Raw genomic sequence first — 72,089 nt, forward strand, 5'->3', positions numbered from 1 at the left:
TGGTTTCCCCAATGTATTTGTCTAAAAACACGATGCCACCTGAATTGTCATCCCTTCCGGATGCCCTTTGGGCTACTGGTCCCAATGATGTGGGCCTCTTGGAGATACCGCCATATGTGGTGACTCTAAAGGCTAATGTCAGACTGCTACGTATTCCCCAGTACAAGATCTCTAATGAAGGGCAGAAAGCATTGTTAGACATTGTCAGCGACTTGATTAATAAGGGTGTGATAGAAGAGACAAGAGGCAACGTTTGCAATAGTCCGATTTTACCTGTCTTAAAACGAACGGATCCTTCACAGCCACCTGTTTACAGGTTTGTGATTGATCTTAGAGAGGTTAATAAGATTGTTGTGCCACAGTTTCCGGTTGTCCCCGATATAACTGCCTTGTTAACGATGATTCCAGCCTCTGCTGCATGGTTTTCAGTAATCGATTTAAAGAATGCTTTCTTTAGTATCCCAATTGCAGAAGAGAGCAGAGATATTTTTGGTTTTAGTCTGGGAGGCCGAAGCTTCCGCTTCAAACGCGCTCCACAGGGCTACTGTGAGAGTCCATCAATATACAGCCAAGCTTTGAAAGCGCAGCTTGATGCACTTGTTTTACCTAGTGGCGCTATCCTGATTCAGTACGTGGACGATTTACTGATCGCTGCGGATACTGAGAAGATTTGTAAAGAAGCCACATTATCACTGTTGCGCCATTTATCCGCTTTCCATCACAAAGTCTCTCTCTCTAAGCTGCAATATTGTCGACAAGAAGTGACCTACTTAGGTCATCTCTTATCGAAGGAGGGAAGGAAACTGACCCCAGAAAGAATTCAAGCCATTGCACAGTTGAGTGTGCCAAGGACACATAGAGAAGTGCGTGCTTTCTTGGGCATCACTTCATACTGTAGGCATTGGATCCCTAGTTTTTCTTTATTGGCAAAACCTTTGTTAGCCTTAACATGCAAAGACACACCGAATCCTATCCCATGGTCTGAAGAGTGCCAGAAAAGTTTTGTGGAATTGCGTAATGCATTGTGTTCAGCACCTGTGTTGGGTACTCCTGACTACAGCAAACCTTTTACATTGTATGTTCACGAGAAAGATGGATGTGCGTTGTCAGTGTTAACACAGCCTTTTGGTGACAGACCGCGCCCATGCGCATATTTTTCATCAACCTTGGACCCTGTAGTGAAGGCATTGCCAAGCTGTCTGAGAGCGACAGCTGCTGCAGCGATGTCTATCCGACAATCTGCTGGTTTGGTAATGGACAACACATTGATTGTTATGGTTCCACATGCTGTAGACACATTATTAAATAGAACTAAGACACAACACTTGACTAGTGCACGATTATCGGGCTACGAGCTTACACTGTTAGCTAATCACATACACATAAAAAGATTCAATACGCTGAATCCAGCCACATTGTTGCCAATTCCAGCGGACTCAGATGAGATTGAGCAACATGACTGTCTGTTCAGAACAGAAGAAGAGACAAAAGGAAGAGTAGATCTAAAAGATACTCCCCTGACTGAGTGTGATGGCACTTTATGGGTAGATGGGTCATGTTTTAAGCTCCCTAATGGTGACACGACTGCTGCATATGCTATCACGACTTTGCACACTGTCGTGGAAACTGCACGAGTGCCACATAATTCGGCCCAAGCAGCAGAATTAATCGCCCTCACAAGAGCATGCGTGTTGTCTGAAGGAATGAGAGTGAATGTATACACCGATAGCCAGTACGCCTTTGGCGTGGCTCATAATTTTGGGCGACTGTGGAAGGAACGTGGGTTCCTGACGTCGCATGGAACTAAAATTCAGAATGGCAAGTTGGTGAATGATCTCCTTGAGTCACTGACCCTACCGTTGCAAGTTGCGATCATGAAATGCAGTGCGCATAGGAAAATTACAGATGATGTTGGACGTGGGAATGCGTTTGCTGATGAGACCGCGAAAGAAACAGCACAGAATGTGAAGACTAGAATGTATGTTGCAGGTCCCGCAGGATGGGTTAATGATGTGGGAATGTGTGAGAACACAATAGAGAGTGTGAAGTCGCTTCAAGCTGAAGCCACAGAGGAAGAGTTAAGCAAGTGGAGAGAAAGTATGGGTAAGTTGGATGAGAATGGTTGTTGGATTGATCTGACAGAACATAGGCGATGGTTGTTGCCTGATGCATATGTGCTTCCAGTGGTTACTATGGCACATGGAATGGCACATATCAGTACGAAAGGTATATGCAAGTTGTTGGCCCCAGTATGGCAGAATGCTGGGATTCCCAAGTGTGCAGAGAATGTGGTCAAGAATTGCATAGTATGCTTGAAGTACAACCCTGGTAGGGGAACCCCAACTCCGGCTGGTCACTTTGCACCCCCATCATGTCCATTTGAAGTTTTGCAGCTGGACTTTATTCACATGGAAAGATGCAACAACCTGAAATATGTACTGGTGGTTGTTTGTGCTTTCTCAAAATGGATAGAGGCTTATCCTCTGAAAGATAACACTGCCCTATCCACAGCCAAAGCCCTTGTGAAGGAGTTTTTCCCTAGGTTTGGGATGCCAAGAATGGTGTGGTGTGATAACGGAAGTGAGTTTGTGGGTAAAGTGATGAAGAATGTATGTGAAGGGCTAGGGATAAAGCAGAAGTTCCATGCTGCAAATCACCCCCAATCAGCTGGATTAGTAGAACGCTACAATGGAGCCTTAAAGCTCAAGCTGGCCAAAATCCAGGCGAGCACCGGTCTTAAATGGCCTGACGCTCTGCCTCTAGCACTCCTGTCCACCAGAATGACCATACACTCACGAGTGGGACTTAGTCCTTATGAGGTCGTCTTTGGCCGCCCGGCTAATGTATGGGGCGTGCCAAGACCGGCGAAATTTAGCGAAATAGAACATCCAGTACTGCTCGATTACCTGTATGATTTGACTGTTAAACTGCGTGTTTTGCACCAACAGGTACATGATACTCTTCCCCAAGCCTCTGAACCTCCTGGACACCCTATCAACCCTGGTACGTGGGTGCTAGTCCGAAATTTCCAGCGCAAGAGCAACGACGAGCCTCGCTGGATCGGCCCTCATCTTGTTCTTCTTTCGACAAGATCAGCAGTGCGAGTGAAAGGGAAGAAGCACTGGATTCATGGTACCCACTGCAAAGTAGTCCCTTTGCCTCTGCCATATGACCAGTGGGTCAAGGAGGGCATCGCCGACTCAGAGACAGACATTGTACCTCGTTTTGTACCATTCAGTGACTCACGCATAAGAGGCACAGTTTCAGACCAAGAGAGTGACAATATTCTGCAGGAAGCTGTGCCACCATCAAATCGACTGGACACCGCTGAGCCTGAACTTTTGTTTCAAGACCAAACAGCACCTGGCCGTCTCCGCTATAATTTGAGACCTAGGCCCATGGACAAATAAAGATTTCCTCACTATTTTCCTTTTGACATTTTTTGCTCTCCCATCTGAAGGACTTTCTTGATTTTTGTTTTTTGAACCACCATCCGGGTTCTGCCGCAGGGTCGCGGTGCCAAGACTTTGGGGTACAGGCCGAAGACGCTAGGTCAACGGTTCTGGTTGGTCTAGGGCGTTTCCCTGGACTGACAGGCGTACTCCTTAGCAGAAGAAACTCATCCGCCGCGAGCGGCCCGAGTAGAGGATGGAGTTTTTTAAGATGGAGAGACCGATTGAGGAAATGAACTTTAACGCAAGGATGTGTAGAATTGTAAAAAGTAAATGTTTTGTCTTTTTGTGCCTTTTTACACTGTGTAGTATCATAATGTTTATTGTAGGATTTGTGTTTTTCTCCACTCAAAAGCCCATCGCACCCACTGAACAGCCTATATCTCCTTCTACTGCCTCCTCTCACTCTTTTCACCCTTTGCCTGAGCACGAACAGACCAGACGATCAGAGTTCGTAAATAACTCGTTTATCCAGCTCTTGCACCAGCACCAACTGGTAATGAATACGACCAATTGCTGGGTGTGTGGGTTAATGCCACATACCATTAACAAGGGTATTCCCTACCTGGTGCTGCCGTACAGTTACAATGGATCGTCATGGGCATTCCAAACCATGTTTCTCTATGCTCTAGATACATACTCCCCTCGCCAACCGCGTTCCATCAGACCTATCACCAATAATAAGGCTTTGATGAAAGGAGTTGCCGATATGAGTAGGGATATAAATGCATACTCATCCATTCCCAAAGAAGAGTTGAGACCTTATGTAGGATGGAACGCGACGGGGTATAGTATTTGTCTGGGTGAAAGACAGCGAAAAATCTCATCTCCAATCTGGGTCGTACCCCACATGGATCGGTTCTGCTTACAGGGTAATGGTCAGAATCCTAGAGCTCAACTGGGAAGAAGTGACTGTACTGAAACGTACACCTTCCCGTCACAGTTTTCCCCTCCGTTTTTGGCTGCTAAGGGCACATATTTCATCTGTAATGACCGAGCATATACATGGCTGCCCCCTGATTTCTCGGGCACATGTTATATTGCGAACTTGCTACCGCCGACATTTACTGCTGCCTCTGACTATCACAAGACCAGAGTTGTGAGAGGTGTGATTAGTAAGGAGGATACTGCCGGTCAGGAAGCAGGAGACTTCTTCTTGGGTTTCCTGCCGTTTTGGGGACCTATGGTCAATAGTAGGAACCTGAGACAGCTGACACGTGTGGTTGAATCCACTGTCAATGTAACGGCTGGTGCCCTTAGTAATCTGACAGCTGAGCTCCAAGCGGATCGCCTTATGACTTTGCAGAACCGCATGGTTCTAGACGTTATTCATGCAGACCGCGGTGGGGTATGCAAGGTCATCCAATCCAGTTGCTGCATTTTCATACCAGATAATGCTCCAACAGTGTATCAAGCCATCTCCAAACTCCATAAAATATCTGAATCCATACACGTGGATAAGGGAGAAGGGTCACTGGTGGGGTGGTTCTGGGAATTGATATCTGCCTGGGGTTGGAAAGTTCTGATGGTCATTGGAATGATCTTAGCCATTCTTTTCCTGTTCTGTCTGTGCATACAGTGTGCTCCTGCGGTATGTGGTCTCTGTGCTACCTTATGTGTAAGGAAACCTGTATCGAGGGACGAACTAAGTAATAGGATGATGCTACAGCAACATCTCCATGACTTTGTGAACATTGACCTAGACTCGGATTAAGATGAGTATAGTGATTGCCTATGTAAGGGCAAAAGGAGGGTCTGTCGTACTTTAATATTCGGGACCGCGTAGGGGACAGGGCCCTACCCCTGTCCATCTTGGTATTAGCGAACCGCAAATGGTAAATGCGGCATGTACGAGTGCTTTATATACCGTTCTAGCTATGAATGCACTGTGTACACGTTATTCTGCTCCACTACGCGGGTTCCATTTTGGAAGCAGTGGCCATCTTGTCATTGCCCTCACATAGGCTATAATGGAGTAAATACGGGCCTCACAGTACATGGGCTTTCCCTCTGACTTCTCTGTGACCTGGGCAGCGGGCCCTACTGCCCCGGGTCAAACCGGTCTCACGAGCTCCCCTTCCTCCTTCCACCTGTGATTAGCATCAGGGCTTGACCCGTCATAAAACCCTTTCATTCTACACAATCCCCCGGCTAATCTCTTCCACACCTGCTTGTTCCTGCTTTATGACTTGTTTTCCCAAAACAGGAGATGCTCATGTTTATTGGGGGGTCTATTTACATCAAACGTGGGATCTGAACCTTACTGTGTAAATCATTGTGGGCTGGCCGAACTGGAATGTGGGATGGTCATCATGACTCTGCTTTTTCGTTTGTAATGTATACTTATAATGGCCATATCGTAAACCAAGGAATGTGTGCCTGGAGCATGATATTTTGTATTTAAGATGAAGTCCGTTCCTATGATTTTCAGCAGTCTCCTGAGAACATACACGCTGTTGTACTTCTAGGATACCTGTCATTGGTCTGCAGCCAATAAACGAATCTTTGACTTCACCCAGAAGACTCTCTGTTTCTGTAGGTCCGGAACAGGGTGAACCCAGAAGTCATAGGGTGTGTGCCCCTGCACCGCTGGGTCTAAAATACCCAGTACTTCAAGTCTTTTAGCCACTCCTCAGAGTTACACTTAACAAGACTCCACAAACTCTGCCCAGGCCTACCTGTGTTGTGGGACTATCAGCTTTGTAGTCTCTCCTGCTGAGACAGGGGGCTCAAGTGGGAGAGGGAGAAGAGGAGTATGTACTTCAAAAGAAGCAGAACCCCAACATAAAACTTTAAAGATCCAGAACCCTAAATCTCTTTCAGTATCTGGAAATGGACTATAAGAAGTGGAGGTTGAGACCCCAAAAATTGTCATCTGTCAAGCAGCTAGATGGGTTGTGTGAGCAGGGGACACTCTGCAAGACTTCTGACTGTGTCCAGGACTGGAGGTCAAGGTTTGCTAACCTCCCTGCTGGGTGAATGGACATCACCCAGGGAAACCAAGAACACCTGCTCTGGAGACTGGTGCACCAGTGCCTGCCTGCTTGCCAAGACCAGTGTGCCCTTTGAGGACTTGGAGAGCATTTGAGGGAGTGAGGTCCAGTGGGTAACCCTTTTAAGTGGACTCCCGGTGAAAGGTGTGTGGAGACTGAAGCTGCACCAATCAGGCTGCTTCCCATGTGTATGACTGAATCAGCATCCTCCCTATGCTAAGATGGAGCCACTGTGAAGATAGCTGTGTAAAAAGATTGCTGTTCGGTAAGGGTGGACACATGTACAGCACCTTTGTAGCAGCCTTGTGAGTGAGGAGGGACTGTGAAAAAGACTGGCTTGGAATCAGGGACAAAGCCTGCACACTACAGTTGTGGTGACCCCATTTGCCAGGAGGGGCCATCAAGATAAAGACTACTGTGCATTAAGGGCTAAAACCTTACATGGCATGGTGCAGCATCCCTATATGCCAGGAGGGGCAGCCGGGAATAATTGTTTGTGTGAATCTGGCAGGGGCCCCCAAACTGTCAGCAGCGGTGATCCATAGGTCACCAGGAGCAATCAGAGACTGTAATTGACAAGGACCAAGTGTGGGCACCTTGGGAGCAACACTACCTCAGTGGGATCGAGATCTGGATGATCGGAATCACCACATCCCCTTATAGGGGCTCCGGTGCTTACCCTACAGGAAGAGCGCGGAAACACCTCTGATCACTACCGTGGCCGGACCATGTAGGCTAAAGAGAGAGCCAGCGTTTAATGAGTGCAGCCACTAAGTCTGCTTGCAAAACAAACACAAGGAGAGGATGGACAGAGCATTGAAACTTTTCAAACACTCACTGACAGTCACAGATCTGGGTTGAATCCATCATCGTTCTTTAGCTCACTTTTCCACCCCAGTTCAGACCCAGCTATATGCAAATCATTCTTAACCCTGTGCCTCATGGGAACACTTAAGCCCAAACTGCCAAGACAGGTCTTCCCTGGACTGGAAACAAGCATCCTGGAACCAGTTTTGAGGTAACATCCCTCATCAGCCAGGCTAGCTTGAATCCAGCGGCAAAGTGAGGAAGGGACCCACGTCTGGGCATACCTGCCAACTTAGGGCGAACAAAGCAAACACAAGGAGATGATGGACGGAGCACTGAAACTTTTACACACACTCACCTGGAGTCACAGACCAGCCCGAACTGCCAAGCCAGGTCTTCCCTGAACTGGAAACCAGCATCCTGGGACCGGTTTTGGGGTAACATCCCTCATCAGCCAGCTCCTGCTATATTCTGGGGTGCCCACCCTGGGCAATAGCTGTTTGCTGTGGCTTGACAGGAGCTTTAGCACTTTCACTTAATGGAAGCAGAGCAAAATGTATTTCAGAAACAGGGAGCTTCAGAGGTGGAGAGCCAGCAGGGACTGTAGGAGCCTTCAGGCTCCCCCCACGGTCCCAGTGGATAGTGGGTGCCTTGAGGGCACCCACATAAGGATGACAAGGTCCCAGGAGTTGGGGTCCCTGGGCCAAACTCGGCGTGCGGAGGGGGCCATGCAGCCCCACTCCACCTTCTCTAAATGGCCTGGGCCCAGGGGATAGGGTCCTCGGGGCAAAAATCAACCCAGAGAGTGGGGCCACGTGGCCCCCTTCCCTATTACAAGTAGGCCAGGGGATTTGGTCCTCAAGGCTGAAATCGGCCCATGGAGAGGTTTGTGCTGACCCCTCCCCTAAATTGAAATAAATGAAATTAAAAAAAGGCTGGGTCCCAGGGGAAGGGGACCCCAGTGCTAAATCAACCTGGGGAATGGGGTAATGGGCTCCCCCTCCCCTAATAAAACAGCACAAAAAATAAAAAGTCAGCCCGGGCAAGTTGCCGGAGGTCCCACCCCTGATCACCACTACTCGGCAAATGCACCTCCTAGCACACTACTAGCTGGGGGATGAAGTTCCCTTGTCCCCTGAGGGTCCTTGGTGGCCAAACCCTCCTGTTACCTCCAGTAAGTCCTACACAACAGGATTGCTGAGAGGTTATCGGAGGCCCTGCCCCCTTTCTCTACCACTCTACAAACGCGCCTCTTTGTTCACTACTGGTTGGGGGAATGAAGTCCCCTTGGATGCTGAGGGTCCTTGGGGGCCAGGAACCCCTCCTGTTACCTCCAGTAAGTCACAGACAGCCTGATTGCTGAGAGCTGTTGGACCTCACACCATTGGCATGGGTCTCCCTTCCATTCTTTGCTGTGGCCTCCTGTATTTTTGCTATGTGTTTTGCTGGTCTAGATGCTTATGGCACTTTGCCACTGCTGTTCAGTGCCAAAGTGCAAGTGCTCCCTATTGTAAAGTGTTGTATTGGATTAGTGACTCCATCATTGGTTCATTTGATTTATTTGTCAGTCCCTAGTATAGTGCACCATGTGTGCCCAGGGCCTGTAAATCAAATACTGCTGGTGGGCTTGCAGCACTGGTTGTGGCTCCCACAGAAGCAGCTTGTAAAATGTGACTCAGGCCTGCCATTGCAGAGCCTGTGTGCAGCCTGGGGCTAGTGCACCCACTTGGGAGTCCCTAAACCTTTTCTTTTCTACATATTAGTCACCCCTAAGGTAGGCCCAAGGACAGAGTGCATTGTATGTAAAAGGTAGGACATGCCATGATGTGTGTGGCATGTCCTGATAGCGAACTACAGCCAATTTTGTTTTTCACTATTGCAAGGCTACCTGTTCCTATAGGCCAGAATGGGCAGTGTGATTATAACATCTTATAATTCTAGCTGACTCAGGGAACTAGGTAGAATTTCGAGTTTAGTATGCCTGAAATCAGAATGATAAAATACATCTTATAGTGAAGTTGGTTTTAACATTCTGTGTTTGAAAATACCACTTTTAGAAAGTAGGTATTTTCTTGCCTAACCATCCAAGCCTGCCTCTGCTAGGTTGTGTATTCCATGTCTGGTTTGTGAGGGACAGGGGCTGGGGTAACTCCAGGAGACAGGGTGAGTCAGCACAAGGTTGAATAGACCTATCTGCATTGGGAATGGTGGGAGGAGTAGCACCTGGGCCTGAATAGGGCTGTGCCTGCCTTCCACAATGCTGGCTCCACCTCCTGTGGTGTGTCTGATGACCCTGGCCCACACTGACAAAGGAAGAAGTTGTGCACTGGCAGAATGCACCCAGAACTGGTTTGGACTAGGTACAGACACTCTCTGCCTGGTGTGGTGTCTATTTGCAGTGTTTTCATTGTATTACTGTATGTGTTCAAAAAGTCTTTACACACTGCCTCTGAGATAAGCCTATCTGCTCGTGCCAAGCTACCAAGGGGGTGAGCTGGGCTTATTTTAGAAGTGTACCCCCTTACCCTGACTAGAAGCAAGGGTCCCTATTTGGTCAAAGGTACCTACCTCTGCCAACAAGAGACCCCCAGTTCTAACAAGAGGACTTCGGAGGCCATGCCCCCTTTATCCACCACTTTACAAATGCACCTCCTGGTGCACTACTGGCTAGGGGATGAAGTCCCCTTGGCTGCTGAGGGTTCTAGGGGACCAACAAAGCCTCCTGTTATCTCCTGTAAGTGCCACACAGCTGGATTGCTGAGAGGTCTTCGTAGACCAGGCCCCCTATCGCCACCACTCTGCAAACGTGCCTCCTGCAGCTCTACTGGTTGGGGAGTGAAGTCCCCTTGGATGCTGAGGATCCTTGGGGGCCAATAACCCCTCCTTTTACCTCCAGTAAGTCCCACACAGCTCGTTTGCTGAGAGCTGTTTGGAGGCTCATCCCCTTCTGCCACCACTCTGAAAATGCGTCTCCTGGTGCACTACTAGTTGTGGGATGAAGTCCTGTTGGATGCTGAGCGTCCTTGGGGGCCAAGAACCCCTCCTGCTACCTCCAGTAAATCCCACACAGTGGGATTGCTGTGAGCTGGTCAGAGGCCCTGCCCCCTTTGTCCACCACTCTGCAAATGCAAGTACTAGTACAAAATACAGAGAAATTCACTCAAGAAACCATTGGTTACAGGGACGTTATAGTTAGGGAATAAAATGTAAAAAAACTTCGAAATTCACTTAAAAAAATTAAGGTTACAGGGACATTATGGTTAGGCTCTGATTTCATACGTACAAAACCAGTGAAATTCAGCAGTTATAGTTACCTGAGCTAACTATAACTTATGCCCCCATAATGCACTGCTTATGACTTCACATATTACATAACTTATGTCATGATCAGTTACATCACTGATGATATCACTGATGACATCACAAATGACATCACTGATGACATCATCCACAGAAACACTCACACACCCACTCACACCCCATACAACCACTCATATGCTCATTCACACACCCATACAATTACTCACATACCCATTCACACACCCTTTCCAGTACTCCCACTCCCACTCATTTCTCCATAGAACCACTCACACACTCACTCATACAGCTGCTCACATAACCATTAACTCACTCATATAGCCACTCACTCACCCTCACAGCCACTCACACAGCCATACACTCACCCATACAGCTACTCAACCACAGACTCATTCGCCTATACAGCCACTCACATAGCCACTCACTCACTCATACAATTACTCACACACTTACTCGCACACTCACACAACCACTTACATACCCATTAATACAAGCACTCTCATATCTGTTCACTCACCCATACAGTCATTTACACAGACAGTCACACTCCAATACAACCATTCACACACCAAATCACTGACCAAATACTCACTAAAACAGCCACTCACTCACCCATACATCCATTTACACACCCAGTTACTCACTTATACAGTCACTCACACAGCCACTAACTCAATCATACAGACATTGACACAGCCACTCACTCATCAACATAGTCACTCATACACACCCTCACTCACCCACACAGCTACTCACATACCTACTTGTACACCCCTACAGCCACTCACACACCCACTCATAAATCCAAACATTTACTCACACACTCATAAAACCACTCACACACTTACTCACACACCCATACAACCACTCAGGTAGCCACTCATACAACCACTCACACAACCACTCACACACCTACAGACCTAGTCAGGAATCCACTCATTCACTATACAATCACTCATGCATGCACTTATACATCCATATAGCTACTCACACATCCACTCACACACTGATATAGACAGTCACGCATCCAATCAGATCACACTTTACAGACAGTATCACTCATCTGTAGTGAAACTTTTGTAGTGCATTAGTATATTTGCTTAACACCAATAAACCCTTAAAAACAGTTACACTTACTGAATTATGTCATCAATGATGCCATTTTTAATATCATCAGTGATATCATCAATGATGTCACTGACCATGTTGTGAGTGATGCAATATGTGAGGTCATAAGCAATGCATTGTGGGGGCTTAAGTTATAGTTAGCTCAGGTGACTATAAAGGCTACATTTCTCTGGTTTTGTACAAGTGAATTCTGAGCCTAACTATAACGTCCCTGAAACCTTTGTTTCTTTCTGTGGATTTCTATGTTTTTTAAAAATTCTATTTCCTAATTATGACGTCACTGTAGCCTTTGGTTTTTTAAGTGAATATATATATACATATATCCAAGCAAAAAAATTACAATGCTGCACTCCCAGGGGGCTTCAAAATCATGTAGATTTTAAGTGGCATTAGCAACTTCCCCAAAATGCCACCAACGCTTTCAATTATCATGGCCTTGTTCATGGTAGCTGAGTCTTTTTGTAAATTACGCCATGTGCTCACATGTCTTATATCTTCCATAGGCATTCTAGTACTCATAGTCCAATAGTTATTAACCTTCTGATTATTGCTAAATTCAGGCAGTTATTCAAATAACAGGGGCCATCCTTTTAAGACCTAATCAGTATTGTCACTGAGAGGTGTCAGCACTCGTAATTGCCAGTCAAACCAATGTGGATTCTGAAGCCACTCCCCATATTTCATGAGGATGTCTCGTGTTCACAGTTGCGGAGATTTACAAAGCATTTTGGAACACCTTGCCTGTCCGGGTTTCTGCAGTCTTCCAATGTTAAGTACATATGCAATGATTAGTATCACTTGTTTGTGCCCACAACAATATATATATATGAATTAATTAATCACATTTCTTAAGCTCACGGCTACCCGAGGGCATCCCAGTGCTAAAAGCTGGACATTCAACAACACCGAGCAGCCTAGGGAACTAGTGATGTATCCTAACAATGGTTCAAAATGTATACAAAGTAGTCATCAAGTAAACATATTATAAAACATGTACATGTAAATTACACAGTGCTCAATAAAAAATGAAAAATAGAAAACAAAGAATATGGCCCTTATACAAAAAACAATTTTAATCATAAAAATAAAGCATTCTTTATAAAAAAAAGTATTAACGTAAGGCTCAGACATATAAGCTGGTACATATAACAGTTCTTTAAACATACAAAACCCGACAAAATGGCATACACAAACAGAGGTTACATAAAAGTCGGAGTTCCAAACCAACACTGGAACTATAACACACAAAACAATGTGTCCTCCAAAAATTGTGGCCACAGATGCGTCGACGGCGTTTCGACCTTTGTCATAAGTACATGGTCATCATCAGGACAAGTAGATAACTGAGCATCTCACCAAATAATTTTATTTTCAAACTAATCTTAAGCACAATGTGAATTAATGCTTATGTATCAGGAGAAAGCTTTAATTATGTTCATGGAGAATATAAAATATCAATCAGGAAAGCTCTTAGAATTCACACTTCTTTTAACTTGCAATCTTGATAGCTGTATATGGTAAATCATACACAGCCAGCTCTAGTTGGCCAAAGTCCCTGCAATGTCTTCTTTTGAAGAGACTTCCAAACATCAATGAATAAATCTTCTGCAACTCAATTGCCGAATTTCTGACTTTGGCCAACTAGAGCTGGCTGTGTATGATTTACCATATACAGCTATCAAGATTACAAGTTAAAAGAAGTGTGATTTCTAAGAGCTTTCCAGATTGATATTTTATATTCTCCATGAACATAATTAAAGCTTTCTCTACACAACCGAGACGGCTTAATGGCAGCTGAATTCTATCTGAATACCAGACCTAGACAACTTTGTATGCATTACAAAATGTTATTGTCTATGATTGCCACATGTTTGGAAAACAATTTCTTTCTCTTCAATACCCAAATTTTTCAACAAGTCAGGGGAGTCGCCATGGGGACCTGCTTCACTCCCAGTTATGCCTGTCTTCATATGGACATGTGGGAGGAGCGGGTCCTCGTGGCAACTCACAGTGATGCACTCTCCAGACATGTTCTCTGTTGGTATAGGTCCATTGATGATATGTTTTTGGTATGGAAGGGCAATGAAATAGATGCGCAAAACTTTATATCGGAGTTAAACAACAATAACATAAACTTACAATTTACAGCACAAATAAGTAAGGAAAGCATAATCTTTTTGGACGTGGAGGTCTTTACCTTTAACAATAGGCTAGAAACATGCCTTCACAGAAAATCCACGGCTGGCAACACTGTGCTGCATGCTTCTAGTCATCATCCGCCTCACTTAATTAATAGCATTCCCTACTGGGAAATGCTGCGGATTAGAAGAATATGCAGCACAGAAGTGGACTGTATACAGGCCCAACAAGCCAGCAGGGACAGGTTCTTAGCTAGAGGGTATGCTGAGAGCGTAGTGATGTCAGCAATCAACAAGGTCAACAAACAGCAACGTTCAGAAATATTGGCTGATCGTCTCAAGAAGGAGGTTAACCCGTCTCAATCTATTGACCAACCTACCAGGTTGGTGCTGACGTTTAATCAACAGCACAAACACTGAGAAAAATAGTGAATAAGAACTGGCCATTAGTCTTGAACGATCCCATACTGGGGGGACGTATATCTGCAACTCCCAGTATTACCTATAGGAAACCACGCTCCATGAGTAATGCTTTGGTTAGGAGCAGCCCGAGATTACCACACCAAAAAATTGGCTCAGTGGTAGAACAGGGTTTTTCAAATGCTCCAGCTGTAGAGCGTGTAAGCAAGGCTATAATACCAAAACATATACCACCCCCTTTACACAGAAACCAGTTGCAATAACAACATTTCTTAATTGCAAAACGGAGTTTGCGGTGTATGTGCTGGAGTGTTCGTGTGGTCTGCGCTATGTGGGTAGCACTAAGCTGCAGGTCCACAAACGGATACTCCAGCACATTCGAGCAATAACCAACAATGATGATGCGTATCCCGTGGCAAGACATTTCAAAGAACAGCATGGCAGTGATGTACAACATTTGAAATACTTTGCCATAGATTCAGTCTTGCCAGTTAGAAGGGGTGGTAATCGAGAATACCTTTTGCGCAAACTGGAAACCCAATACATTTTAGAATTGAATTGTAAAGCACCACAGGGCCTGAATGCAAGTGAGGATTTCTTCACTTGCCTGTAACATTGTCTACCTCATGCACTGTTCATTGGTAATCTCCTTTTAGCTGAATATTAGAAAAAGTTGCTTATTTATCTGTGAATTTTAGGGTTAGTTTAATTATAATTTTATACACAATTTTATAAACTTTATTGCGGCTGCAATTTAGTAGGGTGAGGGCACCTTTTATGTTTTCAGATGCACGAGCACTCTATTTAAAAATATCATGGATCTATGCCCACTTGGGCAGGACTTGTTTTACCACACAAGGCAGAGCATCAGTAATTATGTGAACGCTTGACTATCAAATAAATAAGTGCCGAGGTATGTTTACTATTGCATTTGACCTGCGGATGAGTTGCAGTAGCCAAAAAATTGGATGTATATTGGGGAGGATATGTAAGATCCTTGAGGCATTTTGCATATTTTATGCATAACCTTGATCCGTCACTTCTGAATATAGATTTTAACCCGATACCCACAGAGTCAGCACACTGAAATGTTAAATCAGATATTTATTTATTTAAATGGATTTTACTTGATTTTAACTGTGTGTTTTCTATGCCCAATATTCACATGGCTCTGAGAATATTTAATTGTTTATTTATTTATTATCAAACAAGCTTTGCACATGTTTATTTCTATTTTAGAATTATTTATATGCTACACTGTGATAGGTATTGGAGAACTACAAAGAATGTTTTGTCCATTTCCATGATGACGATAATCACGTGTGTTTTACCTGGCACCAGCACTTTAAAAATGAAAAAATGACTCCTGTTTGCGTCATGTGATCAAGGCCTCGTGGGAGGCAGAAACGCGTCATGGCGGAGGTGCGGGCGTTTGTCCAATAAACTATACATTTGCACTGAATCTGGGTCTGCTATTTTGTATTTGGCAGTTTGGCGGCGGAATCCTTTGGATATATATATATATATATATATATATATATATATATATATATATATATATATTCCACCAAACAAAGAGTTACCATTTCAGATGAGCCACACACAGGTAGGTAAATTTCTTCGTATTTATTTCATGAAGCTGCAACTTGGAGTTATGGCCATCTTGCATCAATATAAATGCTGATGCGTTTCGTGAACACCTTCACTTCTTCAAAGGCATGATGGTAAAAACAACCACAAAGCGTTCTTTTATCTTCAAGGTACCCACCCAGTGGCTACGGGCAAAGCCTCATGGTACCTGAAGTGTCAGTATTCCCTCAGTGGGGTGCTGTGCGCTGTCCTCATTAAACCAAATAAAAACCACAATGGGTTTGCAAACAATGTCCATGCACCACCAGGCTGCTGCGTAAAACTTCCCATACGACCTCCTGTCCTACTGAATGCTTATTAGCTTCAATTCCGGACCGCTGCTGTGCGGTGGGGCTCAATCCATGACTGGGTCAGCCGTACTAATTCCACCAAACAAAGAGTTACCATTTCAGATGAGCCACACACAGGTAGGTAAATTTCTTTGTATTTATTTCAGGAAGCTGCAACTTGGAGTTATGGCCATCTTGCATCAATATAAATGCCGACGCGTTTCGTGAACACCTTCACTTCTTCAAAGGCATGATGGTAAAAACAACCACAAAGCGTTCTTTTATCTTCAAGGTACCCGCCCAGTGGCTACGGGCAAAGCCTCATGGTACCTGTACTAGCAGTATTCCCTCAGTGGGGTGCTGTGCGCTGTCCTCGTTAAACCAAATAAAAACCACAGTGGGTTTGCAAACAATGTCCATGCACCACCAGGCTGCTGCGTAAAACCTCCGATACGACCTCCTGTCCTACTGAATGCTGATTAGCTTCAATACCGAACCGCTGCTGTGCGGTGGGGCTCAATCCACGACTGGGTCAGCCGTACTAATTCCAACAAACAAAGAGTTACCATTTCAGATGAGCCACACACAGGTAGGTCAATTTCTTCGTATTTATTTCAGGAAGCTGCAACTTGGAGTTATGGCCATCTTGCATCAATATAAATGCCGACGCGTTTCGTGAACACCTTCAGTTCTTCAAAGGCATGATGGTAAAAACAACCACAAAGAGTTCTTTTATCTTCAAGGTACCCGCCCAGTGGCTACGGGCAAAGCCTCATGGTACCTGTAGTGTCAGTATTCCCTCAGTGGGGTGCTGTGCGCTGTCCTCATTAAACCAAATAAAAACCACGGTGGGTTTGCAAACAATGTCCATGCACCACCAGCCTGCTGCGTAAAACGTCCGATGCGACCTCCTGTCCTACTGAATGCTGATTAGCTTCAATTCCGGACCGCTGCTGTGCAGTGGGGCTCATACACGACTGGGTCAGCCGTACTAAATTCCATCAAACAAAGAGTTACCCTTTCAGATGAGCCACACACAGGTAGGTACATTTCTTCGTATTTATTTCAGGAAGCTGCAACTTGGAGTTATGGCCATCTTGCATCAATATAAATGCCGACGCGATTCGTGAACACCTTCACTTTTTCAAAGGCATGACGGTAAAAACAACAGCAAAGTGTTCTTTTATCTTCAAGGTACCCGCTCAGTGGCTACGGGCAAAGCCTCATGGTACCTGTAGTGTCAGTATTCCCTCAGTGGGGTGCTGTTCGCTGTCCTCATTAAACCAAATAAAAACCACAGTGGGTTTGCAAACAATGTCCATGGACCACCAGGCTGCTACGTAAAACTTCCGATACGACCTCCTGTCCTACTGAATGCTGATTAGCTTCAATTCCAGACTGCTGCTGTGCGGTGGGGCTCAATCCACGACTGGGTCAGCCATACTAATTCCACCAAACAAAGAGTTATCATTTCAGATGAGCCACACACAGGTAGGTACATTTCTTCATATTTATTTCAGGAAGCTCCAACTTGGAGTTATGGCCATCTTGCATCAATATAAATGCTGACGCGTTTCGTGAACACCTTCAGTTCTTCAAAGGCATGATGGTAAAAACAACCACAAAGCGTTCTTTTATCTTCAAGGTACCCGCCCAGTGGCTACGGCAAAGCCTCATGGTACCTGTAGTGTCAGTATTCCCTCAGTGGGGTGCTGTGCGCTGTCCTCATTAAACCAAATAAAAACCACGGTGGGTTTGCAAACAATGTCCATGCACCACCAGGCTGCTGCGTAAAACTTCCAATACGACCTCCTGTCCTACTGAATGCTGATTAGCTTCAATTCTGGACCGCTGCTGTGCGGTGGGGCTCAATCCACGACTGGGTCAGCCATACTAATTCCACCAAACAAAGAGTTACCATATCAGATGAGCCACACACAGGTAGGTAAATTTCTTCGTATTTATTTCAGGAAGCTGCAACTTGGAGTTATGGCCATCTTACATCAATATAAATGCCGACGCGTTTCGTGAACACCTTCACTTCTACAAAGGCACGATGGTAAAAACAACCTTAAAGCGTGCTTTTATCTTCAAGGTATCCGCCCAGTGGCTACGGGCAAAGCCTCATGGTGCCTGTAGTGTCAGTATTCCCTCAGTGGGGTGCTGTGCGCTTGTCCTCGTTAAACCAAAAAAAAACCACAGTGGGTTTGCCATTGTCAGGCTGTGTCCCTGTGCTGAATATACGTAGGTGTTTAAGTTGACCGGGTTTTACCGGTGCTCAGTTTCACTATCTCTTTTGAGACACTCGTCAATTTTTTCATTCAATTTTTTAATGTCCTTAATATACATACAGTAAAGGGACGGTATATCAAAAGTTTGGGAATTACAACTTTGTTTACTCTCCCTATCCTCTGCTATACACTCTACAGAGTGTTTAAACAACTTTATTAGCATACAGATGTATAGCTAGTAAAAGAGGTGTAGTGCCACTGGGACCATTTATAAACCGTGCTATGGAATGGTTTATGTTTTACCCACCAATTTCCATGTTTGAATACTTTTTGATGATAAGCGTTACGGAAGACACGTTTAAAAATTAAGCTAGTATGGGTATAGTGGCGCTAATAGGAATGGTGGTGGTTTCTCTTTGATTTCGTACGGTTAAGCAATGGCGGGGGTGGGGGTGGGAGAGGTGGGTATGTTGGTGATTAAAACACAGACTTTAGTAACGTGCAGATGTTTAGCTACTAAAAGTGATGTAGTACCACTGGGACCATTTATAAAGCGCCCTATGGCATGGTATATGTTTTACCCGCAAATTTGCATGTTTTAATATGTTTTGCTGATGAGTGTTTTGGGATATATCTGTTGAAATTAAGCCTCTGTATGGCTATAGTGGCGCTTCCAGGTTTGCTGGGGCTCTTTGCTTTTTTGCGTAAAGTTAAGCAAGGGCGGGTGTGGAGGTGGTGTAGTGGTACTGGGACTATATATAAACCGCCTTATGGTATGGTGTATGTTTTACTTGGAAAATTGCAGGTTTCAATACCTTTTGCTGATGAGCGCTCCGGCAGACACCTGTTGAAATTAAGGCTATGTATGGCTATAGTGGCACTAACAAGAGGGCTGGGGCTTGTTTTTTTTGTTTCGTAAGATTAAGCAAGGGAAGGGGTGGGAGAGGTGGGTATGTTGCTGATTATAACACGGACATTTGTAACGTGCATATGTGTAGCTAGTAAAGGTGATGTAGTGCCACTGGGTCAATTTATAAAGCGCTCTATGGCATGGTATATGTTTTATCCGGAAATTTGTATGTTTTAATACCTTTTGTTGCTGGGCGTTCTGGCAGAGACTTGTTCAAATTAAGTCCCTGTATTGCTATAGTGGCTCTACCAGGTTTGCTGGGGTCTTTCTTTGATTTTGTAAGGTTAAGCAAGAATGAGGATGAGGGTGGTGTAGTGGCACTGGGCCCATTTAGGAAGCGGTTTATGGTATGGTATACGTTTTTCTCACAAATTTGCATGTTTTAATACCTTTTGGTGATGAGTGTTCCAGCAGACAGATACGTAAATCACACAATATTTCTGTGGATAACAAATCTTCGTGCTGATAGACACTCTTGCACTGTGGTAGAAGGCTGCCAGCATTGATGGCAAATTATGAAACTTGGTGCCATTGTACATTTAAATGGAAGCTTGGACCATTTCTTTGTTACTATGGTGCAGTGAGGGCTTTAAGTGGGAAAAAAAACTGGAGGTGCTCTAAAAGGGGCAGGGCAAACCTGTTAAAGGGGTGTGGGCTATCCAAGTAGGGGCGTGGTCTACATGAAGATAAGTGGCATTGTGTGCTTAAGTTCTGGAAACACGCTCTTTAAAGGATTGCCCTTCCTCCTACAACGTGGCTCACATAGCATGATGTCTCCACTTCTCAGTAGTGAGCAAAATGAGCATGCGCACATCGATGTGCATGCTCTGACTGCAGTCCAATAAAAAAAAAAAGAAAACTTGACTACCTTTGCGAGGGCCGAAAATAGAGCCCAATAGAGACCCGTTTCGAGTTTTTCTGAAAATAACTGCCGGTGCTCAGATCCGGCCCACTTAAAGCCCTGCATACATTCATCCTAAGCACTGCGCCATCCAACCATCTTTCAATTCATTCAGACATTCCTACCTACATACAAACATACATCTGTCCCTGCAGTTATTCTAAGTATCTATCAGCCCACTCGCCTATGGTAAGCACTGTGCCATCCATTAAGTTATATGCCCATATATTCATACATACATCTGTGCCAGAACCAACCCTACGCATCTATCAGCCCACCCATGTATCCTAAGTACTGGTCCATGCATCCATTTATCCTTCCATTCATCCATATATCCATCCATCCATCCATCTAGCTATCCATTCATCTTTCTGGCCATCCATCCAGTCGCCCTTTATTCAAATATCCGTCCTTATTTTCATGCACTCTTCACCGCCGATCCTAAATACTACGTATTATACTCATCCACCCAGCCTCTTAAAAGGGCTGAAAAGGCTGGCGATAATCATTGAGAGGCAGATGAAGTTTCTGATAAAGAACAAGAAAGCTTTAAGTTGCTCTTTGTGGACCAGAGTTCACCACCCTTCTCTGGTGGTGTTTTAAACAAAGGTTGATGTCGGGAAAGAAATGTAAAGCAGCTTTTCAGTGCAAGACGTTAATTTAGAAAGATAACAGGGCATATTATCAAGAACGGAGTTAAAATTATTACCGCTTTAGCGGCAGGAAACTGCTGCTAAAGCGGCGATAATGGGCTTGATAATATGCCCTTGTCAATTCCCATAGCCGGCCAGGTTGTGGTGTGAAGCTGGGCTTCTATGGGAATTCACAAGGGCGTATTATCAAGCTCATTATCGCCGCTTTAGCGGCAGTTTCCTGCCGCTAAAGCGGTGATAAATTTAACACTGTTCTTGATAATATGCCCCTAAGTGAGCCAGGCAAAGCGTGTGTTTTCGTAGCACTACAACAACACCCTGTGAAAGGTGAGAGCAGGGTTGTGTTGGAGATGACTGCGTGTGGCCATCTCCAAAGGCACATCCAGAGCGAAATTTCAGGGGAGGCTAGTTCTTTCAGCAATAGGCAGAGTGGGGATGTAGGGGCTCTAAAAAGGGGTGGAAAAAAAGAGAGCATCATTTACAAGCAAATGGTCTTTTGAAGACCTGTGAAGTACTCGGGTGCGGCTCTGTGTGTGCTATTGGGAAGCTGTCTCAGGGAGTCCGGGGCAATGGGCGTTGTGTGCCTGGTGGTCTCTCTGCTAATCACGCCACGATGATGTTGCTCCTGCGCTGCAAAAAGAGAAGGGAAATCGTGAGAGAAAATGGCTCTCTTTAAAGGATTTCTTTTCTCCTACAACGCGACTCACCTGGCATGATGTCTCCACTTTTTAGTAGTGAGCAATGTGCATGGTCTCACTGTCTCACTACAGTCCAACAATTAAAAAAAAAACAACGGACTACCTTTGTGAGGCCCGAAAATAGAGCCCCATAGAGAGCCGTTTCGAGGCCCCCAAAAATAAACTGCCGGTGCTCAGACTGCCTCCCCTCCAATTAAAGCTTTGGGTGCAGTGTTATGTTTGCGAAGTTGTAGATAAAATTATTAGGCTAATAATGGGAATGTTTCTGTGTGCCGTTTGGTTGATAATATCATCCTAAGTATATAGATTACATTTTTTTTAAATACTATCTATAAAGTTGTCGGCGGTGGGTTGCAGAGGGAGTGTGTGGGGTGGTGGGATGCGGTGGAGAGATGAAAAGTACGAGGTAGTGCAGTTACATGTAAATTGTAAAGGTGTATGTAAATAATTAAATAAATACTTGTTGTATGTTCTATGGCACTACCCGTCATCCTAATGCTCCCCTGCCGTGCTCCATCACGTTACAGCACTGCCTCTGGAAGCCGTCAGTAGAATTTATGTAATTGTATGTTATTATAATATATTGAACTGATGTAAAAAATAATTGAATCTGTTTTTTTTTTACAGGAAATTCTTTAGTTTGGATACAAATTTGAAAATGCCTAGAAGAACTGAGAAAAAAGACAAGAAAAGAAGCATTTATATTTGCAGAAAAGAAAAGATTTTCAATTACAAAAAAATGAGAGCACTACACAAACAGTTTCTTCTGGTAAAAACACTAGATAATTTCTGAAAAAAATATTACGAACATTTAATGAAAATATCATCACACAAAGGAAAAAGAAGAATTTTTCAAGTAAGGAGAAGGAGACTTCAATTTCAAATACAAGGAAAAGAAAACATGATAAAGAAACAGTATCTGTTACCCGAGACAAAAACAGTTTCAAGAAATTCGTCAGAAACTTTTTCGAACTAGAGTGATTCAGAATTTAATGAGAACATGCTGCAAATATAAAAAGAAAGTGCTGCAATTGAAACAGAAGCAGCGTATCGAAAGTATAGTGGATACTGCTTTTACTTTAAAACAGAAGTTATTAATTGTGATTTTGAAGACAATCAAAGTATTAGATAAAGTAAACAAAGTGTTGGAAGAGAAAAGTAGAAGAAAAAGACTTGTGAACAGAACCAACTTTTGCAAAATCTTTAGTGGAAATTGGAAACATACTTCTAGTAGTGAGCCTTTTTTTAATGAGGAACGTTACTTCCAGGAAAATAGTTTACCATTTGCAGTTGATACTGGAGGTCATTGTTACAAAGTTCAGGATGGTTGCCCCCTTCCAAAAGAGGAATTGGTTGGTAAAAGTGCAGAAGAGTTAATAGTTGAAGAAGTGCAAGGGAAACGTACACAAGGTCCTGTGTATAAGTGGGGTTGTAGCAGTATTTGTAGTATTCAACAGGAATCTATTGATATAATGCGAAATTTGCTACGAGAATATACACAGAAAAGTATTAAACAGGAGATTAAGTTGTTGCAAGGACTAGATCAATGTAATGTAAGAAAATATACTGAGAAACATGGGCATTCTCTGGCTTGTCTTTCAAGAAAAGTGTGTAAAAGGGTTTTTCATCACTTGAGGATGTTAGCATTACACCATTCAGAAATGCGACAGTTTGTAAGGAAACTATACTATGTAAAAAGTCCTGCATTATGTTTAAGTGAACTGAATACAGTTCTTTTATATGGTTCTTTATTAGATGTTCAAAAAAAGTGTGATGATATTGAAATGCGATATTTTGGTTCAGAAGAGCAGTCAATAGAAAGTGAAACTTTGACAATTACAGATGTTGAAGGAGATGGGAAAGTGATTAGCACTGATCAGTTTGAAGAAGAAATTGGAATGTTTAATGTAGCGTGCTCTGAAATACCAAACTATGTTTGTGTTTGTTATCGACGTACTCATTATAAAAGTCAAACTAGGAATGTTGATTTGTATTTGAAAAGTGAAAAGGAGAACAATAGTAAGTGGGAAGAATTTGCAACTTACTTGTGGGTGGAAGGTCGATTTGAGTTAGGTAGTGATCAACGTATATGTAAAGATTGTTACAACAAATTAGAAGAGAACAAAATGCCTGCTAGAGCAGTGCATAATAACTTAGAATTAGTAGCTATTCTGGAGGAACTGGCAGAATTGAATACATATGAGTCGGTTCTAATTTAATCTGTTCATCCTTTTCAAACTATAATACAAATGGAGCCTAAAACAGGTAAACTGCCACCAACAGACTTGCAAAGAGGGCTGAAAGGAAGAGTGGTGTACTTACCTTTGGATTTTAAGAAAAATATTGAAACTATTGCTGGAAACAAAGAGGAAAATGAGGCAGTAGTCATTCTAGTAAATGGTGTACCAACAAAGAGTCGGAAAATATGGCAAGAATTTGTGGATGTTAATAAAGTTGAAAAGGCTAACTTATATCTTATAGAGAACAATATTTATTACAAAACTGTAAATGTGGATGAACAGGTAATAAGTTTAGAAGATGAATGTGAAATTTCAAGTGGTTAAATAGAGAAAGTGGACAAGTCAAGGATTGAAGAGATTTATGAACATTACTCAATATATTCTTTGCATTCAAAAGAAGTAATAGGAAGCAGCATTGAGTTATTTCAAAAGAAAAAAGCACAGGGAACTCTAATGAGTGTATGCGAGAAGAGCTTGGAAGCTCGTTGTTTTCCACAGCTATTTCCTACTGGAGAAGGTGGACGATATGATGACCGACCTGTAGGTATGTCGCTCTAAAAAGAAAGAAACGGGAACAATTCTTTATGTCACGGTTTAACACCTACAAAAATGGATTGAATAATAGGGAAGATTGCGAGAGACTATTGTAATTGATTTCTTTATATTGATTCTCTCAAGCCTTCCATTGTTTAATCTTGATCTCTAGCTTTGGAATAATTTCAGGAAACTCATAGGAAAGATTATTCTTATTAATGCCTGATATATAACTTAAGGAAGATAAAGAATAAAGTAAAGTGTTCATAAATTTAGCGACTATTTACAGTCAAATTTCATAATATGAAAACTACCTACCAATAATATAACATACATATATATCTAATCCTATAGATCGCTGAATACGATGCACAATAGAACACTAGGTTCATATACAATGTGAATTGAGTAAATATATAACAGTGTGATTCCGTTCATTTATTTTTTAATTAAAGATAGGACCACCTTTTAATGATACTCTTGGTATGTACATTCTGCTGATGACATCAACAGCGATAGATTATATGAATGTCTAGAACAACTAAAGTATTTAAATAGAGAACTATGGTTAAGAACGAATGATATGACCACCCCTCTGCAGAAAAACTTAAATAGAGAACCACGAGTGATATGACCATTCCCCTATTGTTATGAACAGAATGGGTATGATGATTATTTATAACAAGTTCTGTTTTCAAAGAATTCTTTGTCCCAAAGAATGAGACGCAAGAGAAAAAATATTTTTTGTTCTCTAATATTACTAACACCCTATATGATTGAGTTACCCCAAAATATTGTGAACACATTAGCCCAAACCGCTTCTCTCATTAACAAGTTTTTTAATATGGCTGCTTCGGCTTAAACCAGAACAAAAGATTCCGTTTTTTTAGACACGGAATAGCGAAATAATATTAATTAGATTAACTATGGGCAAGCTTAAGAATCAACCATAATCTCGTGGCTGATTTGTTCATTAGTTATAGAGAATAATTATCTAAATACTTTTTAAAGATTCTCAATGAAACAATAAACAGTAAAAAATCTTCCACATATTGCAATTTAAACATGTAGATGGATGTAGCAATAATATAAAATAAGAAACACGATAAATATTTGATGTTTAAATCTATATAATTCTAACCACTCTTTCAAAGTAGTTTGCAAACTTAAAGATGGCCACCACCGTTACATAAAATATCGGTAACAAGGCGGACGTAGTTGACGTACAGGAAATGACGCAAATAGCAATTCCGGTGATAACGGGTTTAAAAAGAGAAGGATATCATAATATCCCTTACAACCCGCCCTAGATGTTCCGCGGAAGCAGGGAGGCCGATTTTATCCGATATGGTAAGCGGTTAGAGGTTTTAACATAGCCGCATTTAGACTAACTTATTTAGTCTTTAGGAGGAGCTATTTTTTGTTATCGACCATTCGACACCATTTGGCTCCAGAGTGCGAAACTGATAATTGTATTTGCCTGAATAAATTCCTGTGTCCTTTAGTAGGGACACAGTTTGTCTTGATTTAGGGGCATTATATTGGATACAATATATTGTGGCATGCAATTTAATATTAAACTGGATAAGGACTTCCCTGTCCTATCTATAGGATCCACAATAACACAATTAATCATTTTTTTGTCGAATAATACCCTGTTGCAATTAATATACGCAATATGGGTGGTTTGATGTTCTCATAAGAATACTAGAGACAATATACAGTTAGGAAGGAAATTCACAATATGTCTCTTATACAGGTCATTACGAAATTTAAGAAGAAAGAAAACCTCGTTCAAATTCAATATATCGGCGTCCTTTTAAAGATTGAAGCTAAGGACAAGGACCTTAATCTACTAACATTGCGGTGAGAGACATTAGCATTATCCCATACATATCAATAATTTTGGAGAGGATTCTTAGCTAATGAAGTCCTTTTGTATATGCTCCCTACAGAGAGTTAAACTCCCAATGATTTTCAGTGGCTTTTGTTCTCCTGTGAAAAAGAAAACAAATACGGTGGCTTTTGCGGAACAAATACAGAACCCTGATTATTATTAAGGTCGGCCAGTTCAGCCTCTAGTCTATTGACAATAAATCCTATACATTAATTAACAGGGCTACTCAAGGCCTGATTGTAAAATGAGATCTGCTTACACCATAGGCAACATAACTACTTGACAGAGAAATTCAATTCAGGAAGGTCATCCTCCTCTCAAAGCTTTATCAATTGAAAAGATGGGGTATGCAGTCTTTGTTTTATTGAATTGTAGACAATGTACATGCTTAATAGAAAACAAGGTGTATATAACTACTTGACAGAGAAATTCATCTCAGGAAGGTCATCCTCCTCTCAAAGCTTTATCATTTGAAAAGATGAGGGATGTAGTTTTTGTTTTATTGAAATTGTAGATAATGTACATGCTTAATAGAAAACAGGGTGTATATACTGTGTAAGTTAGTATAATGTGTAATCAAACACAGCTGTTGGGCTTAATTGTAGAACCCATGCAAAATAACAGAGAGGATACTGTCAATACATAAGAGAACACTGTCTATTTGCACTTTTTTGTTTATAAATATTTAAATGCATACATTTCTTTTTTTGTTTTAGATTTGAAAAAAACAATGTTTAGTCCTGAAGAAGGTGGAAATATTACAAATAACACCGAAACGCTGCGTCGAGTTTTAATCTATGTGTTTTTAATGAATTGTATCATTTCCTTGCATAACGATTATAGAGTGTAACCCATTAGGGGAGGCATACACATATGTTTTTAATGTTTTTTTATGATTTGTAATAAATGATTATGTTTTAAGTAATACGCCTAGTATAGAGCTTTTCTAAGTGCAGATATAACATACAGTGTTCTTGGCAGTTCTTGACAGTGTGGTGGACAATAACAGACCTCTTTACCTATGAGTCATTTGGATAAGTTTTGAATAGGGACACTTTGTGTATTTTCCTATGACCTGTACGTATTCCAGCTTCAGAATATCGGTCAACAAGATTATATTCTGAAGATCCTAGATTTCGAGAGTGCATTCCATACATATTTCACCTTTTGTTTGAAAGTGATTTATCTTCTCTGTTGTATGCAGTGAACCACATACTTAAAACTGAAGTTTATCAATCACTTCTTTCTGCGAAAGAAATTGTGGAGAAAGTTGAAAAAACTTATGAAAATTTAGAAGCACAGTTAATCAATTTCATGGCATGTCAACGTGGAACAAATGAGTATTGAGATCGTCGTCATGGAGAACTCAAGTGTATGTTACGGAACTTAGGTACACCAACATGGTTTGTCACACTTACCTGTGCAGAGTATGCATGGGAAGATTTGCTTGAGTTTCTAAGAGAAGTGAATTCCAATATTTAAAATGTTGAAATAAAGACTCCTGGTGAACTGTGTTGATTGGATCCTGTAAATGTGTGCAGATATGTTAATCATAGGTTTCAAGCTATGATGTCTTTTATCTGCAATAAAAAGAATCCACTTCTTGGAGATGTTACCGATTTCTTTTGGAGAAAGGTGTACAAAGCAAGAGGTGCACCTCATATACATATGCTACTATGGGTCAAGGATGCACCTAAATTTGGAACTGATTCTGCTGAAACAGTATTCTCTTTCATCGAACAGTATGTGACATGTGAGATTCCGAGAGAAGAAGGAGATAGAAGCTTGAGACAGCAAGTTTTACGTTTCCAAAGTCACCGTTGTGGAAAGTACTCCAGAAGAAAATACAAGTCTAAAGGAAAATTTTACACCAAATGTCAGTCTGGTTTTCCACGCCCAGTCATTTGTAAAGGAAGAGTAAATTCTTTTTTCTTCTTCTGTAAGGCACACAATAACTCGGAAATCTCCAAAGAATACCTACAACTTAAAAAGAACAGAAGTGTCAAAGTATATCAATGACTACAATCCAGTCATTTTAAAAATGTGGAATGCGAACATGGACATCCAGTATGTTGCAGATAACTCAATTGCTGTTGCCCGTTATGTTACATCGTACATAACAAAATCAGAAAAAACAGAGATGAAACAAATGTGGGAAGAAATTGCCCAAGAGAAAAGCTTTAGCAAAAAATTGTACAGCTTTACTTTGAAAATGCTTTCCCACCGAGAAATTGGATCCTATGAATGTTCAGACCGCTTGTGCACTTCAAGTTTATATTCAAAGTCTCGAGGAATCATTTGGGTAAGTTTAGGTCTTACCTGCTCAATGAATAGAGTTTTGAAATCATTAGAAGAAATTGAATACTTAGCAGCAAATGAACCAGACAGTACAGACATTCTTAAAACTCATATGTTGGACACATACTATCCGAAAAGGAGTCAGCATCTGGAACAGCTATGTCTGTATGAAGTACTTCAACATTACAGCTTCAAAAGAAATGTTAAACAGAATTTAAAAGAAGGAAAATATGCAGTGGTTGGATGTCATGGTTGTTTAGTAAAACATGCAAAGGGTAATCTTCTAAACCACAAGAAACTCAGTTGTGAAACTCCAGATAAGCGAGAATTTTACTATTTAGCACTTCTCCAACTCTTTAAACCATGGTGTAGCGAATGTGAATTACTTGGAGACTTTGACTACTATGAAGATTCTTTTAATGCATGTAAAGATAGCATTGCATGTACAATTTTCCCTACATATTTAAAAATGTTGAATGATGAAGTTGAACAGGAAAATACTATTATAGCTTAAATAGCTAATGAAAGTTTCTCAAGATAGTCAAAGTAGTGGTCAATGTAGTCAAGATCCTCTTGGACAATCAATACTGGAAAATTAAGCAGCGATTGCTATGCATGAAGTCGAAATTGCAATGCAACAAGCAAACAAGGAGAATATTACATTGCAAAAGATAGAAGAACAACTGAGTGTTGAACAGAAAGAAATATATATACAAGTGAGAGAACAGATAGAACATGGTTTGTTGCATGAAAAAAAAGAATGTGTGTGTTCATCTTTTAAACTTCTTCTGATGTACATCAATGGTCAAGCTGGAACAGGTAAACGTTATTTAATTAAAGTTTTGACCAGTTATCTTCAAAAAACTACTGGTTCACATTTATGTTCTGTGGTAACAGCTCCAACTGGATTAGCTGCACACAATGTTAAAGGAGTTACTTTTCATAGATTACTGATATTACCAGTTGAGCATGATAGTAAATTACAATATCAGAAATTGTCTGGAGAAGCTTCTCATGAAGTGTCAAGGGTGCTGAAGAAAATGAAACTAATAATTATTGATGAGGTGAGCATGGTCTCAAACGTAATGCTTGCTTTTGTACAATTAAGATTGCAACAGTTATTAAAAACAGATTATGGCGTTCTCTTTGGAGGAAAACATAAAATTGTATTTGGAGATCTGCTACAACTAACACCTGTAAAAGGAGAACCAGTGTTTAAAACTCTTCTACATGAAGACACAAAGAAATCTCTGGGAAGTATTGGAAATGTGAATCTGTGGTTAAATTTTGAATATAAAGAACTCACTCAGAATATGCGACAAGCAAGAGATGAAGATTATGGAAATATTCTAAAAGATGTAAGAATTGCTGTTCTAAGCAAACATGGTAAAGAAGCTTTTCAAAGTCGTCTACTAAAGAACTTGTTTACAAATGAAAACACACCAGCAGAAGTAATGTGCAAGAAAATGAAAGAAAAAAGTCTATAGTTTGCTTAACCCCTTCAGTGCCCATGACGAGCTGGACTCGTCATGGGCCGCGGTGGCGCTGTGCCCATGACGAGTCCAGCTCGTCATAGACCCCGCCCGCTAATGCAACGGCCGGCACTGGGCGGGGAAAGGGGCGGGCACTGAAGGGGTTAATGCCTACAGTGGAGGAGTGTTATACATTTAATAGAGAGCTTATGAAATTGGAAAATGAAGAAACAGGTCACATTGAAGCTATTGATAAAATTGAGCATCAAGGAATAACAATTCTTCTTTCAGAAAAACTACAGACTAAATTGGATTCTTTGGAAAAGTCTGTATCAAAAACCGCTGGCTTAGAATATTTTTTAGATGTATGTTTAAACTGTTGGGTAATTTTGAGGCGTAATCTGAATGTAGAAGAAGGCTTAGTGAATGGAGCAATGGGGAAAGTTGTTGATTTTGTGAAATATCAAAATAGAAATGGAATTGAATTCTTGAAAGTTAAATTTGATCAGATTACAGAGGTATGACAGATTGCGTGTTGTGCTGTACGTTTTTTGCTTGTAAAAGACTTGTATATTCATAGAAAACAGTTTCCCTTCTGTTTAGCATATGCAATAACTATTCATAAATATCAAGGTTTAAGTGTAGATAATGCTTTGATAAATGTAGGAAGGACTGTGTTTAAAGAGGAAATGGTATATGTTGCATTATCTTGAGTTAGAACGTTGTCTGTTTGTATTTAAATGATTTTGATGAGAACAAGGTTAGTGCTGATGTTAATTGTGTAAGAGAATATAATTGTTTGAGAAGGCTTTATGCTTCAAGTTTAGGTGAATATCCTATTTATGAGAAACGTGTTGTGTGTTCAAAATGCAAACATGGTGAAGAATCAACTTTGGTTGGAAAGCAGAAACAAAATCAAGAGAAAAGAAAAGATGTAAAGAAGCAGAAAATACAAACAAGTGATGATGTTGTCGGATTCCAATTGGAAAATGCTTATGGTGTCAACTGCTATGGTAATGTTATTCTAAACGTTATATTTTATCTTGAAGATGTTTATGGTGAAATTATAGAAAGTCAGGAAAAAAGATTATGTTCAGCACTTTATACTTTATTTCAAGAATTGAGAACTGATAGAAGTAAGATCCATTCTGCTTCTGGTATTCGCCAACTGTTGAATACATGTACTGGATCTTTAACGTTCAGTGCTAATATACAACAAGATGCACAAGAATTTTTGGTAGTTATGCTTGAAGTACTAGAAGATGAAGGAATTCAGATTGAGAGTTTATTTGGACTCAGTTACAAAGGGGAACATAAATGGCAACAGTGTTCATTAACTTCAAGCACTATAGTTGACAGAGAACTGATTTCTATATTTGACAATACCTGACTGCAAATCTGTACCATTTTCCAAATTACTAAAAAAAAGCAGATTACGAGAGGGATCTGTTCTCATTGTAAATCAACAATGCTATCTACATTATGCCTACAAAGAGATGGGAAATTTTTGATTATAATGCTACAATGCTGTAGACCAAATGGAAGAAAAGTGGAAACCAAAATAATTTTTTGTTGTTGCTAGTCAAGTATCTATTTCTGGAAGAACATTTGCAACAGTTGCAATTGTTTTCCATGCTGGAAGTACTACCACAAGAGGACATTATACAGTTTATTTAATAATGGTTGGAGTCACTGCAACAATACACACTTGGAAATGAAACCGAGATTGCCTTTTGAATTACCCAACTCATACTTGATATTTCTGAAACAAAGATTTTAGATGCACCATTCGGCTTTGTGGGAAGGTGTAAAGATACTTTAAGGAATTCATACTGGATGCTTTCAAAGCGAAATTTTTGATACATTATTTGGTGTATTGGGAAAATGTTCACAGAAACTATGAAGTAAAGGTAAGATTTGAAGATTGGAAATAGTATTGGATGTGTTATTTGTGTTGATTTTGTATTATATTTGTGAGAATTAGGGATTTGTTTTTTTTAACAATCTAGTTGATTGTTTTTTTTCCCCTGCTGTTTATGATGAAACTACTCTGTGAATAGTGAAGTTAAGTAGTAGCTGATGACAGCAAAAAAAGAGAGAAAAATTGTTGTTTTCTAAATGATAAATTATGTTGTATTATTTAAAACTCACTGTAATTTGTGAAATATATTACATTACATAGTAGTTTTGCAGTTTATTTTATGTAGTTGAAAAGTTAGAAAAAACAGTAGTAGTGACAAATAACACAATAGTAGTTCGATATTTAAAAAACCTTTGAAATTCACTGAAAAAAACATAGGTTTTACAGACATTATAGTTAGAAATTTGCATTTAAAAACCTTAGAAATTCACTGAAAAAAACTTGGGGCCCGATTCACAGAACTAACTTAAGACAAAATCCTAAACTTACTACCATTTTGGTATTCACAGAAGGCACTTACTCATTTTGGTATTCACAGAAGACACTTACTCATTTCGGTATTCACAGAAGTTAGGAGTCCGAAATGAGTACGTGCCTTCTGTGAATACCAAAATGAGTAAGTGCCTTCTGTGAATACCAAAATGGTAGTAAGTTTAGGATTTTGTCTTAAGTTAGTTCTGTGAATCGGGCCCATAGGTTTCAGGGACGTTATAGTTAGAAATTAGCAATAAAAAACCTTAGTAATTCACTGAAAAAACCATAGGTTTCAGAGACGTTATAGTTAGTTGGACATTTGACTCATATAAAACCAGAGAAATGTGCCTGTTATAGTTAGTTGAGCTAACAATAACTTGCGCGCTCGCAATGCACTGCTGATGACGTCACATGTAACATCACTCATGACATGATCAGTGACATCACTCATGACATCTCAATGACATTGATGTTATTATTATTTGCAGGAAATTATGTAAATCCTCACTATTGCTGAGACCTGATGGTGTTTTACAGTCTAATTCTACAATCATGCATGATTCAAGTTGGTGGAGCAATTTTTCCCTGTTGCCTCCTCGTCTCAACACCGGTATTGCATCAATTACATAGTACTTGAGTCATTTCAAATCATTTTCATGTTCAGACTTGAAATGTCTTGCCACTGGATATGTAAGTGTTGGAGAATTCTACAATGCACCTGCAGCTTCGTGCTACCCATATAGCGTAAGCACCAGGTGCACTCCCAAACATAAACTGCAAACTCAGTCCTACAGTTATAATTTTCTTTAATTGCCACAGGGCTCGGATTGAATGGTGTTGTGTAATGAGTGGTATTGATGCCGAATTTACATGCTCTACGTGATGTGCATTTAAAAACCCATTCTTGGGTGTTAGCCATGAGGTTGCTGTGCTAACTATGGGTCTGCTTTTGACTAGGCTGGTTCTCATTGAGGGCGCTCGCCTAAATGTGAGTGTTGGTCTGGCCAGTAGCTTACGTCCCAATACTCCATCTGTCAATATTATCAGCCTATTGTTGTTAATTATAGTTCTCAATTGCCTCTCCTGACGATTGTAGGTAGTTATAAGTCTGACTGTGGTATTTCCTGTCTCTATCGAATGGTTGGGTGCCTAGTTCTCATAAATTCTGCTTCTACTCTGTGTCAGTAGGATCTCCCTAAGTTTTACATTCACTTTAGCAAGGGCTAGTTTCAAAGTGTTATCAGCATAGCCTCGTTGTAGGAATCGTTCCCTAGCTTCTTGTTGGCACTTGTTTAGGTCTTCGACAGTACTACATATTTTGTGAAGTCTAAGAAATTAACCGTATGGGATGCTGTTAATGAGAAGCTTAGGATGAAAGTTCCTAGCGTGCAGCGTAGAACTACCTGCTGTGTGCTTTCGATGCAATGTGGTCTCCAGTTTATTATTGGAGATACATATCTTGACATCCAGGAATTCTATAGCATGATTATTGATATGACAGGGAAATTCTAAATTAGCCTCATTCTTGTTTATTTGCCTAATGAAATTTTGTGCCTCCTCTATGGTGCCCTTTCGATACAATAAAAATATCGTAAATAAATCTCATCCAATGAATGACATGTGTTTTGTATAGCACAAGATGTGTCTTTCTCAGAACCTGTTCCTCCCACGAGCCCACATATAAGCATGCATAGCTAGGGGAGAAACAGTTTCTCATCGCTACTCCCCTCTTTTGTCTAAAGATCTCCTTACCAAATAAGAAGAAATTATTTCATAAACACCAGTTAATAAGATCTAAGAGAATTGTATTAAGACTGTACATATTAATGGATCTTGCGCTTAAAAAGTGTTTCACAGCTGCTAAACCCACATGATGTTCAATGCTGGTGTACAGCGATGTAATATCTAATGTAATGAGCAAAATACCTTCCGTCCATTCAACTTTACTGACTTTGGTTAAAAAGTCTCCAGTGTCTTTGATGTAAGACAGCAACCCTCGAACATGCTCTTGGAGGAAGTAATCCACATACTGGGTTATATTTTCAAAAAGACCATTGTTAGTTGAGATAATTGATATTCCCGGAGTTGGTATCTCTTCCTTGTGGATTTTTGGTATAAAGTAGATGACAGGTAGGACCGGAAATTCTTTATAAATAAATAAATAACTGTATTTAACATTATAGTAAGTTTGAAAAAATAGATAGATCTTTAGAAAATTATATACATAGGTAAAAAGATATATGAAATAAAACGTATTACGTTAATTTAATAACTTTTAAAATATTGAAATTCATAAAAATACATGTAACTAAAATATATTTGGAGGATATAAACACATTTTAAAATTAATTCTGAATTAAAATACACTTAAAACACACTTATTAAATAAATATAAATTTTAAGTAAAAAGGTCATATTAATTGACATTATATCATAAAACAATGGTAAAATTTATGATTATCATTAATTTAAAAATGAAAAAACAAGATATATAATAATTAGCACATTAAAATATTTTTTAAGATTAAGTTATTAAAACGAATACAAGTAAAATAAACATAATAACTGTAATATATATACCTTTACATTAAATGCACTCAAAACATTTCTAGAAAAATATTGAAAGGGCCGCCTTTCGTGTGGTCATCCTTATTGTTTTTTGGCTGATGCTGCTGGTTTTTTAACTCGCAACACTGTGGCACTGCTGTCCATGATAGAAATAGCTAATTATTTATTGGCATATTTAAATTTCTGGTACAGCTATAGCATATGGTGCAGGAAATATACCAATAACAGGGAAGTTAAATGTCAACTGTGGACTGTCGGGTGTGTTATGCCATCCACCAGACTGACCCTTAAAAATGGCTTGGGGGCTACATATGTACTGCTGCAGCTTTCAAATATGCAGAAAGATGTTTGTGACTGGAGGGAAACCTACTTTTAAAAATCAAGTGTGTCACCCCTAATTAGGCCTTGCAGCTTACAAGCCAATGTGACTGGTATTTAAAGGTGGACCATATAGTAATTTAAAGTTGGCATACTCCTACAGTGAGTAGATCTTTTCTCCAAACATTGGTTTGGTAAAGACCACTGAGTCCATTCAAACATTGCTTTTAATATTTATAAAAAAATTCAGTCCAGTGATAAAGTTGGATTTTTTATAACTATACAAGAAAAGTAGAAGTTATATATTTTTTCTTGAAGCTCCAGCATGCTAACTAGCATTAGCCTGCCTGCAGCTGTCCTCCCTGCCAAGTGTGTCATCCTTTAATAGGTGTGAAAACTGGTCCCACAGCAGGGACAATGGCTTGGGCCTTTTTATCAGGATGTCTTGTGTATGTTATCTCAGGAGGTGGTCATTTGGAAGAATGCAGGAATTTCATTACCCTGGCAGTGACCATGGGGAGGCCAGTTCATTCATAGTTTAGTGTAAAGTGAAAGCTAGGGATGAGAGATACCATTTAGTCATTATGATTCCACTAATGTGGAGGCAAGATGGTTTCAGAACCAGCTTGGTGTGGACAGATAGGAGGGTACTGCTCGTTACTAAAGACACACTCCTGGGTGGACCACAAGCACTGGCCAGGAGGAGAAAGAATCTGCCATATTGATTTTCCATGGAAGTGGTGCTCAGTGTGATAGCTGAGCTGCAGATATTGGAAGGTTTGCCCCTGAATTTTTACCCATCACTTTTGGAGTGTTTAGTAGTCCCCATCCACTGGCTAGAGAGCTGTAAAAAAGTGGCACCTCACCTCTACCTCTGGCTCCTCAGATAACCTGTGGCCTTATGGATGAACTGAGGAGAACGAAACCTTGCTGTCTGTGACTGTGTGGAGACCTGAATGGCTGGATCTGCTCTCACTTGTACCTAGGACTGAGAGGTGGAGTTCAAGAATCAGTTCACTGACCTCCTGTATGTCTACCACAATATGCTGCAAGAGGCCTTTTCTGGAAGTGATCAGTTGACCAGAGGCAAGTGTCCCTGAGTGGAATGTGCTGGTGGCCTCTGCTGGAGTGTATCCTGGTCTCTCAGGTCTGTCCCTGAAGTCCTGAGAGCCTTGGAAGTGGTACGTACTACTTTTTCAACCTTTGGAGGACTACAACTACCAAGGCTTGACTTTGGAGAATTAATAAAAACCAGTTAAGTACCGCTAGGAGTTTTTTTTCGCCCAACAGAAGGCTTCAGCAGACCCCAAGGTATCTGACTGGTGCACCCTGCCTGGCGTCACCTTCCTGGCTTATCCCACTGGAGGTTTTTGAGCTCCAAAAAGAAACTGAATCCCAAAGTAGAGAGACTGAACAGGCGCAGTAGCGTCAGGTATCCTGCTGACGAGAGGACTTTGGCTGCGGCAAAATTTGAATTTTTCCACTTGGAACATTTTCCTGCCAAAACCAATGGCTTCCATGGGAATTCACCCAATGCATATCCAACTTCAAGAGGACGCTTATCAAATACAGCTCCAACCGTGCCCAGCTGGGGGATTTCTACTTGTGAAAAATTGTGCAAAGGTAAAATCTTTAACCGGGTCAACATAATAGGCTTTACTGACCGCTGGTACTTTCTAATTGGCCTCAACTTGTGCCTCGGTCTCAGTCAATTACACTCATAGACACTATGCTGTTCTTTGGCACTTTCTGCCTTAACCCCTTCGCTGCTAGGCCTTTTCCCCCCCGTGCTAATCCATTTTTGGGCTATTTGGGGTAGTGCGCGCTTAGGCCCCTGTAACTCTTTGAACACATAAGGTGTCCACGCCAAATTTGCGTCCTTTTCTTCCAACATCATGGGGATTGTAAAGGTACCCAGGGTTTGGGGATTCCCCTGGAGGGGTCCCAGGAATTAGCCAAAATACAGCAATATTTTGTTTTTTAGGGGAAAAATGGGAAAAACGGGCTGCAAATGAAAGCGTCTGGGTTTTTCTCTGCAAATGGTATCAAAAAAGGGTTTGTGGGACTGAAATCACCATTTTCCCAGCTTTAAGGGAATGACAGACTTTTGTCAGAAACCAACATTTTTTACACAGTTTTGGCATTTTTCTGGGACATAGCCTTTTTTGCTATTTTTTGTGCTTTCAACCTCCTTCCAGTTAATGGTAGAAATGGGTGTGAAAGCAATAATGGATCCTGGAAGGCTATACATTTTAGAAAAGTAGATAAAATTCTGCATTCAGAAAGGGGTCATTTGTGTAGATCCATCAAGGTTTCTTTAGAGAAACTAACAGTTAAATATAGGAAAAATTGAAAATTAGTGTAAAAACCAGCCTTTTGTGTCAACGTTTTTACCTGTAACTTCTTCTAGTTATGACAGCTCTTTGAAAGCAATATACGTTACATCCGCTGGACCTTCCTGGTTGTGGGGATATATAGGACTTGTAGGTTCACCAAGAACCTGACGAACCCAGAGTCAAAAACTGAGCAGCAATTTGCAATGGTTTTCTATTATGTTTCGGGTATATGGCAATTATTGTGGGAAAATGTATACATGGAAAAATCGGTATGAAAGACACCTATGCATTTCTGAAATGGGAACAAATTATAGAGTTTATAAACAGTACATATTTGCACATTTTCGAAATTGGGAATGCTCATACTAGCATGAGAATTATCGGCCATTTTTCAAAATGACTTCTTTTTTACACAATGTCTTTCATTTGGAAGACAGAAATGCATCAAAATCAATAGGTAATAACAGTTGCTTTACAAATCTGACCCTAAGTCTCCCGATAAAAATGGTACCTCACTTTTGTGGGTAGGCATAGTGACCACGACAGGAAATGGCTCAAAACCGAACGTGAACACACCACATTTTCAAAATGAAAATTAACCCTTTTTTTGCGAAGTGTCGAGCTGTAGTTTTTGAACAGTAGCTCTGCCGGCACCTAGGGAAACCTAGCAAACCTATACATTTTTAAAAACTAGACACCCAGGGGAATCCAGGATGGGGTGACTTGACGGCCTCCCACCAGGGTCTGTTACCCAGGATCCCTTGCAAACCTAAAAAATTGTCAAAAAAACCCAATTTTCCCCTCATTTCTGTGGTGGAAAGTTCTGGAATCTGCGTGGATCCACAAATTTCCACCTACCCCGCGTTCCCCAAAGTCTTACAAGAAAAATGGCACCTTACTTATGCGGGTCAGCCTAGTGCCCGATACAGGAAACGGCGCAAAACGCAACGTGGTCACACCTCAATTTTGGAGTGAAAAATGACCCTTTTTTGGCAAAGTGCCTAGCTGTAGTTTGTGAACCCTAGCTCTGCAGTCACCTAGGGAAACCTAGCAAACCTATACATTTTTGAAAACTAGACACCCAGGGGAATCCAGGATCGGGTGACTTGACTGCCTCCCACCAGGTTCTGTTACCCAGAATCCCTTGCAAACCTAAAACATTGTCAAAAAAAAACACATTTTCCCCACATTTCTGTGATGGAAAGTTCTGGAATCTGCGTGGATCCACAAATTTCCACCCACCCCGCGTTCCCCAAAGTCTTACGAGAAAAATGGTATCTCACTTGTGTGGGTCAGCCTAGTACCCGCGACAGGAAACGGTGCAAAATGCAACGTGGTCACACCTCAATTTCGCAGTGAAAAATGACCCTTTTTTGGCAAAGTGCCTAGCTGTAGTTTGTGAAACCTAGCTCTGCCAGCACTTAGGGAAACCTACCAAACTCACACATTTCTGAAAACTAGACACCTGGGGGCTTCCAGGGAGGTATAGCTTGCGTGGATCCCCCAACGTTTCCTTACCAAGAATCCCCTGCAAACCTCAGTTTTAGCTGAAAAAAATCACTTTTTTCACATATTTTTGTTTGAGAAAGTTGTGACATCACCAGGCTCACACAAATTTCCCACCACCCAGCATTCCCCCAGGTCTCCAGGTAAAAATGGTGCCTCACTTGTGTGGGAGGCCCAAGTACCCGCGACAGGCAAGGGCCCAAAACGTAGTGAGGCGACACCTGGTTTTGAAAGGGGGGTCATCTGGGTTTTTGGCCCCGTGCTCGGCGGCCATCTAGGGAAACCTACCAAACCCACACATTTCTGAAAACTAGACACCCGCGAGCTTCGAGGGAGGTATGGCTTGTGTGGATCCCCCAACGTTTTCCTACCCAGAATCCCCTGCAAACCTAATTTTTAGCTGAAAAAAATATTTTTTTCACACATTTTTGTGTGGGAAAGTTGTGGCATCACCGGGCTCACACAAATTTCCCACCACCCAGCATTCTCCCAGGTCTCCAGGTAAAAATGGTGCCTCACTTGTGTGGGAGGCCCAAGTACCCGCGACAGGCAAGGTTCCAAAACGTAGTGACGCGACATCAAAATTTCTATCTCAAAACCACCTGGTTTTGCAAGGGGGGTCACCTGGGTTTTTGGCCCCGTGCTCAGCGGCCATCTAGGGAAACCTACCAAACCCACACATTTCTGAAAACTAGACACCCGAGGGAATGCTGGGTGGTGGGAAATTTGTGTGAGCCTGGTGATGCCACAACTTTCCATGAACTCCCATGGGTTTACGACAATATCTACAGTTGGTAGGTTATTCTTAGATGGAATGTACACCTTGGCAGAGAGACTAAAAAGATTCCTGCACAGCCATCTATTCCTCAAACACACACACATACTTGTAGGATTTGGCACGAGGGCGAGTAATGGTTCAGTATCTAAAATTTTATTAACAAGAGATTTCACAAAAATGAAATGCACTGTCAATAATTAAATGGACAAAAAAACGAACCAGTGAGCTGTAAAGCCCCGGCAAGGCACCTACTGCTTTACAGGCCATTCACACACCTTTCATACGTGTGACACATACAAAACCATTCACACCACCAGCTGCGGGCCCATCACATTACAACACTCACACCAGCAGACAGCGCCATTCAAGGGCCCATTATTTTCACACGCCCACATTCCTGACACTGCAACCACACAAGCTGATGGATTGCGTGGAGTGGCACTCAGCTAGCAGTGTGTGTAGTGACCAGCAGCAAGTCACTACTCACACACCGCCAACCGAGCGCCAGTCTATGCACACCGCTAGCCAAACACCAGTCCACGCACACCGCCAGCCAAGCGCCAATCCACTCACACTGCCAGCCAAGCGCCAATTCACACACACTGCCAGCCAAGAGCCAGTCCACGCACACCACCAGCCAAGTGCCAGTCCACACACTCCAGCAGTCAAGCACCAGTCCAGGCACACCGCCAGCCAATCGCCAATCCATGCACACCGCCAGCCAAGCACCAGTCCACGCACACCGCCAGCCAAGCACCAGTCCACGCACACCGCCAGCCAAGCGCCAGTCCACTCACACCGCCAGCCAAGCACCAGCCTACACACACCACCATCACATTTAGGATTTTTTTTAGACAAAAAAAAACACAAACCATTTGCAAATAGATACAAGTCTATAAACACATTGCACTAATGCCAACCTTGAAAAAGAATCACATTTTTTAAAGAATACAGACCAGGCAGTTCACTTTACCACTCATGGATGCTCCCAAAAATTATTTAGCATGTGGTACGCTCTAAAACAAGCTGGGACACACAGCCCAGGGTTAGAAGGACACTCGGGGCAGTACATACGAGTCTCCTTCCGCATACCACTTAGCCAACAGACTCTACATCTCCTAGTGGGAAAGTCTTTTGAGGATGTGGGAGGAATGAAATCAGGAAAGTGGCGATCTTTCAATCGAACCACATCCTCCACCACTCCAACTCTAGGAACACTTGCCTGTTCCACAACAACAAGGCTGCCTATCACAGATTGCTGAAACTTAACAAAAGTCAACTTTGAAGTGGAGAAGTGTGGCTCAATGATTAGAGCAGCAGACCCTGATGCAGAGGTCTAGCCCGGGACCAGGGTTCAATTCCCCGCCTCGGTGGGTCTTGGGCTCAAAAATTCCACGGACCTGATAATTCTCGCCTCGTGCCTATTCCAATCATGGAGTCCCACTCTGCAACTCTGAGCAATAGCTTGCTTAATCTCCACAACAGCCCCCACAACGCTAAGGATGCCTGTCCTCCACCTTGGGGGTGCCCAGGAGTGGACGCCTCACAGGGAAAAGCCAGGATGGGTTCCACAGCGGTATTCGTACAAGCGCCTTGAGACCCTTGTGGGTGAGTAGTGCGCTATGCAAGTATCAATTTACAATTTACATTTTTGATGCAGGAGAACACTCCTTGAACACAACAAAAGCATTGAAAGTTGCTAAATTAAAGAGATGGATGGCCAACTTCTTATACCAAGCGTAAGCCTTACGAATAGCAGTGTAAGGTTCCAACCTCTGATCTACTCTATCAACACCACCCATGTGCTTATTGTAGTCTAAAATGCACACATGTTTGTGCACTTCAGAAATCTGACCCGAAACAGCCACAGGTGAAGTACTCTCATCATGGATGGTAGTCAGCATGTACACATCTCTCCTGTCCACAAATTTCACAGCTAGTAGTTCATCACTAAGCAAGGAACTGCACTGTCGCCTCTGAAGTTTTCTGCAAACAAGCTCTTTTGAATAACCTTTACGGTTAGAGCGGATTGTGCCACAAGCAAAAGTGTCCACTTTGAACAATTCCTTAAACAATTGCACAGCAGTGTAGAAGTTATCAAGGTACAAATGGTGGCCTCTGTTAAACAGTCCTCTAGCAAGATCCCACACAATTTTCTCAGAAACTCCAAAAGTGGACGACCAGGGGGGTCAATAGTGGAATCCCTACAAGTGTACACACGGAAATTAAAAACATATCCTGTCCTACTCTCAGACAACATATACAGCTTAATTCCATAGCGTGCCCTATTGCTAGGGATGTACTGCCTAAAAACCAAACGGCCCTTGAACAAGACCAAAGACTCATCAATAGATATTTCTTTCCCTGGAGTATAGATCTCTGAAAATCGATCTACAAAGTGATCAAGAACAGGCCGAATCTTAAAAAGACGGTCACATTCAGGGTGATCTCGTGGCAACGCCAAAGAATTATCAGCAAAATGCAGCATTCGTAGCAAAAGTAAATACCGTTCATGAGTCATAACTGTAGGAAATATGGCCGTTGCCATCAAGGGACTGGTAGACCAATATGAAGCAATGGACGGCTTCTTTATCAAACCCATCAATAAAGTCAAACCCAAAAACTTCTTCATCTCTTCCAAATTTGTGGGAGTCCACCGGGTAGCACTAGAGTGGGGCCTAAGTTTGTCACTGTTGTCCCTCAAAAACTGTTCAGCATACAAATTAGTCTGCTCAACAATCTCACCCAAAAATACATCATCCATAAACAACTGAAAAAACTGCATAGGCAAAAAATGTTCACAATCCACTCTACACCCTGCATCACCACTAAAGGCAGGCAACACCGGCTGCACCATGTTTGGATCAACCCAGAGTCCAGCACTTCCAGTAGGAAGCCTAGCAGCCTCAGACTGAAATCCAGATGCCTCTTGCACCATCGGCACAGCAGTATCCTCCTCTAAAACAGGCACTTCATCCGCACTGAGAGTAGCTTTATCTGCACTGTGAGTACCTTCATCATCCGATGATTCCATGTGGAGAGAAAACTCACTGCCTGAATCTTCCCCTCCCTCCTCTCACTCAGACGCACTGTCAGTCTCATAATCCTGCTCAGAGGAAGATTCAAGAAGCATACCAACCACCTTCTGAGCAGTCATTCTACGGCTAGCCATACTGCTTACTAATAAAAGTAACTTGTCAAACAAGTCAACAACAACAAACACTTTGTAAAATAAGTAATAAACAAAATGCACCTTTATCAGAAATACCTATATACTCCAAAATGATACCACTCACTTGCCAGAAGCAGCTAAATTCACCACCACCTACTCTGCACAGACACAGTATGGATCAACAATATCCCACTAAAAAAGAAAGAGAAAAGAAAATTACACATAAGACAATGCAAAACACATCGCAAAGAATTCCATGCACAAAACACTAACTGAATAAGCTGCCATTATGACACCACTTACAAAAAGAATCATTCATACATGACAAAAATACTCATTTGGAGAAAATACAACAAAAATGTTTTCCTTACCAAAAAAATGCAACTGCGCAAAACTTCAGAAGACCACTGTCGAAATCACAAACAGGAATCAAAAGCTTTACACTAGAATAAAAAGGAGAAAAAACATTACAATCACATATGCAAATAATGCACCAGTCCACACACAATCCACCAGCCAAGCTAAGGGGTAGATGGGCCTAAGAGTATAAATAAAATATTCACCCCGTAAAAGGGGAGCAAACCTTGCCCTTGAGGCCACTCCCAAACACTAAAATAGAAAAAAACAGGTGTCTAGTGGCTTCTGCCACCCTTGAGGGCAGATGGGCCTAAACACATACTGCTATTCTGCCACCCAAAGAGTGCAGAAATGACCACAATCATCCTCCCATAAAGGGGAGTGACCCTTGTCCAAGGGGCCACTCCACAACATTAAAAAAAAAACAGGTGGCCTAGTGGCCCTACAAAAAAACAAATCAGCCGATCTGCCCCTCAGGGTGGCAGAAACAGTCAAATTAATGCTCACCAAATGGGAGCAACCCTTTCCCAAGGGGCCACGCCCCACAAAAAAATCACTGGTGGTCTAGTTCGCCCAATTTTTAAAAAAAACATGGAGATCTGGCCCCCTGCGAGGCAGGCACAGCCAAAAATATTGACCCCAAAGGAGAGTGACCCTTGCCCAAGGGGTCACTCTCCACAAATAACTCCCTGGTGGCCTAGTGGGCCCTACATTAAACAAGCATTTGCAATGTAATCGGTCTCGCCTTTGGGACCTTATATGTACTTAGCTATGCAGCACATTAGCTTGCGCCCTGAAACATCTGCTGTTCTTTGACATGGAGGGAAAGCAAGCACCAAACTGCGTGACACGCCAAGTATTGGAACACACGGGGAGAAATATTGCCTTTCAGCGGGAAATGATATAGTGAGAAATGGTATAGTCCAAGGCTCTGTTTTTAATAGTAAATCTGGGCCTTCGGTGGTCATATCGCTGAAAATACAAGATTTAAAAAAAATATTATTGTCTATGGGTGCTCGTGGAAGATAATTTCTATGGACTGAAAACTAGAGAATTCTGAAGTGATTCTGGTATTTTACTGACCTCAGCTGATCGTTTTCTATCAAGAAAGTTAAATAGAGTCAGTTGATCAGAAAAAAACTCCCTAAGCGGAAGCAGACCAGTCCTACGGATGATCTCCTAAGCCCACAAACCATATAAACATATAAGTATATACTAAAGTATATACAAGAGGTCTCGAATGCTCGACCTAAAAATGGCTAAATCTGCCCCCCATGGGGGCAGACTGCCAAAATCATAAGCCCCCAAAGGGGAGTGACCCTTGCCCAAGGGGCCACTCCCCACTAAACACTCCCTGGTGGTCCAGTGGGCATTTTTTTTTAATAAAGAAAATCTGCCCCCCCAGGGGGGCAGACAAAGCCTGAATAAATTGCCCCCAAAAAGGGAAGCGACCCTTGCTTGATGAGCCGCTCCCCCAAACAAAACAAACAAACTACCTAATAAAAATGGCCCCCAAAGGGGAGTGACCCTTGCCCAAGGGGCCACTCCCCACTACATTTCTGTAAAATGGCCAGTGGGGCCGACAAAACAAGAATACATTGCCCCCAAAAGGGGGAGCGACCCTTGCCTAAGGGGCCCCTCCCCCCAAACAGTACAGTCATGGCCCTTTAAAAAAAAATCCCTGGCATCTAGTGGGCATTCCTGCTGCACGATCACATGATCGTGCAGCAGGAATGCACAAAAGAGGCATCGAGGGAAAAGAAAACCCTTTCCTTTCCCTCGATGTCTCTTTTGAAAAATCCCCCCCGCCCCAGCCCCAAAACTTACCTCTTTCTTCGCCGACGTGCAGGAAGCAAATGGCTTCCTGCACGTCGGTGATGGAAGGGAAACCTCCAATGACATCAGCGCGCCTCGCTTGCTGACATCATTGATGACATGGAAGGGGGGCGGGGGGAGGAAGGGCAAGGTCTTCCCCTGCCTTCTCCGATTAAGAAACCCAGATCGACCGCCCACGAGGGAGCGCCAGCGCTTCCCCTGTGGGTGGGTGTCATGACAAGCTGGACTCATCATGAGCACACGGCTACTGTGTGCCATGACGAGTCCAGCTCGTCATGAGCACCGAACGGGTTAAAACCTTTTTTTAAAACATATCTCTGGTTCCCCTGATTGGATTGTTATAATTTTGTGTCATCAGGGTATCCTTCCAGTACAAACCTATGTCTAGATAAACTCTAAAACTTTTCCCTCTCTGGATGTGTGCTGAACAGTGTAGCACACATAGAAAATCGGAAAAGTTTGTTGACAATATAACGCCACTCTCAATAGGCATACATATTTGGTTCAAAATCTTGTCTGCCAACGTTAGTAGATAGAGCTTACAATCAAAATCCATGGTTGGTTCCATGCTAACATTCATGTACCACCCATGCAACGCGCCCTGATGCAAATGTGTTACTTTCAGACAACGTTCCTGGAAACTAAATTTAAAGTAAGCATTTATGCACTTGTTTGTGTCACTTTTGTGAAGCAAACCTGGAACAAAATGTTACTAAAGCTGGCCCTAAGAGATGACCTTTAAGAACATCTTGCAAATACCAAGTCACGTATAACTAATGCCTTAGTCAACTTGTGAACAGTTCTTACAAAGTGTTTTGCCACATTTCTCCTCCCTTTAGGTGTCAAAAAAACTTTAAAGTTATCTTTTGACCTGTTTTTGAAGTTCAGCATTTGAATTTATTATTTTCTGAATGCCATGTTGTTGCTTATGCCGGAATGTATTATGCAATTTGTGAAATGTTAATGCTAATGCCCTTTACATGTTATAATTTTAACACCTTTGCAACATGCTGCTCAACTGTGGTATTTGCTCTCTTCCGTCAGGTGATTCACCTTGCTCTCAGCATGACACAGTGAGTTGAACATGCACTGCTGAAACATACAAGGATTGACAGGTTGCGAGTTTGTGTCCCAACAAGTTTGACCCATTCTTCCATTACATTTGATAATGGCAATTTATAGCGCTTGCTGGATGAAGCACTATATGTAAAAAATGTGATAGCCGATATGCATGCAGCAGTGATGTATTTTTCATAAAATATTGGAAATTACTAAAACAGAGTCAATGAGCACCATGTTTGGCCAATATTTCTGTTTTCACACTTTCTGTCACGTTTGAGAAACACAAATGTCATCAAGATGAAACTGGGAAATATGCATGTGCCATTTGGAGGCAAGACACCGAGCACGACCATTGTGAACATGGGCAACGATAACCATAAAAAATCCGGCATGAGTGAAGCCTATTCCTTGGCAGACTGAAATACTGCACATAGCAAATGCACATACACATGCTCACGCACACATACACACACACATATATGCACACACACACACACATATATATTTATATATATATATGTATATATATATATATTTACTGAAAAAAATAGGTTTCAGAGACGTTATAGTTAGAAATTAGCATTTAAAAGACCTTAGAAATTCACAGAAAAAAAACATAGGTTTCAGGGGTGTTATAGTTAGCTGGCCATTTCACTCGTACAAAACAATAGAAATTCCTCTGTTATAGTTAGTTATGCTAACTATAACTCACGCGCCCGCAATGCACTGCTGATGATGTCACATAATGCATCATTCATGACATGGTCAGTGACATCACTGATGACATCACTGATGACATCTCAAATCACATCACTGGTGACATCATCCAGTGAATGTGGTTTAGTTTGAAATTTAAATATGTATTATATATATACCAATCTGTATTGTAGATTGAGTGGCTATATAACTGCCTGGATGGAGGATTTAGTAGCTGTCTGACTGTCTGTTTAAGTGAGTAATTAAAAGTGTCTCACTTAATACATGGATTAGTAACTAAACTATGTGAATGTTTGCAGTACTGTCTCTGTTGTTGTATAATATGCTGCATCAGTTGGCCACTAACTACATGAGTGTATATATTAGTTATTGATTAGTTGGGTGAGTATTTGTATGGGACACTGAGTTTGTGTGTGGTTGGATGGGGTGTGTGTAACTCTATGCATAGATGTGTGAATGGTTGATTGACTAGGTGTATAGGTTAAAGAGTGCATGTGGAAACAGTTGTTTGGGTGACTGAGTGTATTTATTTGAGTGTTGGTGAGCGAATATATGTTTTAGTTGTACATCTTCAACAAAGTAAAAACATAAAAGGCATTGTATGTGAGAGTTGGTGTATATAAATAAGTATGTGTAAGAGTCAGTGATTGTGAGAGTTACTATATGAATGAGTGTATAATTGTAATGGTGATTTTTTAACATATTAACTATGAGTTACTATGTGTTTGAATAAATGAGGTGCTGTTGAATAATTGTGGAAGTGAGTAAATGTAAGTGTGATTAATTTTTTTCATGTGTGAGTAGGATGACTGCATAACCGACTAAGATGACTGCTGATGTGTCAATGTCTATATGTGTGTATAAGTGCATTTGACAGTGTTCTATTAATTAGTGACTGCATGTATAAATGATTCTGTTGTTGAATGGGGAGTTGTGTGTGTAGACTTAGGAATCAGTGAGTGGGTATGTAGTAACTGGTATTGGTGTGTCAATGGTTTTAAATATGGTACTCTGTATTTTACAGTGAGTGATGAAAGGTTATACTAGTGTATGATGAGGTGTATCAGATTGTCACGTGGATGATGTCATCAGTGATGTGATTTGAGATGTCATCAGTGATGTCATCAGTGATGTCACTGACCATGTCATGAATGATGCAATATGTGACATCATCAGCAGTGCATTGCGGGCGCGCGAGTTATAGTTAGCAAAACTAACTATAACGGAGGAATTTCTATGGTTTTGTACGAGTGAAATGGCCAGCTAACTATAACATCCCTAAAACCAATGTTTTTTTCTGTGAATTTCTAAGGTTTTTTTAAATGCTAATTTCTAACTATAACGTCTCTGAAACCTATTGTTTTTTCAGTGAATTTCAAAGCTTTTTAAAATGCTAATTTCTAACTATAATGTCTCTGAAACCTATGTTTTTTGTCAGTGAATTTCAAAGGTTTTTTAAATGCAAATTTTTAAGTGTTATACCTATTTATATATACCTATTTTTTTGTATTGATTTTCTACAGTTTTTTAACTGTTTATTTATAAATATTTGATTCATTAAATAACATTATATATTTTTCTGAAAATTGCAAAAAAAAAATTTTTTTTAAATTCAAACTGAAATATTGATACATTTTCTTGTTTTCAAAGCGTACACATCACGGTGGGTGCACACATTCTAGCCGCCATTTTAGAAAAGTCATGAATGCATATGGTGTGCTGCATGTTTTTCAGTTACATCTTAATATTACGTGATGTGCGCGATTGGTATGCGACCAGTCCGTGACTCTTGCTCCCGCGCATTCGCGACACATGCGCATTACTGTACGAGATGCTTGCATGGTTGTGCGTCCCGCGTGACGTCATAAATGCGCTGGGGCACGCTGGGTGCGCGACTCCCGCAAAAATTTGTTTTACAAAATTATATGTATGTGTCTTTAATATACATATTAGGGCAATAGATTATCTGAGATATTCATAAAAATAATATATTTGTGCTTATAATAAACTTATATTATTTTTAAATATATTTTCGTGAAGTTGGGTGCGTGCATCGTGAGTGCATAGAACCAGGTCAGCAGAGCTGCTCTAGTGCCTAAGAAGCAGGTCAGCAGAGCTGCTTTAGAGCCAGAGAAACCAGGTCAGCAGAGCTGCTTTAGAGGGAGAGCACCAGGTCAGCAGAGCTGCTTTAGAGCCAGAGAACCAGGTCAGCAGAGCTGCTTTAGAGACATAGAACATGGTCAGCAGAACTGCTTTAGAGGCAGAGAACCAGGTCTGCAGAGCTGCTCTAGAGCCTAAGAACCAGGTCAGCAGAGCTGCTCTAGAGCCAGAGAACCAGGTCAGCAGAGCTACTGTAGAGCCAGAGAAACCAGGTCAGTAGAGCTGCTTTAGAGGGAGAGAACCAAGTCAGCAGAGCTGCTCTAGAGCCAGAGAACCCTGTCAGCAGAACTGCTTTAGAGCCATAGAACCGGGTCAGCAGAGTTGCTTTAGAGCCAGAGAACCAGGTCAGCAGAGCTGTTGTAGAGCCAGAGAACCAGATCACCAGAGTCGCTCTGTAGCATAAGAACTAGGTCAGCAGAGCTGCTCTAGAGCCAGAGAACCAGGTCAGCAGACCTGCTATAGAGCCAGATAAACCAGGTCAGCAGAGCTGCTTTAGAGGGAGAGAACCAGGTCGGCAGAGCTGCTCTAGCTGACACTGACTGACTGACTGACACTGACTGATTGACACTGACTGACACTGACTGACACTGACACTGACTGACACTGATTGACTGAAACTGACTGACTGACAATGACTGACACTGATTGACTGACACTGACTGACTGCCACTGACTGACTCTGACTGACACTGATTGACTGACACTGACTGACTGACACTGATTGACTGACACTGACTGACTGACACTGACTGACACTGATTGACTGACACTGACTGATTCTGATTGACTGATACTGACTGACACTGATTGACTGACACTGACACTGACTGACTGACACTGACTGACACTGCCTGACTACTCTCTACTACTCACTCTCTACTACTCTACTACTCTCTACTACTCACTCTTCACTACTCACTCTCTACTACTCTCTACTACTCACTCTTTACTACTCACTCTCTACTACTCTCTACTATTCACTCTCTACTACTCACTCTCTACTACTCTCTACTACTCACTCCTACTCTCTACCACTCACTCTCTACTACTCTACTACTCTCTACTACTCATGCTTTACTACTCTACTACTCTCTACTACTCACTCTCTACTACTTGCTTGCTACTACTCTCTACCACTCACTACTACTCACTCTCTACTACTCACTCTCCACTACTCTCTACTACTCTCTCTCTACTACTCTACTACTACTGTCTACTATTCACTCTCTACTACTCTCTACTACTTACTCTCTACTACTCTCTGCTACTCACTCTACTACTCTCTACTACTCTACCACTCACTCTCTACAACTCTACTACTCACTCTACTACTCTCCACCACTCAATCTCTACTACTCACTCTCTACTACTCTCTACTACTCACTCTCTACTACTCACTCTACTACTGTCTACTACTCACTCTCTACTACTCTCTCTCTACTACTCACTCTCTACTATTCACTACTACTCTTTCTCTACTACTCGCTCTCTACCACTCTCTACTACTCACTCTCTACTACTCACTCTTTACTACTCTACTACTCTCTCTACTACTCTCTCTACTACTCACTCTCTTCTACTCACTATATACTTCTCACTCTCTACTATTCTCTACTACTCACTCTACTAGTCTCCACCACTCACTCTCTACTACTCTACTACTCACTCTCTACTAGTCTCTACTACTCACTCTCTACTACTCACTCTACTACTCTCTACTACTAACTCTCTACTACTCTCTCTCTACTACTCTCTACTACTCACTATCTACTCACTCTCTACTACTCAATCTCTACTACTCTCTACTGCTCACTCTCTACTACTCGCTCTTAACTACTCTCTACTATTCACTCTACTACTTACTCTCTACTACTCTACTACTCTCTCTTAGTCTCTACTTCTCACTCTCTACTACTCTCTCTACTACTCACTCTCTACTACTCTCTGCTATTCACTCTCTACTACACACTCTCTACTACTCGCTCTCCACTACTCTCTAGTACTCACTCTACTACTCACTCTCTACTACTCTCTACTACTCACTCTCTACTACTCACTCTTTACTACTCACTCTCTACTACTCTCTACTACTCACTCTCTCCTACTCTCTCTACTACTCACTCTCTACTACTCTCTGCTATTCACTCTCTACTACACACTCTCTACTACTCGCTCTCTACTACTCTCTAGTACTCACTCTACTACTCACTCTCTACTACTCTCTACTACTCACTCTCTACTACTCACTCTTTACTACTCACTCTCTACTACTCTCTACTACTCACTCTCTACTACTCTCTACTACTCACTCTCTACTACTCTCTCTAGTACTCACTCTCTACTACTCACTCTCTACTACTCGCTCTCCACTACACACCCTCTACTACTTGCTCTCTACTACTCACTCTCTACTACTCACTCTCTACTACTCTCTCTACTACTCACTCTCTACTACTCTCTACTACTCACTCAACTACTCTCTACTACTCACTCTCTACTACACTCTACTACTCACTTTCCACTACTCACTCTTTACTACTGTCTACTACTCACTCTCTACTACTCTCTACTACTCTCTCTACTACTCACTCTCTACTACTCTCTCTACTACTCTCTACTACTCACTCTACTACTCTCTACTACTCACTCTCTACTACACACTCTCTACTACTTGCTCTCTACTACTCACTCTCTACTACTCTCTACTACTCACTCTGCTACTCACTCTCTACTACTCCCTACTACTCACTCTACTACTCACTCTCTACTACTCTCTACTACACACTCTCTACTACTCCACTACTCTCCACTTCTCACTCTCTACTACTCACTCTACTACTCTTCTACTCCCTACTACTCACTCTCTACTACTCACTCTCTACTACTCTCTACTACTCTCTCTCTACTACTCTCTACTACTCTCTACTACTCACTCTCTACTACTCACTCTCTACTACTCTCTCCTACTCACTCTCTTCTACTCTCTCTCTACTTCTCTCTACTACTCACTCTACTACTCACTCTCTACTACTCTCTCTCTACTACTCTCTATTACTCACTCTACTACTCACTCTCTACTACTCTCTACTACTCTCTCTCTCTGCTACTCACTCTCTACTACTCACTCTCTACTACTCTCATTACTCATTCTCTACTACTCTCTACTACTCACTCTACTACTCACTCTCTACTACTCTCTACTACTCACTCTCTACTACTCACTCTCTACTACTCTCTACTACTCACTCTCTGCTACTCTCTCTACTACTCTCTACTACTCTCTACAACTCTCTGCTACTCACTCTCTACTCTCTATTACTCATCCTCTACTCTCTACTACTCTCTACCTCTCTACCTCTACCTCTCTACCTCTACACCTCTACCTCTCTACCTCTCTCTACCTCTCCCTACACGCACACATATGCACATATATATATATATGCATATATATGCATATGCATTTATATATATGTATGTATATATATATTTCTACATATATAAACATATATATAATCTGCATATCTATATAAATACAAATATAAATGCATGCATACATATACATATATGCATGCATATGCATTTTATGTCCATGAAAGTTTGAAAAACACTAATAAAAGCAAAGCTAAAAAGCCACCTAATTACAAACAGAATTGCTTTAACTTAAACGAGGGCGAGATCTATTACATTTTCAATGCTTGTTTACTTTGGTTCCATCAAGAAGGCATTCAGATATGTCACACATTTGCCATAAATTCTGAATGGTAGCACTCTATTTGCTCATTAGATCACTGTAGTAAAGCTACAGCTCACCAGGGAAGTCTGCTGCTGGTATTCAAAGTGCATGTTTCAGTCTGCATGTCAGAATGTTTTTAAGAAATAGAAGAGGATTTGAGAAGTCACTCAAAATGTGCCCTAATCTCTCTTTCTGCAGCACTAATCATACTTTCTACGGCAAAATGAACCCTCTCATTTTGTTCCTTTTTAAATTAAATGTTTTAAGAGTTACCACTTTATTCCAAACAAGATGGCTTCAGGTGTGCCATACGTTTATCATAAGTAGGACTGTTAGCACTCTGGTTGTTCTTGGGAACACTCTGGGAAGCTGCAGTAGAACACAAAGGAATCAACTGACAGTCTCTGCCCTTGTTGGATGGACCTGTTTTACTGAGAATGTCAGACTTCATTCTCACATGACTGAGAAAGATAATGTGAATTTACCGAAAATATGCTCTCAGTTTAGCTTATAGATCACCTTCCAAACCTCTGTGGGAAAAGCATGAGAAAATAGTTTTCTCTCAAACACGATTCATGATATCCCAGCAGAAGGCTTTTTCACATGGTAAAATCACCTTAGAACATACCACAATTCCTAACATGAGTATGGTACCATCAACAAATGATTTATAATGTAACTAAAGTCTTAAAACCTTCTATTAACTGCAATGCTTTTTAATGAGGTGCTATCATGTATAATGGTCCCAAGATGGCTGCCAACACTTCTTGGATGAAGTGCTGACAGCCAATCAGATCTCACGATGAGATGTGTGGTTAGTAGCTGCGACTAAAGGTCCCTATGGAAAATTGCATGGGGAAAACACGTTTTGGGACCCTCCTTTTTTCTTGGCCCCCGCTTGACGAATCACCTCAAGACTTTCAGGATAGGAGCACACCAGAGCGGGCCACGAGTTTTGAAAATTTCGCGAAGATTCGTCAACCGGCGCCAAAGTTATTCTAAATAGAATGTTGCGGATTTTCTATGGATAAGAGTTCCTAACTATAACTACCTCCCGGCGACCGCCAGTAGGTAATATATATATAGGTTTCAGGGGTGTTATAGTTAGCTGGACATTTCCCTCGTACAAAACCCTAGAAATTCCCCCGTTATAGTTAGTTCAGCTAACTATAACTCGCGCCCCCGCAATGCACTGCTGATGACATCACATATTACATCACTCATGACATGGTCAGTGACATCACTGATGATGTCATTTACGTAATCATTTGATGCTTCTTGTCACACCCTAATATAACCTTTCATACACCCACTCTAAATTACATACTACCACTCTCAAAACCATAGACAATCCAACACCAATTGAACTGAACTAACTATAACAGGGGAATTTCTAGGGTTTTGTACGAGGGAAATGTCCAGCTAATTATAACACCCCTGAAACCTATGGTTTCTTCAGTGAATTTCTAAGGTTTTTTAAATGCCAATTTCTAACTATAACGTGCATGAAACCTATGGTTTTTTCAGTGAATTTCAAAGGTTTTTTAAATGCTAATTCCTATCTATAACTTATCTCTAAAGCTATGATGTTTAATGATTTTCATTGGATTTCTAAATTTTTCTATTTCAGTGTGTCAATTCCTTTGATTACGTTAAAAAAAAAAATTATCACTATTTTTGTAGCTTATTTTTTCAATTAATTCTTTTAAAAATTACAAAATATTATTTTTTAAATGTTTTTTTTTTAAATAATTTTTAAAAAAATATTTTTTTATATTTTTTAAAATATTTTTTAAACTATATTTTCAATACTTTATTATTTTTCTTATTTTTTGGGGGGGATTCTCGCACAATTAAATAACTCACCTTTCAAGTTGTTTTGTAGATTAAGAAGTATATCAGTCACACACCAGATTTTCTTATACAGAATGTCTGCACTGTGCACCTGTCAGCAAAACCAAAGAATGGCAAAGTTTCCCTCTCATTTTCCACACATATACATGTAAACATCAAATCACATTCCTTCCCACATTAATTCAAAAGCTAACACACATTTCTATTTGTTGCACATTTCAACCCTTTCCAAATGACATGAATTTGAACCCTACCCCCAATCTGCCTTCTGCCTGTTACCATAGAAACAGGTCATGGAAAACTTAACTGAGCACGCAGGTCACAATTTCAGCACACAATGTTGCTAATCAAAACAGCAATTGTGCTTGACTTTTCAACATATCAGCTTATCATATTTAATGTTCCTTTCAATCAGTTTTTGTTAATCAATAAGAATCATGTGTTTAAAAAACAGAAACATGCACCCTACCTTACAGTGTAGAAGGTTGTCAAACAACCAATGATTTCTTGTCTTTTTTCAAAACTGCATCTTAGTCACAATTTTTGAAAAATCTTACTTTTCAAACTGCCATTTCATTTACAGAGACCATCTGAGTGCATCCAGACCTCCCTTCAAGATGCTTAGAGGGTGTATTGTGGGACACAGTTATATTTTCTGGAGCCAAAGGTATGCAGAAAACAAAGGCATTCACAAAGACCTAGGTTTGCCAAATGTAGACAGTAAATGGATTGGACAGACAGGGTTAAAGTGGCACCAATTGATGCTATTGGTAAAATCCTTTATGCATATCCAACACCCTGACCTCATAATAGTGCACTGGGGTGGCAATGACCTAGGCACTTTGACTGGGGAAGGTCTGGAATGCTTATGAAGGACACCTTTGCAGAATTGATTTCACTTTTTCCCAAAACTGCCTTTGTGTATTCTAACATATGCCAAAGGCAGAAATGGAACAGGTCCAATCATTTTTGTCCACAGATTGAGAAAGCTAGGAAACATGTGAATAAATCTGTTTCTGCTTTTCTCCGAGACTATAGAATGGGGTCCATTTACAATAACAATCTGTGCTTTCATATGCAAGAGATGTATAGGAGAGATGGAGTACACTTTACTGATGAAGGAAACAGAGTCTTACTCAACAACTTTAGACTCTGCAGAGGTACTTACTTATAAGTACCAAAAACTCTCAATGAACACAACGGCTCTTTTTAGAGCCACTCAAGAATGAAACACTTAAGCTTGATGTTCATCTCCCAAAAATTTCAGTTTTTTTTCCCTGGATCCGCGAACCCAACGCATTAGGAACCGCGCACCCAACGCAAGCTAAATCGTGCACTCAACGCGTAAGGATGCGCGACTCCTAATTTTACCGTAAAAAAAAAAATAGCCACTATCACTAATTTTTATTATCCCCGGGGATCCCATCCCCCGGGGATTATTAAAAAACGTTGGGGACCGTGGGGGGAGCCCCAACACCCCCACGGTCCCAGCCGGCTCCCCGCGTCCTTCGGGAGCCGGCATTGCTTTTCCACATCGGGAGCTGCTAACATGCAGCTCCCCGTGTGGAAAAGCACTATCTTTTGGATTTTGAAAGAGAGAGCAGGTTTCCCTGCTCTCTCTTTCAAAATCCTAACGAAGTTTGCTATGGGAGGGCGGGAAACTCCTGCCCTCTCATAGCAAACAACAGTGTCCTGGGGGTGGGCACCCCAGGACACTGTAGGAGCCCTTAAGGGCCCTGGGGGGTGGCGGTCCCCAGGGCCCTCAAGGGCTCCATGAGGGGGGCCACGCAGCCCCCCTCCCCATTCATGTTTTCAGATTTTGCCCCCGGGATTTGGCCCCCCCGGGGGCAAATTCTTAACGAAGCGTGGAAGCCCACGCTTCGGGTTTTTTTTTTCCGGCCGGATCCGCGCACCATGCGCGCATTACGCCGTTTAAAAAAAAAAAAAAAGGGGGGCCCCAGGGGGTCCTTCTGGGACCCCCTAAGCAACACTAGACGGTCAGAGTATTTCTACCCTGCCCCCTTTACATCAGGAGGGTGCGCGCTCGGTTCACAGAGGGTGCGCTCAGGGTGCGCATAGGATGCGCGGATCCTCCGAGGCCATAGATATATCTATCTTTTTTACTTTAATTTTCTCAGGAACTACCGAACGGATTTACACCATTTATGCAAAAGGCACGAGTCTGAACTGAGGACTACCTCTTTGCCAAATTTGGTGTAATTCTGTTAAGCAGTTCGGGCTGTAGCTGCGTCAACAGGTCCTATGGGAAATTGCATGGGGAAAATGCATTTTGGGACCCCCCTTTTTCTCAGCCCCCGCTTGACGAATCACCCCGAAACTTTCAGGATAGGAGCGGACTGGAGCTGGCCAAAAGTTTGGAAAATTTCGCGAAGATTCGTCAACCGGCGCCAGACTTATTGGGAATAGAATGTTGCGGATTTCCTATGGAAAATAGGTCCTAACTATAACTACCTACTGGCGCCCGCCAGCAGGTAATATATATATATATATTATTCCACAGCAGCATAGTAGAAGCTACAAAAGAACGCACTCGCGGGTCAATTTCTTCAAAGTTTCTTTATTGTGCGGATGCCCCCCCCGCACCGACCGACGCGTTTCGGCATTTAAGCCTTTGTCAATGTCTGACATTGACAAAGGCTTCAATGCCAAAACACGTATGTGTGTGTGTGTGTGTGGTGCATATCTCATAATGAGGTGCAACATGAATTGAGAGACACGCAGTGGGAATGCAAAACGGCGGAATATGACATTTTCTTCGCTTCCAGTTTTCCACTCACGAAAATCTCTTCTGTATAGACCAGCATTCTCTAAATGGAGGGGCGTATTTATGAGAGGAGTTGTGTCACTCTTGCACCACACATTCTGCAGCACACATAGATAGAGGTATATGCCTCTCAGAATTTTTTTTGTACAGGAAGATGCCCCTTCCTGCAGATAAACAATCCTGCATGCAACACCGGCATCCTTGAAGCCAAAACAGAGCCTGCACAGGTACAAGGACAGGAATGCGCTATATTATTTTAAAGTACAGTGTATTCCTGCTCTTTCCCTGTGCAAAACCCTCATACATATGCCCCTGATTTCAAGCAGGTGAATCCTCCTTTCCATATGGGAAATGTCCCATGGTAACAAGCTCTATGACAGGGTTGAAGAAAGTCGAACTCCTAGAAAGTGGTTCTTGTTTTGTTCCACTCCTTTAGAATGAGAAAATAGCACATGTCTCAGGAAGCAGAAGGAGTTACCTATCTTAGCTAATTCTGCACTAGGGGACCCTTGCACTGTGCCATTGAAGGGCAAAATTGGACTGGCATCGGGATGGATATTGTCCTCATGTGTACTCCAAGCTTTACATTTTAGATGGCAAGCATCCACTTACAAAGCTGCCATTGATCTTCCTTTTATTATCAGGGTACACAGAGCACTTATCAGTACAACAGGTTGTCCCACCCACATACGTTTGTAACACGGTTCCCCTATGTGATGTGTAGGGATAACAAATGTATTATCCCTTGACCTGCCTCATATTAGCCTTATGCACATCGTCTGGTACTATCTCTAGTTCTACTTCTTAGCATTTTACTCAGGAGGCCTCACTCAATAAATATACAAGCTCATACTGTATAGAACTGGTACACTTTTCTGAACATTGAGATATATGATGTTTTTCTGGTATCCATCTAGTTACTTCTGGATGTATTGTAAATAATGAAGGTTTCTATTGGTGGCCAGTATCAGTGGCAAATTCCTATTCAGGATAAGCAGACCACTAAAAGATTGACTAGCAACATGTTTTGCCCTCGCAAGGGTCAGTAAAATAAAGCAATAAGATTTTGGATTTATAGTGCAGAGACTCCTAGCTGATTATCAATTACAATCTTGTGTATACTTTTCATTCATTCAATAAAACAATAATAATAAAATAATTTGTAAAGCACAGGGCTACTTCGTCAGGAGTGTCCCAGCGCTGACACAGTCTAGCTACCAAGGTGAGCGGATGACTTAAAGAGAAAGCTAGAACTACCCGAAGAGCCAAGTTTTTAGATTTTTCCTAAAGAAAAGCTCTGTTTTACCCTGCTGGAGATCCAGTGGAAGAGAGTTCCACAACTTGGAGGCAAGAAAACTGAAAGAACTGCCCTCAATTCGGACTTTCATGAAAGCAGGAACCTCTGCCAGCAAAGAACCTGAGGACCTCAAACACCTTGAAGGAAGGTAGGGTTTGAAAAGACAATGGAGATAGTTAGCACCAGCTTTATTAAAGGCCCTGTAGAAGTAGCAGAGAGCCTTGAAATACAAGTGCTTCTTAACTGGAAGCCAGTGCAATTTAAACAGGACAGAGGCCATCGAAGCCCATCTGGGAAGGTTCAGCAATAGACAAGCCGCAGAGTTCTGTACACATTGGAGCATCCAAAGGTGTGACTGGGAGACACCCAAATATATGACATTACAGTAATCCAGCCTTGAAATGATTAAGGCCTGGATTACTGTTTTCCTCCTGGCTTCAGATAGAAGCCCAATAATCTTTTTGAGAGTTTTTATAATCCCAATACACTTGCCGGATGAGGCCATAATCTGACTGTCAAACGTCAGACTTGTATCAAACAGGATGCCCAAGTTCTTGACAATGGGCTTCAGCTCCAGAAGGCAGCCAACCGATGGCCGCCACTAGTTGGGAGTCCAGATAGAAACCTGAAACCCCAGAATGAGGACCTCAGTCTTGCCAGAAATTCATTTTAAGCAGTTGAGGTCCATTCAGAGGGCCACCTCGGACAGGCAAGTCCTCAGAGAGGATGCGGCCGCCACATTCTGAAGCAGGGTGACAATGATTTGAGTATCATCGGCGTATGATATGATGTCAAAACTATGCCGCTCGATGATGTCCGCCAGGTAGCACATTTAACGTTTGAACAGAGTAGGGGGCCCTCTGCAACAGTGGCAAGACCTCAGAATGAAATGATTTTTGCAGGACCTGAAAGGTGCTGCCCTGCAGAAAGGACACAAACCACCACAGGGCCTTACAACCGACACCGTAGCCCCACAACCGCTCCAGCAGAAGGTTGTGGGACAAGGTGTAGAGGGCCGCGCTCAGATCAAGCAGCAGTAAGACTGCCATGTCACCTCTATCCAGAATCTGCCGCATGGATTCAGAAGCCATCAATAGAGCGTAACTCTGTACTGTACCGAGGGAGAAAACCCAACTGTGTATTGTACAAAAGGTCCCTGGTCTCCACAAACATTGAAAGTTGGCGGTTAACATATTTTTTAGCACCTTTCATTGTTAAAGGGAGCAAAGTTCTCAGGCTTAGAAGAATCCAGCCAAGGCTTCTTCAAAAGCGGCACCACTGAGGCATGTTTCTAGCAGGTGGGAACCTCTGCAGAGACCAGAGAGATATTAATCAGATTTCCCAACATAGGGAGCAGCTCCTCAGCTCCCAACTCCAACATAGCAGAAGCGGCCACATCTAGGAGAGCTGGATTTGATAGAATGCGTCAAGGATTGCAGCTCATCTGGTTCAGCCGGTTTAAACTGGGAGCAGATGGGAGTCATCCTGCGAAGGGTTCAAACCAGACCTGCAGGCTCGGGCACTTCTAGACTTCTAGGAACGATTGTCCTGGAAAATTCAATCTTTCATTCATATGCCATTCATTCATTCATCCAGTCTGTCATCCATTCATTCAATAAATTATCACCAATGATCATAAAATGAAACAGTGATATAAAATGAACTTTAAATCATATCTATGAATTTGAATGTGGGCTACTCTATCAGGCCTCATTCATGCTTTTTCCTGGTCTCCCCCAGTTATTTGCTCATTAGCTCTAACTTTTTCAAGCAGCAACATTGAATAAGAAAACCAGCATGCCTCGGTGGGAAAGTACAACATCTATCCACGCAAATTTTCTGGACAGCTGCCACCAGAGATTATCGAATTCACCAAGAAAGGGACATTTGAGCTTACTGACGGGAAATTGCCTCAACCCTTTCGTTTTTAATTCCCAGTTTACTAATTCTTGTGGCTTTCAATCAAAGCAATAGACACAACATTGTTAAAGATTTCTAGGTAAGACTAAATTTAGCCTTGGCAAAAACCAGCGTACCTATTCCCAGTTCTCCTTTCCCTGTCTTTGCCGGTATTTTCCAGTTATCAGTTTCAGAACAATAAGGTTACCTCAGTCAAGAATTTCCAGCCAAGAATATTAATGCTAATGAAAACAATCTAAAATTCAAAATATTACATTTTCCTTAAGTGGTATTCTTGTTACAGATGACTAATGCCTCTTGAAAACCATTATTACAAAAAGGTTAGGTATTCGACTCCTGTGCCGTCACTTCTTTGCAATGTATTAAAGTGCTAAACATTTACAATGTAGCATTTCACCCTCGAAATATACAGCTAGGGCCAGATTACAATAAAATATTGTGCTGGGACTGACGCATTCATTTCCCAGCATTAGCTATATCAGAGTTTGGCCTGTAATATGAAAGTCGTAGAACCTGTGGGCGCGAAATAGCGCCAGTATGTAAATCACACTTACGTTTTCATTTGAAGTATGAAGGGCTAACTTAAAACTATTGCTAGCGTGATTGGTTTCCATTTCACAACGTGTTCCCCATTCTAAGATTGGGGATTGTCGCCCCATTTATATGAACACTAACGCTAAATCGTTTGGCCTCAGCAATTATGGATTTTAGCACCAGTGTTAAAATGAACAGTAATATACTGCATAAGTAAGCATATACTAAAGAAACAATCTCCGGTGAATTGCCACGTCAATAAATTCAACATATTTACAGGTACAGTGAGTAGCCAGTGGAAGAATGATTTAAAAAAGTAAGTGAAAAATGAAGGTGAGAAAGTGGATTATTAGTTGAAGTGGATGGCAGTAATAATGGCACTATTACTAGGTCCAATAATGCCTCAATAATTTAAACCTGAGATCAAACCTTGGTAGCTGTATCACAGAGCAGACAGGCTTAATTTAGGAGAAATGTGTAAAGCATTTATTAGTTCCAAAACAGTTAAAAAGTAGAAAACACAACACAGTAAAAATCCCACACCAATTTATAAAACTAGCATAACATTTAATGAGCAAATAGACACCAAAAAAACAACAAAAATGTGATTTAGGGAATCGGAGGTATGATTTTTCAAAGTTTTTGAATTTTTAGCGCCAATAAGCACAAAGCACCAACCGTAAGTATATGGTCACGCTAGAATGGGTCAAGCTCAAATGTTAAGGCTGACCGTAATGGAGCATGGGTGGGATACAAGGACCAGGTTCGTACTGATGAAAGTTTATCTTCTGGATTAGTTGTTCTTCTGAAGAAAAGTCCTTGCTTATCGGTGGTGGCAGGCTGAAGCACAAGACCTCAGTGAGAGCCTTGGCTTCGGTGGGAAGTTTGAGGCTCTCGACGTCCAAGGTGGGAAAACCTTGAGTGGCCAAAGTCCAAAGTCGGTCCCAAGAATGCATCGTGATTGTTGGGGTACTTCTCGGCGTTGATCCAGGTGCAGTACTCTATATTCGGACATAAAAACTTATTGGGGAGTCAGAATCTTTTCAGCAGGGCAAACCAGCAAGTTGAGTCCGTTCGGCAGATCGATATCTGCTCAACAGCTCGGCAGCAGTCTGGTATTACCCTCTGGGTATTTTAGCTAAAAGTTCTGAAAACAATTGTAATTGTCCAATATTACAATTTTGAAGGGGGGGAGAGAGCACGCGAATACCAGCTAAGAGTCCAGAACATTTGGGCACAACTTGGGTGTTAGAATTCAATCTCCCAGAAGCCACTAACAGGGTACAGGAAAAATCCAGTTGGAAATGGTCAGCTTGACACAGCAGAGTTTTGCAATTCTTGCTGCTAAAGTGCTCCTGGAGCTGAACAGGAGGCAAACCAACTAGCTGTTGGAGTCCACTCTTCTGTCCTGTCTGTAAGTGGGGAGCAGGGCAAGCCCTTGGGATTTCTCTCCATGGTTCAACAGCATGTGCAGTCCTTTATTGGTCTTCCGTAGGTCAAGAGACCATCTGAAAAGTATTTTCACTGTCAGACCATGCCCTAATCTTTAAAACCAATTCCCCCTGCTCTATGGGAATTTAGGGCCTACTTGTGGGGTCATTCACATGCACCTAAACCGAAGGTTTATGGCCAACAAAAAAGGTTAATTTTGATATATTTATTTTACAATTTTAAAACTGCACACTCAAGCTGCAGGGACAGGCCTGATGATATGATCAGCATTGTCTTTTTTGGTGGTGACACAATAGATGCCACAGTCCACTAGTGACATTTAACTAACAGGCACCGGGAACACTGGGTACCATATCCTGGGAACTTATTGATAATGTACATACGCCAATCAGACAATTTGGCATGTTTTTAACAGTCAGAGCACATGAAAGCAGGCCTTATCTGAAAAGACCTGGTATACAAAGTCCAAAAACTAACTGCATCACTTAAAAAACACAGGGGCTATCATGCAGAAAAAGGCATTTTCTTACAATTAACATAAATCAAAATGAAATATAAGAAAACAAAATTAAATTCGCCATACCTGCATCAACACCACATTCACAAAGCAGGGGATTAACACAAATTTGCTTACTTGAACAAGATGATTAATATAGCCAAACACAGGTAAAACTCCAATGTATAAGCTGAGGAAACTCAATGAAACACAAATAATCATGTACATTGACAGTGCAGAACATTTTCTCAGACTACAGATAATTCCTTACCGATGCACAATGCATTACTACTGCACAAAGAAGGAAAGGTAACACGGCAAAAGCAGAAAATGGCCCAGTGATTCAGGAGGAGGAATTGCAACCTTACTAACCAGAAACACCATGACAGAGGCCAGAGAGCTGACTATATGCAGATACATCCCGGTCTTCACATCCTTCAGAAGAGAAGATCTTCAGCCCAGTATTGGTATGCAAACTTTATTGCCCCTAGTGAAGTTGTTAACAATGCTGCATTTTTTTTGCACAGGCTCAATCTAACATTCTTTTTAAGTTGTGTATGAGCTGGTACAACCACTTTTGCACAAGTTTTTCAAGCAAGTCAAGAAAGGCACATTATTTGCTGTTGATGTGCTCATGCTGATGAACACATCTTCACCCTCACTATTAGCAGTCAATGCAAATGGACCTTGTTGAGTGATGCAACCAAATGCATGCAGGTCTGCTGAGCTGCTAAGTGAAATCACATGCAATGTGTACCTCACCATTTAGGATCTGTGAGGTAAAGAAAATAGAGAAACTTTTATATAGAAATACAAGCTACATTAAAATACATCTTGCCAATAAGGAGCTAATTACGATGCGGCCCGTTGTTGCCTCCGACCGTCACCGTCTCGGACTCAGGACTGATCGCCTTACTATGATGCGACCAAACACTGTTTGGTTGGAGTCCCACTGTTTTCTACGGGAGCTTGTGTCACAGCGTAAACCAGCTGTAATACTGGTTCCTATAGAGAAAGGGGTGTGTGTGTAAAACCCTGCCCTTGTGGCAGGCACCCCGTGGTGCCTGCCACACAGTGCAGGGTTTTACCCTCGAACACTGACTGTAGACCACAGAGGCAAGGGGGCCATGCTTGGTGCTGTGGAAATTTAGCTCGCAAACTGAACATTATCTGCGCCATCTTGCCTCTCCCCAGCGCTACGCACAGCGAGCACACGGTAGCCATTTTGGGCATCCCACTCTCTCCCCCGCTCATTGTCAATCGCCAGCGCGTTCCCCTGACACTGCAAGCATCCCCCGCGCGCCGGCCACCCCCGCTCTCTCATACAGGCCGTAAACCCTCTCCTTCTGCGCGACCCTGCTACGGAACCACATCCGACCGACATCCCATACATGGTCGCGCCTCTCCTTTGATAACCCCCTTCCTCTGCGCCCCATTGTCCGAACTGGTCCCAGGCCATCACCTAGCCCTGCGGATGCAGTTTATTGCCCCTACTGTAAGGGAAACACCCCACATCAAAGGGATTACAGTAGATCAAAGCCCCTACCCCCTGAGACCCGGACGGTTGCACACACCCCCGGGAATTGGCGGAATATCCAGCTGCGTGATAGCCATCTCCTACTGTGGGTGGGGTGGGGACTTCTACTGTATATATGTGTGGGAACGAGCTTGAAGTGGGGGTTCCAAGAAATGTCTTTCCGTACATCAAAGCCTCAACAAGAATGTACCATATGTAATAAAGCAATAAACCTGTGTATAAGAGACCAGGTCTCAGAGATGCAGTTAGAGCACCTCGTGAAGATACCTTGCTGTCTGATCTGATGTGTTCTGCTCCGACGGAATAAAACTTTGTTTCCTGCCTTCGAGTCTCCGGCGCCTGCCTCTTTCATTGGTAAATTATCGAGTGGTATCAGAGGCGATTACCGCCGGGCAAATACTTGAAAGGTTATCGATTGAAACTGCCTCTACCATTTAACAATTGGCGTCCCAAACGTGGGGCCCATCAGCGACACGTGGATCCAGTGGGAGAGGTCCCGACGACAGAGTGAACGACTGCAACGATCGGGAGAGCTCCTGCCCAATAGACCCTCGTCTGGCAGCCGATCATCCGAACTTCACTGGTTCCGAGCAGACCTCTCTCGAGTGATCTACGGTCCTGACTGGGAACCATCAGGAGTGCCGCGGCAAATACGGAGAGTAGAGGACGATCGGGCGCTGGAGGCGGAAGACGAGAAACTGTCCACGCGGTCCGGGTAAGGTCGTGATACACGACAAATTGCGAAATAATTGATTGATTGTTTGAAGTTTTGGAAATACTAGTATTGCTCATTGATTGTTCTCTTTGAGATATTCGCTGTCTACAAACGGGGAGGAGTAGAAATACTCTCTCTCTCTCTTCCTTTGCAGATAGTGAAGGGTAGGTAACGCAGACTTTTGTCCCCGTTGTAACCCGTCGTGCCTATCTTTATCTCCCCACTGATTGATTGTCCGAACATTGATTGTTTTGAAGAATAGTGCTCTTTGAGATATTCTCTGTTTGCAAATAACGTAGAATAGAAATATTCTGTCTAGTCTTTGCAAATAGTGATGGGTAGGTAACGCAGACTTTTGTCCCCGTTGAAACCCGTCGTGCCTATCTTTATCTCCCCATTGATTGATTGATTGATTGTCCGAACACTAGTTGTTCGATATTGGTTCTTTGGAGGTATTCTCTGCTTACAAATAACGTGGAACTGAGATATTCTGTCTAGTCTTTGCAAATAGTGAAGGGTAGGTAACGCAGACTTTTGTCCACGTTGAAACCCGTCGTGCCTATCTTTATCTCCCCATTGATTGATTGATTGATTGTCCGAACACTAGTTGTTCGATATTGGTTCTTTGGAGGTATTCTCTGCTTACAAATAACGTGGAACTGAGATATTCTGTCTAGTCTTTGCAAGCAGTGAAAAGATAGGTAGTGCTGACTTTTGTCCCCGTTGAAACCCGTCATGCCTATCTTCTCCCCACTGATTGGTAGTTGGTTCTGCCCGGACCGCTTATTAGAGGTGAACCATCCGGCTCCACTGGAGGGCACCCCTAATAAGGACATGTTCACTAAATATGGACTAGTCGCCGTAGCTTATACCAAGCTATGGCATAAATATACAAAGAAGGACCCCGAGAGTCAGTGGCCACTGATGGGATCCTTCGACGACCATAAGATAGAAGCGCTAGAAGTAGCTCTGCGTAGCAATAAGACGATGCCTACTATGCTTGACAGTATTGGCATGTGGCGCAAAGAAGCAACGCAACGGAAAAAGAGGGAAGAAGTAAAAGCAGAAAAGGAATTACGAAAGGCAGCCCACCTTGCCGCTAGAAGGTTAGAAGAAGAAATAAAGGAGAGAAGGGAAACTAAACTAAGGCAGGAGCCCGAAACATCAGGCCAGTACGCTGTTAGGACCCCTTCTTTGCTCTACCCTGAGTTGTCCTCCAAGCAGCGAACGAATGACGAATTACTGTTAGGTCCCCCGATCATTTACATGCCCCCTCCATATGCACCCTCCCAGTCAGTAGTGCAACACCCACCACCCCCAAACACGAGCGAAAGCAGTACAGGGGCCTCGGTCCTCACGGCCTCCGCGCCGGCTGAGCCTCTTGTATTGAACCCAACGTCGGCTATAACGTTAGATGACCCTGAAATGAGACAGAAAGAGTCCACCAGAATGAATCAACTAACAAAGGACGAACGAGCAGGAATCGACAAAATAGTAAAGACACTAGTGGAGCGAAAAGAAAGTGAGGAGTATATAACAGACGTGTATAACTCGTATGCCGACAGCCGCAGACGACACTTTGTCGTACGGCTCTGTTATCACGCCCTGAATGCATATGAGGATAGATACCACGATAAAGGTCCCAAAGGCTTAGCGGCCCTATATAGGAAGGTAGACATCGGAGAAGAAAGAGAGGGCGATGTTACGAACCTCTTCACTCGTACACTCGAGGTCTACTGACACCTTAAAGAACATAGACAGACCACCAAAGCAGAAACCCCCATAGCGACTAAGCCCCAGGAAGGAAGGGCTGATGCCATGATGCCCATCAAAGAAGCTGCCCCCTACTGGGTCCCCCCACGAGGTCAGGGAACACATGACGACATCAACCACCAAGATGCGAAGGGAAGGGTTGTATATAACTGGGTCTACCAGCCGTGGGACCGGCAAGATATTTTGACCTTTAGAAAAACTCTACCCGACTTGAGAAAGAACCCGACTGCCTTCTACACTGAACTGGGTACAGCCTTAGGCTCAACGATAATGACTTTAGCAGATATCGACTTGTTCTTTGGGCTATGCCTGCCGGCTGATGTGTGGAAACAAATCCGGAAAGTTGACCACGCTGAGCCGTTCGGATATACCTGAGTACAACTCGATACCATAGATAAACAGCGAGAACCAGGACAGAAACCCCCGAAAGCCATATTAGAGCTCCCAGACAAGATTGTACAAAAGCTGAAGACTCTAATCCCAGAAAGAAAGGTAGACTGGTCGATAGTGACGGCTTGCCGCCAGAAACCCCAGGAGGATGTGTCTGAATACTTCTCCCGATTCGAGACGGTGTTTTCCGATTACAGTGGCCAAGACATGACCACCGCAACCGGACATCACCTCTTTGTCCAGAATTATGTGAAGGGTCTGTCACAAGAAGTTTCCCAGAAACTACAGACCAGCGAGAGTAGTTGGGCAGCCTCCAAACCCGCAGCAATTCTCCAGATGGCCCAATACTACGAAAACCAGAAAAACGAGAACGATAGGGCGTCAGAGAAGAAGAAAAAGGAACTAAAGGAGAGGTTAATGATAGCACAGTTGCAAGGGGTGACCATAGGAAGGGAACACCCGAAAGAGAATTACCAACCAACCGCCCCTAGAAAGCTACCCCCTAGAGACCATACCCCTACACCCTACAACGGACGGAGAGACTTAGATGGGAACCAATGTGCGTTCTGTAGAGGGTTCGGACACTGGAAATCCCAGTGCCCGGTCCTTCTGGAACTTAACAAAAATAGGGATCCCAGAAACACCGCATATGACCCCAGAAATAGAGGACAGGGACGAGGGCACACGAACGACGCCATCAACGACAGGCCAGGCAGACCAAACACCTTTGATCGCCCCCGACAAAACCAGTGTCAGCGGTCCGACTACGAAAGCACCCATGACTTCGCATAGGACCGCCAGGGGCAAGGGAGGGATCCAGTCGAACTCCGTGTTGACCAGCAAGGTCCTTACGTCACTGCTAAGGTCTTGGGCACAAAATCTCCATTCCTGGTAGACACTGGGGCGACACGTAGTGCGTTATCCAAACGACTGATCCCTAGGGCACCCTTGTCTGGCTCACATGTAACCTCTATAGGCTTCGATGGAACGCCCTCCACTAACCCCTTATCAGCACCAATCTCCTTTGACTTAGAAGATAACACCACTGACACGACCTTTCTGCTCTCCTCCAACACCCCCGATGCTATTATGGGACTTGATTTGCTAAAACATTTTCGAGCTACCATCAGATGCTCCCCAGATGGAGTTCGAGTCATCCTACACGATAACCCAGATCTGTCCAGACCCTGTCACACACGGCGTATGCTCTCTATAACCGATGCTGACATGTCCCTACTCGACACATTACCTTCACATCTATGGGCTAAAACCGACTCAGATGTAGGGCGCATGGTGATCGACCCGGTACACATAACCGTCCGACCGGACGCAGTGCTCCCAAAGCTTCCACAGTATCGGATATCACCCGAAGGCGAGAAGGCATTGGTGGAAATCATCGAGTCCCTAGTCGAGGCAGGAGTGGTAGAAGAAGTAGTCAGTAATGTTTGCAACAGCCCTATCCTACCCATTGTAAAGAAGCAAGGCGAGGGAGATGAGAAAGCCTACCGTTTCATTGTTGATTTGCGAGAGGTTAACAAAGTAGTCTTACCCCAGTACCCCGTGGTCTCAGACATCACCACCATCCTCACCCTGATTCCATCCACTGCCACCACCTTTACTGTTATTGATCTCAAAAACGCATTCTTTTCCATCCCCATCCACCCAGACAGCCGCTACCTGTTCGGCTTCACTTTAAAAGCCTGATCGTACAGATTCTGCAGGGCACCCCAAGGCTACACTGAGAGTCCCAGTATTTATAGCCAAGCCCTCAAGAAGCAGCTAGATGCAGTCCAACTACCCGATGGAGTGGTGTTGATACAGTACGTCGATGACATTCTTTTGGCGGCCGACACCACTCCACTTGCCGTCACAGCCACCATTCACCTCCTCCGCTTCCTTGCGGAGAACGGTCACAAGGTCTCCAGAAAGAAATTGCAATTCTGCCAGCCCCAAGTAACGTATCTAGGCCACCTACTATCCAAAGACGGGAGGAAACTTACCCCTGACCGAATTCAGACCATCCTAGAAACCCCTGTTCCCAAAACTCAGAAGCAAGTACGGTCCCTAGTAGGCCTCACCTCCCTTTGTCGACAATGGTTGCCAAACTTCAGTCTTATCGTAAAACCCCTGCTTTCCCTGCTGGCTAAAGATGTCCCCTTCCCCCTCCCTTGGACACCCGAATGTCAATCCTCCTTCAAAGAATTACGAGACGCCCTCTGCTCAGCCCCAGTCCTAGGAACCCCAGACTACACTAAACCTTTTTCCCTCTACACCCACGAAAGGGAGGGGTGTGCGTTGTCTGTCCTAACCCAGTCCATAGGCCCTAAACAACGCCCTTGTGCCTACTTCTCTGCCACTCTTGACCCCGTAGCCAGAGCTTTGCCTGCCTGCCTTCGAGCAGTGGCCGCCGGCAAAGCGAGGGGATTGTGCTCTCGAACTCCCTCACTGTATTGGTACCCCATGCGGTTGACACCCTCCTGAACCAAACCAAGACTCAACACCTGACTAGCGCACGATTGACCGGTTACGAACTGACTCTGCTTGCACCCCACATCACATTGAAACGATGCACCACTCTGAATCCAGCTACTCTACTACCTCTCCCTGACGCTGACCCCAATGCGTCCCCTATACACGACTGTGTGACCCTCACCGACGAACAGACCAAGAGTAGGGTCGACCTCCGAGATACTGCCTTCCCGGACCCTGACGGAGAACTGTGGGTGGATGGCTCATGCATCAAGCTCCCCGATGGCACCACCTCAGCTGCCTATGCAGTCACCACAGCCCGAACAGTTGTTGAGACAGCCCGCATCACACAGCGATCCGCACAGGCGGCGGAACTAATAGCTCTCACACGAGCATGCATTCTGGCAGCAGGGACAACCGCAAACATTTACACAGACAGTCAGTATGCCTTCGAGGTAGTTCACCACTTTGGGCTCTTATGGAAAGAGAGGGGATTCCTGACCTCTCATGGCACACCCATCCTGCATGGAGATCTAGTCTCTGCCCTGACCGAAGCAGTCCTCCTACCCACACGGCTGGCCGTGATCAAATGCCAGGCACACAAGAAGGTGACAGACATTATAGGACAGGGAAATGCACTAGCTGACATTACTGCCCGAACCACAGCCGAGAATAGGTCCACGACCCGTATGTACGTGACCAGGTCACAAACTGAGAGATGGAAGGATGCTAGGGAAACGATTAGGGATATCCAACTAGCCAGCACACCTCACGAATTAGCTGAATGGGCCCGGGTGGGATTGAAGGACGATGACGGTTGCTGGCGAACTAAAGACTTGAACAAATGGTTGCTACCAGACTCATACTTGATCTCCATGCTGACCATGGCATACTCCCCCGCACACATAGGGTCTGCCCCCATGATCGAACTCGTCTCCAAAGTCTGGCACAACGACAAGATCCCAGACTCAGCCAAACGTCTGGTCCAACAATGCCTAGTATGCCTCCAACACAACCCTGGGAAAGGAACTGCTGTACCCCGGGGAGAGTTTGGGGTCCCCAATCACCCTTTTGAAGTCCTACAAATGGACTATGTCCAGTTAGAAAGGTGCCAGGGTTTGAAGTACGTACTTGTTGTTGTATGTGCCTTCAGCAAGTGGGTGGAAGCCTATCCAACCCACGACAACACCGCTATGACTACTGCAAAAGTACTACTGAAGGAATTCTTCCCCCGATACGGCCTTTGTCGAATTTTGTGGAGCGACAACGGCCCCCACTTCGTAGCCGAAGTTATCCAACTCATCTTAAAAGGGTTGGGTGTAAAACAGAAATTCCATGCGGTCTTCCATCCCCAATCTGCAGGCCTGGTTGAGCGACACAATGCCACATTGAAGCTTAAGATAGCAAAAATAGTCGCCACCACAGGACTAAGATGGCCAGACGCTCTCCCACTAGCATTGCTATCAATGCGTTCCACCCCCACCAAACACCACTTAACCCCCTACGAGGTCGTCTTCGGGCGGCCCATGAACCTTTGGACTGCACCAAAACCAACATCCATCCACGACGTCCCGGACGTCCTCATGTCTGATTATCTGTACAATCTAACTAAAACGTTGTCTGTTATCCATCAGCAGGTGCTGCACGCCATTCCCGATGTTTCCAGGGGCCCCGGACACGACATCCAACCCGGTGACTTCGTCTTAGTGCGTAACTTCCAGCGCACCAAGAGTCTGGAGCCCCGGTGGACGGGCCCCCTGCAAGTCCTGATCACCACCCGAACAGCTCTTCGAGTGGAGGGGAAACGCAATTGGCTGCATGCACACCACTGCAAGAAGGTATCACCGACCCTGACAACCACGGACAACATCACCGCCCAAGAAGAACTTCTGGACAAAGACCGACCATCCCTGAGCCGCT

Source organism: Triturus cristatus, chromosome 8 (assembly GCF_964204655.1).
Source record: "Triturus cristatus chromosome 8, aTriCri1.1, whole genome shotgun sequence".
NCBI classification, from domain to species: domain Eukaryota; kingdom Metazoa; phylum Chordata; class Amphibia; order Caudata; family Salamandridae; genus Triturus; species Triturus cristatus.